Source organism: Triturus cristatus, chromosome 2_2 (genome assembly GCF_964204655.1).
Source record: "Triturus cristatus chromosome 2_2, aTriCri1.1, whole genome shotgun sequence".
NCBI classification, from domain to species: domain Eukaryota; kingdom Metazoa; phylum Chordata; class Amphibia; order Caudata; family Salamandridae; genus Triturus; species Triturus cristatus.
In genome coordinates, this window is record NC_140582.1 from 450,325,420 (window position 1) to 450,397,508 (window position 72,089).

The following is a 72,089-nucleotide window of genomic DNA, read 5'->3' on the forward strand; positions in this document are numbered from 1 at the left end:
ACATAGTGCCATTTCCCATCCACATACAAGCCAGTTGACTCATAGCGAGTTGTTCCTGTGCATTACCTATCTGTCTGCACAAAGTGCGTCGTCTGGGAGTGGGTGGTCTATGCGGAGTTACATAAGGGATATAATCACGGACCACTGACCAAGCATTTGCTAATAGCTCTGCACTGGGGGAAGGATGACTGTCAACATGAAACGGATTAGTTGTGATGGGAGTTAAAGGCACATTGGTTTGGACAAGCACGGGACCAGTGGAAGGAGCAACAAGGGAAGGGGAAGGGTGGACCTGCACCGGTATAGTGGCTTGAACAGTCGGGCATTGGGAATGAGTGGCTGAGGAATCAGATGAACCAGGGCATGGGCAGGGGCAACAGCTGGAGCGGCAGCGAGGGCCAATTGTGTGGGACCAAGGGCCGGATACATGGTGGGAGCATAAGGTGGAGGGTTATCCAACATGGAGGACATGAGAGGGTCATCCTCCTTGTCCCGGGCCTTTTCGGGGACCTTCTTGGTAACGTAACAACCGTCTGTCTGCATTCGATGTAATCTATCATGTATCACTATACCCTCTTCTATTTTCTGATCATCATGATTCTGGGCCTTCTGAATGACACTCATATGCATTGTTTTAGCTTTGCTCTTTTTGAGTTTGATTTCCTTCTGCTTGGACTCCTTGTGCCAAACTCGAAAGGAATCAAACATCGCAGGTCTAACTTTCCTTTGAAACAATTTGTCCTCCAGATTGTCTAATACAGGAGGTACAAAACTACCATGCATTGGCCATTGTAACTCCGCATTACCCTTTGCATACTTGTGCCCGAGTGAGGAAAACACAATCGGGCCAATACCATGTTTAACATAGACTTCATGATTAGGGGTCCCCAAGGGAGGAATCAAACAAGATTCCTCCAATGCGGAGTCCTGTGCACAACAACAACAACACCATTTCCGAAATTTACTAAATCCAGGCATCTCTAGACGCGTATCCTGGTTCCAAACATCAAAGGGTACAATTGAACAGTTACAGCATATGACTGTACTTACCCCTTGGCTTCGGCTTTTGCAAAAGTCGAACAATACCCAAAACCAAGTACAATTCACCAAAGAAGTGGGTTAATCCCACTCTTACCTGACCGTTAATCTTCCCTTGCACGACAAGTGTCACAAAGATCTCGATCTCCAAAAATGAGGAACCAGAACTGGAGCGTCAGTCGGGGCTGCAGTCGGATAGCCCCTAGGAGGGATAAATCACGCAATCGGAGACCTTGGGCCCACAAGGACAATTTTCAGCTGATGTAGTGGTGCGCCTTCCTTGGAATTCGATCACGGACCCCTCACGACCACCAGGCTTGATGACGACCACCGAAGACGCCCCACGTTTGGGCGCCAATTGTAGAACCGGCTTTTAGAGACCCCTCCTGACTGGAGGGTCAAAGCCAGCGGTGCAGGGGACACCTAGAATCTACGGGTTCACCTTGATTACTCATGCATTACCAAAGAGAACAGGACAACTTAGCTGTGGAGGAAAGTAAATTTAATTTATTAGCTCGAGCTAAGGACAGGGTCCCAGGATGGTACAAAGACAATTCTATAAAGACTGCTGCTTCACTCCGCAGCGCACACATAATTATAGCACTAGCCACACCCTTTACACATCCAACAAGTTCCTCATCAGTCTCAGGTGGCGTAATGATGGCCAGAGAGTGTATGTCTCTGATTGCACAATGTACACAGCCTCTTGCTTCAGCACCCAGATGGCGTGGTCACGGAGCACAGCTGTTGGTGTAACAAGCTGAGTTACCAACAGCGGACAGGATGTGGCTAAGTCTCTGGCACAACCGGGGGGGGGGGAGCGAGGTACACAAGCAGCTTCTGGAATCGGCTCAACCACAAGGAGCGAGGAGGGTTCAGCAAGTTCTAACAGGGACATAGAAAGTAATCCTTCACCAGGTTGCCGAGAGCATGGCAACACGAAATGGAGTCTCAGTGGCCATTTTAAGCATAGTTCAACACTGATTTGTCTGCCACTGGTCTCTTTCATGCGGTGTGCCTATCGGTTCTGTCCTTCCACGGAGCTTGGATGTTGTGGTGTGCATGTTGTCCTCTGCAGTTGGCCAGGGTGCATCCGTGGTACTCCGCTGTAGCTGTATGATGTTCAGTGACATTTTCCGTATGCTGTTCTTGTGCTTGTGCCCGCATTAGGCATGAGTTTGCTGCACTCGCGCTGCTTATCCCTGCTTTCCTCATAGCAGAAGGGCTCATTACAGGTTTTCTGGTGTTTTGGTTTGGGTTTTTATCTCCGTTGGGGTGGTTGTATCGCGGACATTGTCCGCGGTGGCGGCAGACTATTGCATGATACCGCTGTGCTGTGAATTCCACATTGACACAGGGTTATTTTCCTGCAATGGGCTGCGATATTGAAAGTTGCATTACCCTACTCTTGAGGAAGTTATCACACGTTCTTGTGAATATGCCCCTCAGAGTCCAGGACAGTAGGTCAAATGTGAGGCTTTACGTGGTCTCAAACTCCTATTTCCAGACAGATCAGAGTGCAGGACAAAAGGTCAAAGGAGAGGCTTTACGTGGTCTCAAAGATAAGCGTTGAGTAGAGACAGGTCAGAAATCACAAGCAGAGATAAGTTGTCTTGGATAAGATCTTGCATATGTGCTGGCAAATAAGAAAAGCATTTTTGGATCATTCCATTGTTCAGCACTAAAATCCGGACTTTGCAGGATGTCCACGCGAATTCCATAAATCCATAAGAAGTCTGCTACTGGACCTGCAAGGAATGAACTAAATGAACGGTGTTGTCTGCAGAGGCACAGCTCTCTCTTGTTTATATTTGCTTTGACACCATCCACCAAGCACATGTAGGCTCAAACTGGTAACCAAAATCTCACCACACATATGTTACATGCCACACAGCCCACCACATTCACACGGAGGAAAGATAAGAGTGCAGATATACAAGTATGAACTGGATTTATAACCTCTGCCCCTGGTAGAAGTGAAGCGACCTGTGACCTCGGCCAATAGAATTAGCCTCCATCGACCAATCATTCTATGTGTAACCTTGTGAGTGTTCAGTCGCGACCCTCTGCTGAGGGTTAGAGTTCCCTTTGGGTGTATTCTGGTCTGTCACAAGGGGCGATCATTTGGGGCATGACGTGTGCCAAGTGCTTTTGCAGGGCCCCTGTTCTCCTGCTTCAAAATGTACGTATGCATTTATAAAAGTAGGCTGCCATTTGAAAAATATATATTTTATTGTCAGTGAAGAAGCAGCTCACACCGAAGGGCCACTGCTGAATATGCTCTGCGCCTAGCAGGTTTGCAATGCTCTCTCTGTACAGCCTTCCCTTGGCTTGTGGCTAGGTCTGGGCTTTATCAGTCAAAATTATGGCTACCTACTTCTGGGTATCGACAAGCATAAATAAACGTGGAGAGTTGAGAATCACTCACTCTGTCTGGCAGCCAGGCAACTTGAGCCAAATTTCGGGGGGGGGGGGGGCTGAAAAAGATTTTGGGGTGGGAGGGGCTAATTCTTCCAACAATAGGCAGAGTTGCTCTAAGAAGGGGTGAAAACACAACAAAAGCCTCATTGACAAGTAAATGGTTTTTAAAATACCTGTTAGGTACTCGGGTGCAGCTGCAATTAGACGGTCCCCAGCCCGCGAAGCTGTCTCAGCCCGGGCTGACACACATGACGGGGGGGTTGAAGCCCGGTGAGCCCAATGGATGTTGCGCACCTGCTGTCTGGCGAATTCACGCGTCATCTTCACACATGCAACAGAAACCCCGCGCATTACTCCGGACAGATACTCTCTACAGACAGGCAGATGCTACCAGATAATCAGTTGTCTCACGCAAAAACCTTGGGTTTTACATACACAGGGTTTTAGGCAATTTGAACACATCCCTAAATACGAGAGAAAACAAAATACACCGTCGGGTACAAAATATAAACTGCATTAATGCTCAGAAATAGAAGTGTATTTATCCTCACTCTTTCCCCCTGATAAGCAGCTGGGAGAGTGACAGCTACCAATGGAATGAAGCTCCCCCTCCTACAGAAGTAATAAAAGTCCAAAGTGTTGGAGACACGCTTCGCTGCTGTATGTGGTGACTGCTGGTTGTCACATCTTTGGAAAATTCAACGTTGTTGAATTTAAAAATGAGGACGGTTCTGTCTCCCACTTCAAAGAAGCTGCCGTTCCCTCCCCCTGCTGCGTGCACTTCAGCAGAATATGAAATAAGCAATTCACATCCAAAGTGCCCCAGAACATTGAAGCTAAATTCCGTCCTTGCTTCGCCAAGGGTAATGGATTTTCAGATTAGAAAGCTTGTGTGGAACCTCCATATGAATTACATCTGCACAGTACAGTTTGAACACCAAGTATTGTATTTTATTTTTGTCTGCAACTGTGAATTTTACATTAACGTCCAATTCGGTGCAGTAAATATTCAGAAACTGCCAGTTCCAATCCGTCTGCTCGGAGCCGCGTGCACAATTACCTTGGGATGCGCTGTGACAGACCGACGGTGCAACAAGGTCTGAACTCTGCAGCAACAGAACAACAGACACAGCTGCGCTTTGGAGAGGGGGAGGGTTAAATCAGCGAATTGTGTTTCCCACACTTCAGCAGCCGTTCTGTCTGGTGTTATTAGTGTATACTGCTTTCGTTTTAACTAAAACATTTTTATGTTTTGGGGTTGTGCATAGCGTTTACATTCATATGTTCTGTCCTGTCTCTGACCTGAATCCTGCAGCAGGATAAAGCCAGATTACAAATTGGGAAGAAAGATTCGAGTTCTGCAGTGGTGCGCACCCCTTTTTTGGGTGTGCCTGGTACAAACCTGGGCTTTGTGCATGGCTAAACACTTATAAGGTCCGAACGGCGTGACCTATTGGCTATGCCAATGCTTGTTAGAGAGGGTCAGCTGAAAACGCTGGGAGGTATCTTTTTAAGTTTTGCGAAGCAGGGATAGTTAGCTGCTGTTATAAGAAGTCAATTTAGTTAACAGACATGCTGCTGGCTTTAAAAATAGCATTTTATGTACGTTTTTACTGCCTCTTATGTATAGTGCCAATATCGGCAACCTCAGTTCTCATACAGGAACATACATAAATAAACCACATGACACCTTGTTAGTGGAGAAATTTGCTGCAGGTTTATTTGCATAACAAATATGCCAACATGGTGGGTTATCTTACAGGCGGTCCGAGGGTAGGCCAACCCCTATGCCGCCTGCCCGTCTGATGAGCCAAATTACACCGTGGCCGTTGCCAATCGGTGTTTACAAATTTTGGGAGGGGCCACCCCTCCCATCAGTGGACCACCAGTCCACGCACTTACTCACGCCCCACAGAAGGGGGGGGCAGAGCGTTCCAGGCCGCCCCCGGTTGCTCCGGTCCACAACGGTCCGTAGGACTAACGGGGCGCCGTCGTACTTCCAGGGACCCGCTATGACATCCCTGGGTATCTTTGGCTTAGCACCCTTAATGTGCTGCTGCATGTAGTACCCTTCTGTACCTTGCAGACTCTGGATCGCCCTGTAACTCCTCCTGCAACACAAAACAATAAGTTAGATTCTTCCCCTCCCATTACCACCCTCTGGCCTTCTACAGGGTAAGCGGTAGGGCGGGAAACAGCGAGACGGGCAGCAGACTGGAGGCTGCACTGTGGGCGGGGGAAGGTATTTGTACCCTTGACCTCCCTCACCACAGCCGGAAGTGATGCGGCCGACTGACCCCCTGGTCCCTAGACAGGGGTCACTAGTGTGCTGACTAGTGTGCCTTCCTGTGGCACTAAGGCGGCCACCCTGTTGGAGGGTCCCCTTCGTGGCCCCCCGGGGAGCCTTGGCATAGTGCCTATATCGGCAACCTCAGTTCTCATACAGCAACATACATAAATAAACCACACGACACCTTGTTAGTGAAGAAAATTGCTGCAGGTTTATTTGCATAACAAATATGCCAACATGGTGGGTTATCTTACGGGCGAGCCGAGCGCAGGCCAGCCCCTATGCCGCCTGCCCGCCTGACGAGCCAAATTACACCGTCGCCAATCGGTGCTTACCAATTTTGGGAGGGGCCACCCCTCCCATCAGTGGACCGCCAGTCCACGCACTTACTCACACCCCACAGAAGGGGGGGCGGAGAGTTTCAGGCCGCCCCCGGTTGCTCCGGCCCATAACCGTCCGTAGGACTAACAGGGTCCCGTCGTACTTCCAGGGGACCCGCTAAGACATCCCTGGGTATCCTTGGCTTAGCACCCTTAATGTGCTGCTGCATGTAGTAGCCTTCTGTCCCTTGCAGACTCTGGATCGCCCTGTAACTCCTCCACAGCTCTGGGGTTGGCCACCGTCACAATTAAGGCCCCCCACCAAGGTAGGCATCTTTACCTACATCCTGCTGATTACCGGGCCTCTCCCAGGTCCAGCCAAAACAAGTCTTAGCCCATACAGGACCGGAGGCCAGCATGCCCCTTCTGGACAGGTGCCCCCATCCTTTCTAAACTCCCCGTGGACTTTAGACTGATATGACCTAAAACCAATAGTTAGGTGTTGGTTCAATGTCAACATTGCCTGGCTGAAGAGCAATACCTTTGACAAGCCACTCCTGCCAGGAAGTGCCAATGCGGGTGGAAGTATGAGTTAACAAGCCCGCCTTACTCCTCTTTCACCCAGTTATCTGTGTAAAGCACTTGTCGGAGTATGTCCATCGCATTCAGTCAGTCACCACCCTAGGTGACGCCTTGCCCTGCCAAACATCTGCTAGTATACCAGGGAGCAGACAGGACAGTGTGAACCAGAGGGGAACCAAAGTATAAATACCTCTCTTTTTTTTTTTTGAATACTGGGAATGCCAAGTGTTCTCTAATACTTTGTAGCCCATTTGGGTTTCCCCAATCTTATGGACCATAGCACCCTTGTTGGATGACAACTTCCACAACCTGCATAGCTGCCAGCCAAGGCTATAGGGCGGGAGAAGTTGCACATGTTCTTGTTACTCGACTCAATGGTACTTGTTTCAACGACCTCAGAAAGCTGAACTGCTAGGTGGAATGACCAGGATCTGAACCTGTGCCCAACGGTCGAACCCAAGCCCCTTTCAGTTCTGCCGCTCCACCTGCCTGTGAACTTGCATCACAGGGCAGACTTCAGGCACCATAACCCATACTTGGACATGCCTGAGCTAGAACACACATCTAAAAGGCCTGCCAACCGGCTAACCACCAATGTTGCAGTCCGTCTGTTCGCTGACAACTCCCAAGGTAATTTCGCTTAACTGAAGCAATTGGTAACATGCCAACAATATAATCAATTTAACCTAAACTATGACTGCAAAATGTGCTCTGGTAGTTGTCCGTATAAGTGCTCCATCCCCTCCATATCAGCACTAACAAGGCAACCCGCACTCTTGGGAATGGTACACACCCGCACCAGCAGACAGAAAGTGCCTATTCGTGTGTAGCCCACGGCCTTACGTTTATCACTGACGGTATACCAGGATTATGTTGAAACTTAGCTGGTTCTACAGCTTAGTGCCCGTTGCACCATCACAGGTATGTCTTTGCCTAATCAGTTTCTGATTAGGACATTGCCAGCTCCCATCCCAGGTGAAATAAAAGGAACCTTTACTGCTACCCCTGTGAGCCGCTGCTGGTGCTAATGATGGTACAAATAGCACTGCTAAACTAGACAGTGAGTGATCCTGAGAAAAGAGGTGGGACCACCACCACCATACCCCGCATGTGAATCAGTCTAGGTTTACTTTGCCATCTGCAGTAGTGCAGCCACAATTCGCCGGCATCTAACCTGTGCAGTATCCTGTTCTGTGCAGTCCCCCACATGGTTCAACTGGGCATCTCTGCCTGATGTAAGTGACCTAGGTACATGGTCCCCCTGCCTGGCGGCCTGCCAGTGAGAAATACAACACATACCCCATAAGTACTGCTACCTGCCTTTGCGCCTTTGCTACAATCTTGCCTGGCATTCCTACCTGTCCAGATATACCCAGCTAAAATGGCTGTACTCGGTCAATTGACCCGACCAAACATCAAACCCACCAGTTCGGGCCAGGTAACCTGCCCCAAACTCTGCGGAAACAACAAATAAGCAGGATCTGACATAAAGGAGGAGGATCCCTGGTTGTACTTTAAAATGTCATACTGCCCAACCAGATGTGCCCCTTGGAAAGATACCACAATCGCTTTGGATTTGAGCCTCACTCAGCTCAACCTTTCATCCTGGACCTATCTCCAACATGACATGTATTTGAGCGTGCTGTCGCCCTAGGGGTCTGCTGGCTCTGACAGAGAAGTGACAAGATGATGCATGCTAACCTGCCCCCAAACTCCTCAGAACACCCTTGTGTGTGAGCTAACCACCAACGTCTGCAAAAGTTTGCCAACCCATATAATTTTTTACTTCCCTTTGCTCGAGATGGGGCAGTCCTGTCCAAAGGAGTGTGTATTGAACCATATGTGTCCTGTAAGTACCTATGATTTGAGTACCACTGACTAATTCATAGTACCTGGTGTTTTTAATAACTAATAGCAGGTCTAACAACTTCAACAGGCATCTTCTGCTTACTTTAGGCGTGTTGGATTAAGGGGATCCAGTGAAAAGGTAGATATCTCCCTTGGCATGCAATCCCTTTAGCACCACATTTACAGCTTTATGCATGTCGCTTAAATAGCATCCATCATGTGTTTAATGCAAATTAGTTTGAGTTCTGCTCGACAGCATCCCTTCTAACCAACAGTGTTGGGAACCACTCATGTTTGATTCTAGTACAAGTCGTCCCTGTTAACCTGGCACTGTTAGACCAAATGAACCTTTTAACAAACTTCCTAACCAAAAGTATATCATGTTGCGCAACATGGGACACTGTTACTTCATCCCTATGTATGTTCTGGCATGGCAATATTGCCAAAGGTATCCCCCTTAGTCCTGTTTAACCACTAAATAAAGCTGTACTAGGGAACAAAAAGTTACCCGTGCACCTCGCCATGGGACTGAGTATGGGGATGAGTCTATGTCAGATACAGCTGAAGCACGCTCTACACGGTTCCTAATTTAACAAAGTGCCATTGCATGAAAATTCTCCTCATATGCAAAGCTAAGTACTAGGGCAAATATTGATTTTCATAGGCACAAAAATAGAACCCCCAAGTCTTCATTCTATAAGAGCGCCGTGTTTGTGTCTCAAGCTTGGGGAGGGGCAGCTTCATACCTTATGAACACCCTGCTGGCTGAAGTCGCTGCTAAACTTCATTACAAGTGTATGTGCTCGGGCCTGTCTAAAGAAAATGTAATTCCATTACTACTGTTGTGCTGGAACCCACAACCACTGCTCTCCATAGTTAAATAGCTTCATGCTAATAATGGCTTCCTTGAAGAATGATGAAAATTCTTGTTCTGCAATGAAGGGACTGCAAGAACTAATGAATTCCTTGAAAGCTACAACCTAGTTCAACACTCCACAAAATTACAACTATATCGCCATTTGGCATGAGTAAGGGCAACCTGTCAAAGTATCCAAACGCAACTAGGTATTCGAACCTTACCCTGAAAAGTAACATCACTGGCTCAGAAACGAGGCAAACAATGCTAGGGCCACTCAGCAGCCTCCCTCAAGATTTCCTGCTGGTTATTTGCTCCAAAGACTGGTAGGTACCTTAAGTGGTAATTATCTTGCGCCGTTATCCAAAGTACCCTCACATGCCAGGTTGCTGGTACTGCACGAGCACTCTGGCCAGGTGCAAATTGAATTTTCCTCAATATTCAGGGATAGTGACTTGTGTTTTCAACATTGAAACACAGCTGCAGCTCACTGATATTACTGCAAATAATATTCTGTCACCTCCTTGGTGCATCACCTTGGCCTTCAATGACAGAGACCCTCCCGTGAACTTCCCAAGCCCCATATAGGCCCCCCTGCCTACTCGCTGCACCATGCAGCAGGACAGTTGTGCAACTATATACCAGGACTCACCTCAGGCGGCCCCTTCAGTTTGGCCCACACCTAGCTCCTGCTGTGCTGCCAATCATAGAACATCACAACTACTAACCCTGAGCTTGTGCAAGTGTGACAATTCAGACTATCCCAGGCCCCAACGCTATAAGAATGGCTTGGGCAGCAGGCCAAAGAATTTAAATGAATATTGAATTGCTTGATTCCTGTTGAGGTGATCATCTCTCAGATAGACAGCGCCCTTGTGGCAGGCTGTCGAGCACCAGTACAAGCATGATTCTAAGCATGTGGCCTGAAGTACGCCTTGTACTGGATACACAAACGCACAAAACGCTGGCCACAACACCCCTTACTGTCACTCCAAATAGGCTAATCCATTCTCTACTTGAAAAACGAAGGGACTTTGTTTTTGCTTCCGATCTTGCGTTGCATTTTACCTGCAGACAACACAATACGCTTGTAATAATAAACGCCCCCCGAAACCATGATAACCGTTTGCCATTACACCAAGCACTGCAATCCTACCCATGAACACACATCACGTGCCTCCCCACAGTGAGCTCCGGCATGCCGACCTTCAAAACTAGGTGCTCAATGGGTAAAGGGGAGCAAATACGACCAGACCATTCTCCTGGCACCACACTGCCAGCAAGAAGCTAATCAAAATTCACTTCCGGAGACCTGCACCCACACCGGAAGCCAATTCCTTAACCATGGGCGGAACCATTATAGCGAACAAACTGAAGAGGCCCGGGCTGCTAACCAAGCACGCGTGCCCCTGTTGTAATGGTGAAGTGTCACCCCTAGTCATTGAAACGTCACCTTATTACACTGAAATTTGGAGCATATCACACATAGCGTTCTGCCTTGGCAGTTGTGTTAAATAAGTAACTAACACGCAGTACACTTGTTATCCTGCCCTTGTTGTAAATCCCTCTGATGCCTTCGGGCCAAGACCGCGCTATATTAGACTGCAAGTAACTTAAACAATGCAGACAAGTGGACCTCGGGTCACTGCCAATGCTCACCGCATGCTCCTGTGGATCAAAAACTGCGAAAACAACTACAAGCACCTGATAATTATGGAGGGGTGAGGCCTGCACCCCATGCAGTCCAGCGCCAATATGCTCACCCACCCCGACGACAGCCATAACCACATAAGCCTGAGCCCATCCGGGAGGTAAATTTGGTTCTAATGTCTGGCATGGACTTGGACCCTCTTGATTTGGGCGAAGGAATATTAGTTAGCTGGAGCTAGACCTCAGCCCCCATTCCATAGTCCGGACCGTGGGACACCTATCCTCCTTGAGATTGGGATCATGGTGCTATTCGCGCAGTGCCCTATGCCTGGAAACACCTAAAATACTATCCCAGCATAACCGGGAATCTGCACCGTAAATCTGCCTTAAAGAGGGGGCCTTTGACAACAGACTGTGAAGTGCCCTTGAATACTTGCCAGTTGAGAACCTATCTCACCTGTGCATTTACAAGCGAGAAATATCGCTTCAGTCACGGACCCTCAGCCTGTGTTTCTTCAAGGAAAACTACCCCATCCCAACCTTCCAATCAGAGGTACCTCCATATCGCTGAGAAAACTGACCAGTATGGGCAACTTGATAGCACCACGAGGCCCTGGTATGAGATGATACGGTGTTCATCGGAGGGCTTCCCCACGCATAACAGGAGCACAAGAGTTTGATACCACACGGGGAAAAAGCACCCTCAGCCGCATGACATTGTCTACAATGAAGTACCTGTGTTGGTATGATGTGTTCAATCACCGCGTAAGATCCGGGCACTGGATCTGTGCCTGCCTTCAGGGCTGAACTAAGAATAAATAATTATTTTAGTTCTTAGTAAAACTTTTTTTTTACTTTTATCGCAACTAACCGCGACGTCGGGTATAAGAGCGCTTTACATGAGCACCAGTTCTGTCACAAGAGAACACATTTATTTGTAAGGCACTGGGAGATAATTGATTTGACCAGAATCACAATATTGTGAGCGCCGTTGCAGAGACTCGAACCCGGTTCCCCAGCTTCGAGGTCGACCACTTTAACCGTACGGCCATGGCCCTGTACATTACATGCTTTATAAAGCACACCCCTCCGTCCTTGCACTTGGAAGGTCAGCCCATGTCAACCCTTCATGGAGCATGTGTAATGTACCTCGGCCCAGAGATCTTGGGGTGCTACAACGATGTAACCGATCACTGTCTAACTAGGGATGCAAAGTCCCATGTGAACAACCCACCGCCCGCGCCGTGTGTAGGGACCACCAAGTAATCTCGCTGAGAAGAGACGCTAGGGTCTTCCACAAGCATGTAATGGTCATCATTGAACATCACAATTTTATTCCCTGTAAGGACAGGCTGCTGAGGTTGTATTTTACACCTACATTCCTATGATCTTTGACTCTCTTTAGTGTTTTCCCCCACTAAACACCTTTGTATGGACCTCCACGCAAATGAGATGCTCACTGACCCTTGCACACGATATAATGGTAAGTGAGAAGTGTAGTTTCTGATAACAGCCTGTAAAATGATATGCGAGCTCTTGAAAGAGAGCAGACCACTCCTGCCCTGCGCCCCAACCCCGAGGATCTTAATCCAGGGTCACGGTTGCATGTATACTTCCTTTCTAATGCAGATGTTCTGTGCTGGATCTCTGTTCATGGGGGACAAACAGGCACCACACAATTTGTGTGATATGGGAGACCCACAAGATGTGAGGAGCAGGGTAACCTATCCACATGACCCCCCCTGTGAACAAAATCAGGATACAGCGGCAGGCAAAGGAGGTGTTCGTGTGTCCCTGACAATCAATGGGGAAGTCAGAGGTGCCTTTTATCTGAAAGGGTAAAATAGCCTGTCACTGCAGGTATTGCGTTGGCATCGCACGGCCTAAGGTCCACACGGAGCAAAACCTTCCAATGATGCCAAGGAGCATGAAATACAGCCATTCAGCTAAGCAGGGCATTTTAATGACCGGGACATTTAATAACAATCAAAACCGCAAAGCTAACCGCCAACTGTGCACCAGCACCAGGTGAGCCCCAGCTCCCCTATATGCGGTATGGCCTGATTTACCCATACCCAGGCCATACGGACAAGTTCATTCACTTGCTCGGCCGTGTCTCCGACATGCCCCATAAACGCACGTCCCAGGACTAGATTACGGAGCGCTAAGTGCCCCTTTGCAGGGAAGCGGCACACGGGGGTAGGAATTAACTACCGCAGATACCGCGGCAAAAATGCTCCCATACCGCGCAACCCACCCGGTGCGCATCCTGCGCGAAACCTCCCACATGGGTAACATTAATTAATTTGATGCGGGCATCGAGGGGACCGGGTAGGGGCTTTAGCGCCCCTAAACTCTCTTGCCCTATGCTCCCTCCCACTGGGAGCAGTGAAGGCGCAGAGGAGCTCAGGGGTAAAAGAGGACCCTGCCCCCTGCTAGGAACACAGAGCGGCCGCCAGCCTCACACACCACAGCCCACAGCACCGGGAACGCGTTACGGGTGGCGGCATGCTCCACCACTACCATATGCTTGGCGGGGGGGAGAACCATTTAAAATTCCCCGGTGAGCCCGAGATCACCATGCTACCAAGGGAACACCGGTAAAGTGATGGGGGGAGGTGGAACCGGGACGCGGTCCGTCCCCAGTGGCGGCCAGGAATCCTGCCCCCCACATGTTCTGCGGGCTACTTGTACCCGGGAGGTGCTGCTGGCCTTGGGAGCTGTACCACATCTCCCCCCCCAGACTGCATCCTCGATCATCGCTAAACACACTGGCCGCCACCGCAGTAAACACCGGAGCCCGCACGGGCCCAGGGCTATTCTGTGCAGGCGCCGACATTAACTTTGAGCCCCAGAGGAGAACGGTTCCCGCTAACACTGACTGCCCAGGCCCCCGCGCCGCTGGGAGCTCTGGAACACACTCAGGAGGCCCAACTACTGACTCTCCTGCCATTCTGCAAGCGGGCCAGAATAGCAGGGGAAGGGTGCCACGTGGTGCTCTTCGCACACCCCCACCTCAGAGGCGGTCTTGCGTACACCGAGGCCCTCCTCTGCCATGTGGGCAACGGCCTCTCGAGTCTTTTCCCGGAGGCCATGCCTCGCCTCTCTTGCTGGAGGAGGGGGGGCGTCACTCAAGCCCCCCCACCAATGAAGGGTGAAGTGACGGCGGGAAGGTTGCTCCACCGTTGGCTACCACCTCCCTTAAGCTCAGTCAAGCCCCGAGCCCCGTCGAGCTGGGTCCAGCTGGCTGTGCTCTCTGAGAGCTCTCCCCCCCACCAAGGAGGACCGCAGCCATGGCCAGGCCATCCAGCCCCAGATACTACCCTATAGCAGGGAGATCGGGCCGTGGGGGAAGGCGTAGTGCACTCACCGCGTTAATCATGCACAGCAGCTCTCACAAAGAGGACGGCAGGGAGGTTGAAACAGCGAGACGGGCAGCAGACAAGAGGCTGCACTGTGGGCGTGGAAAGGTATTTGTAACCTTGACCTCCCCCACCATGGCCGGAAGTGATGCGGCCGACTGACCCCCTGGTCCCTAGACCGGGGGCACTAGTGTGCTGACTAGTGTGCCTTCTTGTGGCACTAAGGCGGCCGCCCTGTTGGAGGGTCCCCTTCGTGGCCCCCCGGGCAGCCTTGGCAATTCTCTGCTAAGGAGCACTGTCATTCTGTACGCTGTGTGGAAGTAAAATTGTAGTCCTTCTCCTATTTTTGGGAAATGTCCCGGTTTTTGGCTTTAAAATTCTGGTCACCCTAGTCAATGTGCACACACTATTTACCATGAAGATACCCAAAAATCCTTTGAGGGAAACCTGGCAATTTGGTATTTTCATCACTCCAATTTTTTTTTTTTCCTCCCAGTTCTGTGTTGGTAAAGTATTCTGTGCTCACACAACTATTTTATGATTTACATCACCGCCCGGAATCTCCTGTGTACCGAATGGGGTTCGAATCCAGTGAGCATATGACTATTTTCTTGAAAAAAGAGGACAGGTCTTAGGCTTGCCATATTTTTCTAACAAAAATACCGGCCCAATTATACATACATTGGTGTTCATGAAGGTCCGATACCGATATTGTAATAGCAGTCTGTGTAAAATTCTGCTCCAAATCGTGATTGATAAAGGGGAGGGACTAGCAAGCAACACACTAATCGAAGCACAGACATGGTGAGAATAGCTTCAGCCTATGACGCAAGGATCTCTTTCAATCACGTGACATTCACTAATGAAGCTGCTTTGGCCATTTTGGTGACTGGAGAAGGGCGTCTTTCCCTTAACTCAATAAATAAAGACGCAATTAAATGGTAACGAAAAACTAGTTATTCGTTTAAACAAAAACGCACATATCGATGTTGTTCGTCCTCTCTTAAAAAGGAGCAGCAGTCTTAGTGTTCAGCGTGAAGATGGTGCAGTCCTGTTCAGCTTACAGTTTCAGGTACAGATACGACAAGGAGAAGCCCATCTCTTTCCACAAGTAAGACAGCATTCTTGCTCGCACGCTTTGACCGTGGCGCTCTTTTACTTTCGTGCGTGTAAAACCATTACAGTTAAGAGAGGCAATGTTCGGCAGAGTCAAGATGTTGCCAGACATGTTTCAGAGTTTAGCAACGTGTTTACAGAGATGCCTCTCGCGCATACTTGGAAGGGAAAGTGGGCGAATATACCATAGAGACGAAGACATTTATTTAAATGTTTGCCAACTCGGCCTAAGGGCTTGGCACTGTCTTCGATTTGTTTTTAAGGATCGAACCTGCGCTGCAGCCCGGTTGTGATGTGGACTTATCTCTTTTCTGCCGTCCCACTTGGACGGCCTCGCCTGCTTTCCTTCTTTAGTAAAAGTTTTCCTATCTTTATGTGTTTGGCCCCATAAAGATAAGAAACCTTTTACGACGCAAGGAAGGCAGACGAGCCCGTCCAAATGGGACGGCTCAAAAAGCCGAACGAAAACGTCACTACCAACTCTTTTCCAATGGCTGGCCACCGTTTAGCATGAATAGTGACGCCAGCCAATGGAAAAGAGGGGTGGGGCTTAATGCCCTTTACACAAAATACCCCAAATCATTAAATCTCACCAGCGAGACTGCGCATGTGTGCAGCCTACGCCAGGCAAGACCTAAAAAGCAGCGCAGAGGTGGTGGGGGAGGGGGTCTTGGGACACTAGGGAGGAGGATGGGAAATACAATAAGAGTGGGAGAGAAAGTGGGTTAGAGACAACAGGAAAGTGGGAGGGGCTGGACGGTTTAGAAACAAGTGAAAGCGGGATGGTCGGTCAAGGAGAGTGAGAGGACAGCGGGAATCGGCTTTTAAAAGAAGAACAGTGAGCGAGTGGCTTTTTAAAATAACAGAGATTGGGGGATTGGAAGGATGAAGGAAAGGGCCCGAAAAGTTTTTTTCAAAAAAAGAGTACCTGCAGGAGCCTACATTGGAAGGATACTGGTCATTGGAAGCAGTACTTCGTCCTGACTCCATGGCAGGCTGCAGACTCGAAGCCCAGGACAAAGACAGAGGCAAGGAGGAGGCTCTGAACAATAAGGATCAAGCAAATGAAAGTGATGTGGGATCCGGCCAATGGTAAGAAATAGGTAGACTCTAAGCCCTTTAAAATTTTACTTTTAAATACAAGAGATTTTGCATGCACAGCACATGCTCTGTGTGGGCAAAACCTAAAAAGTGCTGTGTTCAGGACACTTCATAACTGTGGAAAGTTATGCCAGAGCGAATGCAGGAGAAAAGCATGAACTGTCGGTTTACCTGCCACTCTGTGTTTCTTTGCAAGTGACCCTTCTGAGGGGGCCCTGAAGCAAACGCGAGGATGGACACAGTGTCAAACAATCTCTATACTTAAGAAACTGGGTTCACAGTGTGCTTGAAAAGACACTAACAGGATGGCTCCAATCACACTGTCCGTGTATCTATGACCACATCTTTAGTCTGCTGCTGGAGAGGTAGGCAGCGAGTTCTCTTGACCTGGCACAATCGGATTTGAAAGCAATACACCAGAGCCAGCAGCAATAAGATAAAAAAAACTCATGAAAGCTGCAGGAACACCCCAGAGAACCAATAAAATGTAATTGCATTCCTATATCACTTACCATTCCTGATGAGGCGTTAAAGTCCTTAACGGTATCTGTATTTGTATTGTGTAGCATTTATAGAGGGCATTAGACCAAACAATGCTTTAAAGCTCTACACAGGAGAGAGAACGGTGAAGAAGATGGCAGCTTAGAACAACAGAATCCGCCCCCCCCCCCAAAGAAGGGATAATCTGCTAAAAGCCATGTTTTAACATGCTTGCGGATCAACAGGTGTGAACTAAGGGGCCGATTCACAGAACTAACTTAAGACAAAATCCTAAACTTACTACTTTTGGTATTCACAGAAGTTAGGATTTTGTCTTAAGTTTGTCTTAAGACAAACTTAAGACAGACTTAAGACAGTCTTAAGACAGACTTAAGACAGTCTTAAGACAGACTTAAGACAAACTTAAGACAGACTTAAGACAGACTTAAGACAGACTTAAGACAAACTTAAGACAAAATCCTAACTTAAGTCTGTCTTAAGTCTGTCTTAAGTCCGTCTTAAGTCTGTCTTAAGACTGTCTTAAGTCTGTCTTAAGTCTGTCTTAAGACTGTCTTAAGTCTGTCTTAAGTTTGTCTTAAGTCTGTCTTAAGTTTGTCTTAAGACAAACTTAAGACAAAATCCTAACTTCTGTGAATACCAAAAGTAGTAAGTTTAGGATTTTCTCTTAAGTTAGTTCTGTGAATCGGGCCCTAAGAATCCTAAAATGCACAGGAAGGGAGTTCTAAAGCCTGGCAGCTGCCACAGCGAAGGCCCGTTCCCTCCACCCAACTTTCTTACACTGAGGTATCACCCTCATGTTTTGTTCAGCTGAACGCAGCGAGATAACTCGATCAAGAGTGGAGGGCTTTGTGCGTCAATCAAAGTGCTTCAAAGAGCACTCGCTTGTTTACTGGCAGCCAATGAAGAGATGTCAGTCCTTCCCTAACCGAGAAGCATTTGGGTATTCCCAGAATGAGGCGTGCAGCAGCATTCTGGATGATTTGGAGCTTATTTAAGGAATATTGGTTGGCATTTAAATAAAGAGCATTACAGTTGTCTGAGCGGGAAGTGATGAGAGCAATGACCACAGACACCCTAAGCTCTTTTGGAAGTAATATTTTCTTAAGAATACCAATTATCCAGAAGCAAGAGCCCACCATTCTATTAATCTGTTGAAAGAGACAGTGTTATCAAAAATCACACCCAGATCTTTGAACGCAAAGTTAATTGCTAGTCCAATGGTTACATGGGTTAGGCTTGCATGCTAAAGGAAACCATTCCAAGCATTACAGTTTCTTTGTAGTAAATTAGTGACTTAGGTGTTATCATTAGAGGGGTCTATGTGAGAAGCACATGAATTCAAAAAGGTTTTAAGACAGAGAGACATGATATTCAGAGTAATTTATATACAGAAGAGGCATATAGAAAGGAAGCTGAGGTGCATTCAAAATAAGTAAAGGAGGGTAATAGTAATTTAAGGACACTTTTTTCTTTCTGAATTTTAAGGAATATAGCAGCTGGAGGTCGAAACACCATTGACACTAACATAGACAGACATTATGTTTGTACAAATAAACACTGGGACTCTACCCGCTATGATCGAAAAAGTTTGAAAAAGTTGTAATGAAATTTGGCTGTCTTACATGAAAGTAACCTATATACCATTTATGCTCACCTATACTGTCACTTCTTCCTTTATGGTTTTGATTCTTGTCACTTGGGGTTCTTTTAGAACATCTCTTCACTATTCACTTGACTGTTATATTTTATATTTTTTATGATTCAGGATTTAACTTTGTTATTGATGAAAAAATGTATTCCGATTCAGCTGAATCAAATTATTCTGAATACTGGTTGGTTTTTCTTTTAAGATTGAATCAGAACAGAAGGTTTTTTCTGTAAAACTACAAATGTTTTTTTGTGAAGTTAAGTCTATCCAGGATTTCCTGTGATACCAAATTGTCTTTTAGAGAATGAGTTCCATGTGAACACTTGTCTTAAGCTATAAACTTTATACCCATGTTCACATGGACATTCTGGTGGTGCTCTTGTGATTGTAAATTTAAATACAAAAGGCTGGTTCTTCTGCCTGAGTCACTCAGCCTTCCCCGGTGCAGGAAACTGTCTCTCCCACCTCATTTTGATTGGTTCCTTGGGGCATCTACAGGCAATATTTAACCTGGTCTGCCTTCTGGTGGACCTTCCATGACAGTACAGAACCAATTTTTGCATTAAGTGAATTGGCCTCTTCTGTTTGATAAGCCTGGATTCATCTCCCACCTTCTACTGTTATTCCTTTGCTATTGTTTTGTACTGACTATGCTGGCTGGATTAGCTTGGTTTTGCCCTCTTGCAAATGTGTTATTTTTCAAATGATATTTTTAAAATCGATATTACCTACCTTAAGTCGATATTCTTGATCATAATATTCTTGCTGTCGATATTTCTGAACCACGATATTTATTCTCAATATTTCTGCAACTCAATATTTTTTACTCGATATTCTGTCTGCACACCTACCAAACTTTTGGGGCCAAAATACCAAGTACCACTATATTGAGAAGATGTACTGACCTTCTCTGTATTTTGGTAGCACGGTATTCTGGAGTTGATATTAAGGTGGAATACCCTCAAACTAGTTTGCAGAGCTCTTGACTCATGCACAGATTCCTGCAAACTTTAAAAGCTACCGTTTTTGGTGCTTAGATATTCTTCGGAATTTGTAGCCAAATGACAAATTCCTACATACAGCACTGGGTTTGTACAAAACGCCTTATTAATAAAATTCAGCCCTGCCCCCTTATGTTTTATAGACATAGCAGTCTGCAATGTGGCTTCAGGGCTTTGAGGGGCTTCTCTGCTGATCTCCCCAAAGATGTCCTTAATGGTCTTGCTACCTCATTTTGTTGTCTCCTTTCAGAAGTATAGGCATGCACAGCTACTAATACTGGGCCGGGCATATAAGCACTTGGGCACCAAATAATCAAGGTAGGCTTATGTCTTACACATAAAGCAGAATGTCCCACCGGCCCTGCAATGGGTCAGGGACTGTTCCTTCTAAGCTCTGGCAAACATTCTGGACAGGAGAATGTCTACCTCCAATATTCAATAATTTCAATGACACATGACTTAATCAGTTCTCTTGAAAGTGGAATCATGGCCACTTATGTTTCAGGTAAACCTTCGTAAAAAGCTACTGGGGGATTTTCTAAGCTGGATGACTTACACTTGGCCATCTCTCTGTTGGAATTCTCAATGAGATTTTAGACCAGCTGTGCTGATAGCATTTGAGCCCTTAATGAATGTGGCATTTGCCTGGACAACAATAGTGCTCTCCCTCCTTTCCTTCATTACAAAAGTGATTATGAGAAAATGGGGTTCTGTTGCAGTACCCCCTCACCTTTCGCCTGGCTTTTGATGCAAATTGGAATGTGGAGTACTGGGTCCCTACTGTCCAGGTTCCCAGTGCTAGTGTTCTTACATGAAAACTGATCCACACCTGGCCCCCATAAGGCCCAGTGTAAGTCCCTGGGGAAAGGTAAATATGTACCTAGGGCATTGGGACTGAGGAAGGTCCCCTAGAGACCCCACATCTCGGCCATACAGACTGCCACTAGAGCATGCATGGCTGGTGCAAACAAAACAACAACGTCGACATGGCACACTGCCTGGGTGCCATGCCAACTAGCACTGCCCAAGATATAGGTAATCCACCCCTCTAGCAGGCCTAACCAGCCCTGAGGTAGGGTGCACTGTATCAGAGGTGTGGGCATATCTGTTTGTGCAGGTATGCCCCTACAGTATTAGGGTCTATTCCTCAATATTGTGCCAGGGAGGCCATAGAGAGTACATGGGCTGGGAAATTGACAACTCAAGTTCCCCAGCAACACGAAGGCTTCACTGAAATCAGGAGTGTTTGCTACTAAACAACGTCTTGTAATAATTCCACACTGATGGAACCATGTACTCAGAGGGCACCTCAGAGATGCCCCCTGAAAATCTACTAACCCTGGTGTGGTCACGGACTGGCATTTGGCAGGCTGCCACACACAGACATGTTTCTGGACCCTTGGGTGGAGAGCCTCTGCTCTCTGGGACCAGAAACAATGCACATCCTCGGCAGAGGTGTCATACATCCTTCCCCAGGATGGACCAGTGCTCGAAGGGGATGCTTTAAAGACCTGTCTAAGGTGGGAGAGGTGAGGTGAAACACATCTTTCAGTCCCCGCAATCTTGGAGATGGGCAGAACCCTCCAATCAGGTTAGGTGTATGCCCACTCCCACAGAAGAGTGGCATAATTGAGAGTGTAGTCACTCCAGGTAAGGTGCCCATTGACTCTACCTGCTACTCCCCTAAAACGCCCCTAAATTTAGTATTGAGATGGCTTCCCCCAGACCTGAAAACTCGATCTAAAATGACCTAGGAATAAAGAAGACAGCCATGAAGCACCCTGCAGAGAAGCCTGAAGACAACACTGTCTTCGCCCCAGCTCTACAGGCCTGTCTCCAGCTTCGAAGAACCTGCAACCAAAAGGTGACCTGTCTTGCAGCCAGCGAGCTCTGAAAACCGTGGGAGGACTGCTGCCTTCGAAAAAGACCCCAATCTCCTGTGTACAGCTGACCTATCCAGAAGAAATCAACTCCAAGGACTCCAGTGCCATCTGGAACCACGAGTCCTGTCCATTCTGCACCCCATGCTCCATGCCCATGGCCCGAGTCTGAATGGCTCACCGGTCTAGTGACACCTCCCCAGAGATCCTGACCTCAAATCCAGTGTTGGCTGACCTCCCCGGACCTCCTCGACAGCGCCTGCAGTGTGAAACCGAAGGATGTCCTCCAACTGCTAGCAGCCCGGTAAGAAGAAATCTAAAGGCACCCCTGCACCCACAGCCACTGGATTTTGGGAAGCTTGACCAGCGTTGCCCCTGTGACCCCAAACATCCCAACTTACCTGTGCTGTTGCTGGTTTTGTGCCTGCACCCTCTGATTTGATGCCTGCGACCTGTTTCCCAAAAGAAGAATCCTCATTGAAAAGAATTGGGTGCCCAACTCTGAACTTGCACCTGCACCCGGCCGCTCCTGTGCAGCTGGTGTTGTATGTTTAGTGTTGCTTTGTGGCCCCTCCTGTACTGGTCCTAACTCCCAAAGGTTGGCCCCTGCAACTGATCTTCTTACCTGCAAGCAGTGTGGCTCCAAGCATCCCCAGCCTCCGTTGAAACGCATTGGGCCGAACTCCAATTTTGATCTCTGTACCTGGCTGTCCCTGTGCAGCTTGTAGTGCAGTTCTGGTTCTCACCTGACCCTTGCTGACCTATAGTCCCTTAGACTTCAATTACTTGTTAAACCGCATTATTGTTTTCCTCCGTAGGATAACATTGAACTGGTCAGAAATTGTCGACCTTAATGCAAAGATCTTGGCCTTAAAATAAAATACAAACAAAGTTTATTTTTCTAAAATTAGTGTGGATCTCCTTATCCAGTAGCGTGTCCATTATTCATCAATGTTGTGCAATAAATGTCTTACACCCCTCTGTGTAAGACTGAGGCTGCTCACCTACACTGCCACTAATAGAGCACTTTGGGTTTTAAATTAAGCCCTGTACACCTTCCGGGAACCCCTGAACTCTGTGCATGATATAACCACCTAGTGGCATTCCATTTACAGAGCCAGCTTCCTACAGTGATTATCATACCTCTAAGAGTGGAGTGTTGTGCCGCTGTAGAAACAAAAAAGTGTTTTGTATTAGCTTTTTCCAAGATCACAGAGCACCGTTTGAGGTATTAGAAACCTGGCTACAATATACATTAAATCTAGATGAGAAAAATATGACATTTCTTTCTTATAACACCTTTTGCTTTGGACAATTATCTGTACCACTGCATTCTGAATGGATGATCTTATTTCACAGCCCATCTAAGGCTGTGTTCTTGAACCCGGGGCAAACACAGCTTCCTTTATTGATGACTGCAGCCTTATATTGAAGTTACCATACATGGCCGACTGGCGTCCTGTGGTGTGTGTTGTAAGGAGCATAACGCACATCAATCAAGGTGTAAGGCTTACAAAAACGAATTGTTTATGTTGTAGTTCTTTTGTGTGAGGTAGAATTGCAGAGAAGATATGCCCTTTGGGCTTCTTGAATGGTTCTAATATGTTAGTTGTAGTTGGACTTGGCCCTCTCTGGGGGGGGTCATCCTTAAACTTTTTGCCTTCACCCTCTTGTTTTCTTAACCTGTTTTATTTGGCTTTTAAAACTCTGTGCGGTTTACCACTGCAAACCAGTGCTAACATGCTTCAATTCTTTCCTTTTGACATGGTTAAATTGGCTTACACCCAATTTGCACATTTACTTTACTTGTAAGTCCCTAGTAAAGTGGTACTACCTGCATCTAAGGCCTGAAATGAAATGCTATGAGTGGGCCTGCAGCACTTACTGTGCAACCCACTTAAGTAGACTCTTTAAACATGTTTCAGGCCTGTTATTGTAACCTGTATGTGCAGTTTTCAACTGTCATTTCAACCTGGCAAAATAAACCATTTGCCAGGTCTAAACCTTCCTTTTTACTACATATAAGTCAACCCTAGGGTAGGTTCTAAACAATCTACAGGGCACTGTGCAGTGTGTATAAAAAGTTGGACATATACTTTTAACTTTTACATGTCCTGCTAGTGAAAAACTCTCACATTTGTTTTTCACTACTGCAAGGTCTACCTCCCCAATAGGATGACATTGTGTTACTTTATTACATTAAATACATGATAACTTTCAATTGGGAGTGTGTAGAATGGCAAGTTTGGTCTCTGAAGAATTGCAATTTAAAACACTCTTTGATGGTAAAGTTTGATTTCAAGTTACAGTTCTGAAAATGCCACTCTTAGAAAGTTCAATCAAAAACCAAAACAGTTGGTGGTTGTGTTTCTTTCTGTTTTTTTTTACTTTTCACACAAGATCATTCTATTTAATAAACATTACCTGTAAATCAATTATAACATTTTGTCATCCTAACATAATATTGTTCAATATTTAAGAACAGATAGTGATAACAAAAGAATCACAAACCTATGCAAACTTTTTCCAAATCCCAAAATAAATCACACATTAATAAACAAGATTACACAAATGAAAAATAACACCAATCAGTGTTCAACCAGTCCAAAGTTACAAACCAGAGCAACCCCATTTAACACTCTTGGTGTCAAAATGGGGTTCCAAAATCATCAAATATGGAAAATGACAAATAAAATAAAATAATTGCTTTTCATAGAAAGTCCTTAGTCGTCCTCCATATTAGTGTAGTTTGAACATTAAAAACCAAAATTAATAGTCTACACATTTTGAACCTCATATATTATAGGTTCTCCTCAGAACCAGGGCTGGATGATTTCTAAAATTAAAGAAAAGAAAAAAGAAAGGTTTCTACATATGTACAATAATTTACAAAAAGAGGATAATAACCAGGTAGGAGACATGATTATGATCCTACCTGATTATGATCCAATTGTGGTTGGTGCTTGAGTAGAGTTTCACCCCCTCAACCAGTAACCCAATTTCCTACAGTTGTCAATGACCGGAGACCACAAAGTTATATTTCCCATTGCCCAATGCTAAATTTTTCATCACACATATGTGTTTTTGGTAATGTGTTGTGTTTTCACCCAGACATGAAATTCATAGTAGGCAAAATTAATGGTGCAGGGGCTACCTACTTTTTATGGAAAATTGCAGCCTACGCATTTCTTGTAGCTGCTCTACTTTTTCGGAGAAGCTTCAAATTGAACCTCTTAGAAAGTAACAACCAGCTTACTGAGGAAGCTGAAAAATACCAGCAAGTCAATTAAAGTTATGCAGTGTTTTGGAATACACGCCTCTCAGCTGTTGCTGGAGTTTCTAAAGTGACTAATGTACCATTCCAGTCTCTGTGCCGCTACCTGGGCTTAAAACAGATTTTTTTTTTATTTCTTATATTTACAGATCAAAGAAAATAACATTTAACATGCAGTCACTTGTAATAGTTTTCCTTGATAACAAGGTATTAAGAAATATCAGTACAGTGGTTAAGCCCACATGAGGCAGAGAGGGCAGCATGGCTAGATTCAGAGTTGTAGCTCAGTTACTCCAGCCATAGTTTCAATGATTCATTTGAGTAAAGCGCTTAATGACAGCAAACACAGCCATCATGTACACCGTGCTTAATTTGTAAAACAATAAGTGCCCTGGTCCAAAGCTCTGCTCAGAAGCCCAAGGCCGGCTCTACTGATTGTGGGCGGGCTGAATACAAAGGCGGCGTAGTATTTATTCCGCCTCATGCTTTTTTTTAAACCAGTGCCAGACACTCCTTGCCTCTTTATTTTACCTTGCAGGTTCATGCTTTCCCCCTTAATGATGGTTTTCCGTTTTCTCTTCTTCCTTCTTCCCTGCTTGTGTATTTTTCAGCCTTTTGCTTTAGTTCAAAGTTTGTTGAGGAAAAGTACATTTTGATCTCGTAAAATAGGTGCCGCTGGGTGCCAACCTCAACCACTGCCTCAAATTAAACATTGCTTTTAACCTCAGGGGTATCAGGTTTATCAGGTTCCACCTTAATGGGATAACGCTTTTCTTGGACATGCATCTTGAGGGCAAAATGCATATGTCTCAACCATGGCATACATTTCAACAAAGTCGTCACAGTAAGTCAAATCTTTTCACCAGTCTGTCCTCATTGACTTTAAGCATTCCCCCAGTTCATAGATACTTGTTGCTAGTTGTAATGTTAGTGCTGTAAATCTGCACTGCGTCACTAATTATTTCTGTAATGTGACCTAGCAGGGCAAGCAATGGGTCTGAGCGTAAATTATTCCATCATAAGGGGCAGTGAAAAAAAAATGGTGGCTAGAATTTATCGCCATACACCTAGGCTAGATGATAAAATCCTGCTTCCTAAGTGTGCCAGTGACAGCAGTTAGCGTCTTCCAGCAGTTCTTTGACAACTAGATTTTTTGGTGTGTAATATATACGGGCAGGAGTTTATAATGAATGAGCTTAAGTCTTTTGTGTAGTGACACCTCTTCTGTCTGTATGCAGCAGTAATCCCACTTTAGACTAGAGACAAAAAACAGACTGTTGATCATCTAAAGTGAATATTGCCTGTAGAAATGAGGCAAATTATGTTGTGGCTGCATTTTCCATAATTATTTACAAAACTAGAGTTTTGACGATTGGCCACAAATATCCATTATAATTGCCTTTCAGTTTTTGCTTATGTAACAATGAAGTTAGTTACTGTGTTTTATTTTGAAGGATTGACGATTTATTAACTATTGAGATGAAGATATTAGTGTTCTCAAATGAGACGTTTGCTTGTAAAGGAAAGTATTGAGAGTCATTTTATTTATTTTTCTACTTATTTGAACTGAGCTAAAACACATTTTATTAGTAGGTGCACAGGGAATTCAGTACTAGCTTTACATCCCTGGTACATAGAAGATCTTTTGGTTTCTAATTAATCCTTATAACCTAATTCATTGTGGAATTTCTTAAATATCAGTGAACAGCAACTCTCTATTGATTCTTAAATTTGTGGGTATTATACTCAATGGTTTCTTATTCTTCCACCACTTGAAATATCATTTTGAATGAAGATCCTTCTTCCTCATGTATCATTGCAGAGGATATTTTATTGTTAGTCTTGATTAATCTCGTTCCTACTACTTTTTAGCTTTTTGAGCTTTCCTGTAAAAGTGTAAGTTTTTAACTTACTTTTTCAGATCTTCAAAGATTGTATTGCAGTTTTTGATGTTCTGGGGCATGTCACTTGCAGAAGAAACTATTTTTCTTTCTTTGCCTTGCTTACCCATGCCTGTGAAGTTATAGGTAGTAGATTTTGAGTCTGTACTCAATACTTGACTAATGCCCTCTGTAAACTGATCCGGGTGTTTTGGAGCTGGAGCATTCTGGATCACTATCATGCAAGAATCTGAAGTCAAGCTTAATTGTGATAGATTGTAAATTACTATGTTGTTTCCAAGGATGAAATCCGGTAAATTACCCTTTGTCTGGGTAGATTCTCTCACAAGTAAATATAACCTGATGGATCCAAGTATCCTAGCAAATATTGTAACATTTATCAAGTAGATTCAACAGTTCTTCTTTTAAAGCTTAGATTTCAATGTTATGGGCCCTGTTAATAGAATCTATACATATTGCATAGGTGCCCAAGATTTATATGTTAATTAACTCCCCGTTGCTTCAAGCGAGACAATGAATTTGCTGTATTTACAATGTCTTTTCAATGCAATAACGACGTCATATTAGGAACTCTTAGAGATTTTCTTGCAAACCGACTCAATGACAGTCTTACAAGGCTTTTTGTTATTGGTTAGCTTTTGATGTGTTAGTTTTCTGCACCTTCCTTAAGAATTGCTGCTGCAGAAAATAATTTAATTTCCCTCTCACAATATCAAATCTGAAGTACTAGAAATCCGACGTCAGCAGTCCCCTCTGGAGGTGTGTTACTAGAATATAAAAGTCAATATATATTGCCTGCCATAAATATTGTGTCCTAAATATCATTTACAAAAAGTATTGCCATGTTGGAGTAAATAATAGACAATCTATACCCAATGAGGCAATGTTTTTGTAAACACTTTGTCAGATGATATTTCTGGCATACAACCCCCGTCCCACCCCTGGTTCAGGTCCTCTGAATCACACTTTTCACTTTAGTGGCTCTTTTGCCTGCATATGATAGCAATTCTTACAAAAAGATTGGTGGATCTTTAACCTACAGCATTTGTAAAAGCGTATAATTTCTTATTTGTCAGTTTGATGTGTGTGAATCCTAGGAAATTCTAGAAGCGTTCCATCTCTTCATGACAAATGCCTGTGAATTTTCTTATGTGCATATTTTCTGTTGTTTAAACTATTAAAGGCCATGAAATGTCTGATGTTTCTAAACCCTAGCTATTGTACTTGCAGGACTACTAGTTTAGGTTCACAGTTAGTAAGTTAAGTATGTTTTGGCTTGTGTCAAGCTCTTACTAGATAAATTGACTATAGCACTATGCATGAGGTCGGTGAAACGGTATTGACACAAAAGGTAGTCAGAAGGTGCACAGCTGTAGGGTTCAGAAGTTTTCAAAACAAAGTTCAATAGTTCGGGTGCTCCCTCAGGAGGCGTGTCCGTCCAAACATGTCATCAAATCATGAATTGGTTGTGCATACATGGAGTATGAATGCATCCCTGCATGGGGCACACCATTGGTTCATCCAACAAAAAAAGACTCCTTATAAGTGTTCTTTGAATATTACCTAGGTTTATTTTTAACAGTCTCTTGATATTATTATCATATCTGAGTAAAGCTTCAATTGTGATTAGCCGTATTCATCATCATATATGTATATACAATCTCCTTACTGCTCCGATGCATTTCGGGCTTGCTAGCCCTTTCTCTAGGAGCTCTAAGAAAAAAAACAAAATGATATAGCTATAAACATTACTATAATGTACTGGACATGTCATCAAATACACAGACTTCGTGGCATAGTGAACCGTGATGGTGTTAAACTGCATGCAAAACGGATCGGAACCGGTATGTGAGTGGTGGTTAAAGTGCTCAGTGTAAACGAAACGGTCGATAAACAAACAAAACTGACTACTTACAGGTCAGTGTAACTAATCTGATCAAGTTTCCATTGCTGTAAACGAAAGTCAAAGTATTGTTAATGTCTAGGGATCACAAGCGTGGAATCACCTTACAAAATAACGAGGCGGTGGTATACCGACTTACTGCAAATCAGGAGTGAAGGCTTAAAGAAAATGCTGGGCGTCCGCAAACACCGGTATCTGCGTTTTGATGGCCGCGGTGCGGGGTCAGGTGACGTGTGAGGTTAAATAAGAATCATGACTGGTTAAGACGATCAGGTGGGCTAAATAAACATAGATGACAGACTAAAACCACTATGCATGAGGTCCTCACATCTCCAGATAATGGAACACTGATAATTACACATCTATCAGACTAGGCATTTTTTTTGAATGAGATGAACAACTTCTTCATTCAATTAATTCAATTACTGTAGAAGCATTAGACACTATCAGTTTAAATTTGGTCTTCTTATACCAGGGTCCAGTATTGTTCACTGCCTACATTGACACACATAAGACTCAAATGCTTAACAGTGCTTCATAGGGGCAAGAGAACACATGCATACTCCTCTCATGATAGCCTCAGACAGGGTTTGGGAAACCTAGATACCATAGAAAGACAGGGTCATGACAGTTATGGCAGACTGGGACATGGACTATTGGAGCACATTCCCTAAGGTTCTGTGTATGCACATCAGTATATGCTTTCATTAGTAATGTCACTTTTAAATCACCTTGGGCCTTTATAGTATAAACAGTAGTGCATCTGCTAAAACAGTTGTTTGGCAACTTGTCTTGTTTGAATTTGCTTTCTGCTGTTGTTGCAGTTTGTACCAGGCTTCAACGCGCCCTCCAATTTTGTTGCTTTTACATTTGTTGGTTTTCTTGTGCTTCCCCTTTAGCTTTTCTGGTTCCCTACCTTTTTCCTGCTCTTCCTGTGCTTCCTGCAGAAGTGCCACCTCCTCCTCCAGGATCAAGGATGAATCCCGGTATTCACTGGCCTCATCATGCCATTCCCTATTGAGGAGGCCGATGAGTGTATCCTTTTTGTATTAATATCTTGAATTTTGTAGTACAGGAATTGTCTGAATATAATCTGACTGAAGTGTCGTATCCTAAATATTGTCTACAAAAATGACTGTCGTTAATAATAACAAAGTTACATGTAATGGGATGACATTTTTTAAAACGATATTTGAAACCCAGTATTTATGTTGGATGACATTTCTGTATATGATATTCTGACATACATTTGTCTTGTTCTGCTTGATCATTGTTATGGTGAATGTCCAATACTATAATACTCTTACTAATTGTTTAATAATGTTTATCTCATATAGTGGTGCTTTTTGTACAAATGATTAATTGAGCAAATCTAGGAACCTTGTGTGCAGTGAACTGTGCATCACACTCCAGGAACACCAGTATTTTTCTTTCTTTCTTTTCTCTAATAACTTCACTTTTGTTCTGAGGTGACACTGAATCGTCCAATGTTGACTCAGAGTTTAAAGGAATGTAGGGACCAAGTTTGGCTGGACTGGCACTTCAGCAGTGTTTATGACAACTTGTTGCTCGAAGTCCCTGCTTCCGTTTTGGAACTCCTTTTTCTAAATGTACTCCTTGCTCTAGTCAAATGACTTAAAGAGATTGTGGAAATCCAATTAATTGATATTTCAATATTTGTAGCACATTTGAACACAGATACAATACTTTGAAGCAGGTGGAAAATTCCAAAACGCCCTGTTTTTGGTGATGTGTTTCATCAATCTGTACAGTGGGTTTATTTTTAACAGCCATTCTAACCAGCAAAACCATCTTGTATAATAATATTCATCGCTCTCCCAAATGGGAACCGGGATATGGGTACAAGTCAGATTAATTCCCAGACAACCGATGATCTTTTACCTACAAACTGGGCTCTCTGGGACAAGGTTTCAGGTCTACCACAACTCTGTATGTTTTTCTGAGCTCAGTACATCCTGCACTTGTTGGCTGAACCCCACCATTTTACAATGGACCAGGCTAAGATTTATTTTTTGTTATCCTATTTGACTGAATATGTTTTTTTTATGGGTGTGGCCCCCTCATCAATGATCAGAGCCCTTTGCCCACAAACTATGATAGTTGTCAGTAACAATTTGGAGCAACTTCTGACAAGAGAGACACCATGAAGCAACACACAACAGTCTTTTTAAACTACACCAAAGTTCTCAGGATCTTGGAATCTTGTCAATTTTGTTAGCTATTTTCAACAGTTGATTGACGAGGCAGTCTGAACGGGTGAAGTCACTGCATTATAATATGGATTAAAAATAAACTTAGCTTAATTTAAATTGTCCCATCACATCTATTGCTCTTATTGATCTTATCCTTTAGATAGATGTTTAACAATACCATAGGAAGACAAAAAGAAGATGAATGTTGTCCAGTACTCCTGTAGAGATATCTCTAGAGAAAGCCTCAAATGGTGACAAAAACTGAAGAATCTATCCTAATATTAAATGTTAGGAATCCTCTTCCCGCAGCATATTTAAATACATGAAAGACAAGATTATTTTTGTACTGTGGAAGTCCCGTATGTTTAATTCGGTATTGCCTTTGCCTGTTGGGAAATAATTTTGCTCAGCTTTTGAAGGCAGCCCTGGCTGGGAACAAGATCTGAACCATAGTTTGCACTAGACAAGTTCAATATTCACTTGGCAGTCAAATTATCTATGCCCAAGGGTCCTGTAACCATCACAGTCCTCATTGATAGAGATTCAGAACTGTTCAGTCACAGACAGTTGCCCGTCTATAACAGGCTATGGCAGAGTACAAGAAATATGCAGACAAGAAATGATGCATTAGGCAGTTTCACAGATCAACCATTTCAGAAAAAAGAAAGACTTGTGGAGTTCCTTGAGTTTGATAATGTTGATACCCACACTTTTGCTATTGTTTTAAAAAAGCATTGGCTCAATCTACTCAACTCTGTTATTGATTGTAAAAAAACAAAAGCTGACTTTTGTCTCAGCGTTTCATACCTCAAACATATTCTGACAGATTGATTTAGGATTTATCAAAGCATTACCTTGTCCAAAGTATTTCAAGAATTTAGGAAAGTCTCAAGTCAAACAGATGTGATAGGTTGCTGCCACACTAGAAATATCATTAGAGGATACTAAAAGCAAAGATACCACACAGCTAATTAAACACTCTTATGATTAAATCAGATGAAGCCTTGCATGAATACCTCACTGACAATGTCAAGAAAGTTTAAATGCGAGATTCAACATCTCCAGCTGGTACTCCTATCTTCTTTTCCAAACCCCAATGAAGAGTATCAACTCTGCATCAAGAGTTCTCACCTACCTACCCTTAACCATTAGTTTAGGTCTTATTGGACCAAATAAAGACAGGAAAGATCTTTTCCATATGATCTTTGTGGAGCATACGATCTGGTTTACATAAGATATTGAGATGAAGGGAAGATGGTGTTTTAACACAAGGTATGGGCATTTTGGGTATGTTGTATGCCCTTCAGTTTATATAACAACCCAACTGCCTTCAAGCCTTTTGTGATCAATGACCTTTTATCTAAATTGGTGGCAACCATTGATGGTAATCAATCTAGATGGCATTTTGATTTTCTCTGACACCCTACAAGAACACCAAAGACCAATCAGGGTAGTGTTCATGAAACTGAGAAAACGTTGCTTGTATGTTAAGGCAGAAAAAAGTGTGCTTTTGAAGTTTCCTACATATTGTTGATCAAAATTCCTCTTTATAAACCAGGGCATCCATATGGACCGTAACAAGGTAACTGCTATGAGTGGCCCTTTCCTACTAATAGAAAGTGGTTAACCTATTCCTACCAATAAAAAGGTGATACAATGTTTTTGTGTGTCTCCATATTTTACTTACTTTTTATTCAAGATCTTTCAACCATTTTATTATCCATTAGAGCTCTGAGTAGGAAGCAATTGCACTTTTCAATATGGATATGATCAAGATAAAGCATTTGTTTGATAATGGATGACATTGGCAACTGTGCAGATTTTGAGAGCATTCCAATCATTCAGTACTGGAACAGATTCCTTAATCTTTGCATAGATGTCATCCTCTGCCAGAAACAGAGGCCCTCCATCTAGTTGCTTATTTGTCTTGCACTTTGTCCTTAATTGAACATAAGTACACCATTTATGTCAGGGAATTGTTAGTTACAAAGGAAGCATTTAGTGACTGTAATAATAATGTGGAAAGAGTAGGAGATTCTTTAACAGTTGGGATTGAACATAAGAACCTGGTGTTCTTGAATGCAATAAAATGTACAAATGCTCAAAATGGATGATGTACCATATTTTCCTCATGCTTTTTAACCACATCATCTCTCTATAATCAGGACATCATCATGGTAAGACTGATGTTTTGTCCTGTGAGCAAGAAGTGAAGGAACCAGCGGCCCTTGCTCCACGGATTCTGGCTAGACAAGCAATGACACTGGATAAGGCATTGAGAAGGTTCTTGGTCAGGATTCAGGAACAGCAAGACAATACTGATGCTTGAAAATAAATATATGACAACCAAACTGCACACAAGAAAAACTATGTTGTTGTTTCACCAAGACCATCCTGGCAATGATCAACAGCAACAGATTCTACACTGACATCATGAACCACTCACTGCAGACCACCCCAGTCAAAAGAAAACCAATAATGTAATTGCCATACACTCTGGTTGCTAAAAAAGTAAAACCAGTACTGCATAACATGTCAAAGCTTATAACATCTGTGCCAAGTCTACCCATGTTTCACTAGTCAGACTTCTAAGATCACTGCCCACACCTCCACAACCATTTTCACACGAATCTTTGGACTTTATTGTAGAACTACCCAAATGAAGACAATGTACCACCCTCCTAGTGGTAGTAGGCTCACATTTCATTTCATTGATTAAATTGCCTACTGTTTCACATTTCATTGAACTGAATTGCCACAAATATTTGTAAAGGAAGTTGTTTTATTATAATGGTTCACTGAAATAGTAATAAGATTTGAGGTGTTTCAGTTCATCGCAAGGTTTTGGAAACATCGCTTACACGAGTTAGGAACTGTAAGAAATTAGATTATTAGTTTGGGAGGTAACTGCTTACCATAAGGAATATTCACAACTCTTGCCAAGTTGAACCCTCAAAGTCACTAAATTAAACTGTGATCAACCCCATAATAGCTATGGCACAGATCAGATAGGTTTAACTTAGGGCAAAGTGTAAAGTATATGCATAACTAAACACTAATAAAGTCAAAATGCAACACGATAACACAGTAAAAATTCCAAACCAAGTTTGAAAAATATGGTTACATTTAATAAACAAAATGACAGCATAAATCCAATAAGGGGAACCGGAGACATGCATTTTTAAGGTTTTAGGTAGGAATAGTGCCAAGAAACTGCTGTCCATCAAAATCAGACTAGGACAGTGTACAAGAAACATGTAGGCAAAGCACATAGTTAGTCACCGATTTATAAGGTTCATTCCATGGTTTGATTATTCACTAAAGTTCTAACATCCCATCAACTTGATCTGAGTTTATGACTCAGTTTGGAAGAGAATTTTCTTTAGAAGGATTAATAAGATCCTCAGCAATGCTTCTCTTCCTGTCAAATAAGTGGTGTGTCCATTCATTGGTTCATGTATCCGAGTCACACCAGCAATTTCTACTCAAGGGTCCCCTCCTCTTGACCCAGTGATGAATAATGAAACTCCTAAGTATGAGGTATTGGCTATCATTGATTCTCGCATATCTTGTACAGCGATGGTATCTAGTAGTGTGGAAATGGTATGATGCCTCTGAAATGTCGTGGAAATCAGATTCCTTTGTGAATGCCCTTCATTCTGATAGGGTTTTCCATTACCATTTTCTCAATAAAGCTCCAAGATCCCAAGTTCCAGATGGAGCGTTCTTTGGGATGGTTGGCTACTGAAAGGAATATTGGGACACATATGGACTTACCATTAAAAGTCAGATACTTGAGTACAAGAAAATACAAAATCAAAACATAGCCCAAGACTACATAGGGTTGGAGAAGTAACAGAGCAGATAGTGGATTACTGGAGCATATGAGAAGGAGGTTTGCAAGAAGCACTCATAAGTTATGCCTACTCTTAAGGATAACCAGAGTAAGCATCACACTAAGTGGCACTCCTACAAGTAACTTGGCATCTGGCAACTTAATCTGTTATAAGGACTCTTGCTGCCATTCCTCCGTTCAGTTCTGTTTTGTTTTCCTCACCTCTGTTTTGATTCTCTCTTCTTCTGTCCTTTTAGGCCAGACATTTCTCATTTCTATAATTGTATACTGTTTGTAGCTTGATTTGCTCTCCGTTCTCTGTCCCTTACTCTGCAGGCTTTAGGGGGGCTCAATTTTCACTTCTTGGGTTGACATCTTTCCAGGGACGAGTCAATCCAGAATCTGATAACATCCGTAGCCTGTGAGCTTGCTGACCAACCTCGTAGAGTGTGTTGCCAGACCCAAGAGGTTGTTGCCCACTGCGGTCTTTCTCTTCTGCTCCTTGGAGTCTATCCGTGCACTTCGGTTTCGACCCTGATACGGATTGGACCATAGAAGGGAAGATTGCATTATTGTCAGATTCCACTACATCAATATCATATCTAAAATCAAGTACAAATTCAAAATAGATGGAAAAACATATATCTAATAAAAGCTATTGAAAATTACTACGGTAAGAAAACTTTATCGTTGTGAAATACATTTTGAATCAACCATTTGGTTTTCAGTGATCTTTTTAATCAGTTGTCCAGCCAAGGTCCAGGAATGTTGTGGATGACCTATTTTTCTTACAGCCTTACTTATCCCTCTCGAAAATGGGTTCGTGAGCAGCCTGACAAATTATTCTTTTGCAATATATTTGATAGTAAGAAGTAATAGAGCACACGTTAAGGTGGGAAAGATTTACACATATCACATCTGCTGGTTTAGAAAGGCTATTACTGTACTGCTTTGGTGTGTGTGTGTGGTTTAAAACTGAAACTGTTGGAACACAAGAAGGTAGAACGTCATAGTTGCCAGTGTAATGCACTTTTTGAACATACATAGTTTATTAAATGTACATAGGGACATATATATAAATATCCCTTTGAATCTAGTATAAACAGTCGTCAATCCTAAATTGCACAATTTGTTCTCATGATTTTTGGTTTTCTATTGATTTTTTTTTTTTTAATGATACGTTGCCTACATGCACACCAACTACACACAGCGTTGAACAGCTTAAGATGTGCACTTCCCCCAGGGACAGGAAGTTTGGCTGAAATATGTGTTTTTAATTAGACAAAAATGTCAATAGTATTGAAACCTGGGTTTAAAGCTGAGAAGCTGACTATTCTCTGAAACTAGGTTACTAGCAAAGTCAGCTTCATCTAAACTGGATGTAAAACAATAATGCAGTTGTGAGGTTAATTTGATTTTCTTGGAGAGAATGGTTTATTTGTTGTGATGTTGATGCATATTTCCCAACGTCCAACGTTAACATAAGGACATATATTTTGAGTGTGTGTGTACATATATATTCACTGAAAAAACCATAGGTTTCAGGGGCGTAATAGTTAGCTGGACTTTTCACTCGTACAAAACCATTGAAATTCCCCTTTATCGTTAGTTCAGCTAACTATAACTCGCGCACCCGCAATGCACTGCTGATGATGTCACATATTACATCACTCATGACATGGTCAGTGACATCACTCATGACATCACTGATGACATCTCAAATGACATCACTCATGACATCATCCAGTGAATGTGTGTTTTTCTGAAAATTACATATGTTTTATATATGTATATCTCAAGGTCGATGGAAGAATAAATGGGTATATAAGTGTCTAAATGGATGATTTGTTTTTGAAAAATTGATTGTATAACTGACTGATTAAGTGTATCTTAGTGAAAACATGGCTTAGTGAGTAATGTTTAAATATGTAAATATCTGTTTCAGTCTCTCACTTTGTGTATAAGTGGCTGCAGGGGTTGGTGAGTAGCTACATGAGTGTCTACATAGGTTATTAGTTGGTTTTTGAGTATCAGTATGAGTGTCTGAGTGTCTGTATGGTTCGGTGGGGGTATTACGTAGTGCATAGGTGCATGAATGAGTGACTCACTGTTTGTACGTGTTGAAGACAGCATGTGTGCAGGACTGTATGGGTGGATGAGTGTGTGTATGGGTGTGTTAGTGAGTGAATGACTGTCTCAATAGTGTCTTTATGAGTATCTACATATGTTTTAAAATAGTATATGTGACTATTGGTGTATATAAGTGAGTATATGTGAGAGTGAGAGATTGGAGAAGTTCCTGTATCAATAAGTATGTGTTTCTATAAGTGATTGTTTAAAAGACTAAGTATGTGTAAGTTTTAGTAGAAGTAAGTGTGGTGGTGTGTGTATAACTGTATATGCAAGTAAATGGATGTTTGATTCTTTATTAGCATGAGTGACTATTTGTGTTAGTAACTCTATGGATGAGTGGCGTTGTGTAACAGGATGTATAGGTGTATGAGTACATATGATTAGTGAGTACTTGTATGTGTGACTGTATAGGACTGTTGGTGAATGAGTGTATGTGTGTGGATCTTAGAATTACTGAATAGGTTGTTGTAACTGGTATTGGTATGTCCATTGTTTTGAAAATTTTAGTTTCTACTTTTGAGTGTGTGTATCAAAGGTTATATTAGGGTGAGAGGAGGTCTGCCACTCTATCACAAGGATGATCCCATCAATGTTGTCATCAGTGATGTCATTTGAGATGTCATCAAGGATGTCATGAGTGATGTCACTGACCATGTCATGAGTGATGTAATATGTGACATCATCAGTAGTGCATTGCGGGCGCGCGAGTTATAGTTAACTGAACTAACTATAACGGGGGAATTTCAATGGTTTTGTACGAGTGAAAAGTCCAGCTAACTATAACGCCCCTGAAACCTATGGTTTTTTCAGTGAATTTCTAAAGTTTTTAAATGCTAATTCCTAACTATAACGTGCCTGAAGCCTATGTTTTTTTCAGTGAATTTCAAAGGTTTTTTTAATGCTAATTTCTAACTATGCCTACAGAGATAAGACATGTGAAGAAAGAAGAAAAAACGCACAGAAAGAAAAAAAGGAAATGCAGAAAGAAGCAACAGAAGTCCTCAAAGACGAAGAAAAGTGCAGGAAGAAGGATAACGTGCAGAAAGAACACACAGAAGAGCAGAAAGAAGCCTTGTTGCAAAATCATCCTGTACCCTCAACTTTTTCAGATGGATACTGGTGGTAACTGAGTCTGACTAACCAGTCCTAGAGCCAGACACTTAGAATACAGTGAAAACACCTACATACACAAGGGAACACTATGCGTTGAGGTCCCCCTGTGATTAGCGTGACCTCCTCTGTAAGCCCCTAGTAAGCCCCTAGTATATAATAGGGCAGGGGGATTAAAACTACCTCTTAAAACGCACACGTCACCTCAGGCCCCGTCCCCTCCTTTCCCCACTGTGTAAACACACCCTGTGGCCGTTTTAAGTTGGGAGATTAAGTCCCCTTGAATCCTGAGGGTCCCTAGGGGCAAAATAGCCCACTAGGTACGCCCAGTAAGCGCCATTGCGGAGAGGTGTAAAAAGGGGCACGGCCTGCACCGCCTCTCTGCAACGCAGCGCAGTGGCGCTTACTGGAAGCACCTGGTGGGCTTGTTGGCCCCCAGGGTCCCTCAGGATTGAAAGGGAATTATTTCCCCAACTTAAAATGCACCACAGGGCGTGTTTTTACACATGTCACCTCAGGACTCGTCCCCTCACTTCACCACTGTGTAAACGCGCCATGTGGCCGTTCTATGTTGAGAGATTAAGTCCCCTTGAATCCTAAGGGTTCCAAGGGTCAAACTAGCCCACTAGGTACCTCCAGTAAGCGCCACAGAGCTGTGTTGCAGAGGTAAAAAGGGCGTGGCCTCAGAACACCTGTCTGCAACGCAGTTCCCTTGCGCATACAGGAGATACCTGTTGGGCTAGTTGGCCCTCAGGGACCCTCAGTATTGAAGGGGAATTAATTCCCCAACTTACAACTCACCAGGGGGCGCATTTGCAGAGTGCTGCAAGGAGGGGGCGTGGCCTCAGGCGCGATGCCGGTCTTTTATTTATTTCTTTTTTTTAAGAAGGGGGGCTGTGTGGCCCCCCTTCTTTTTCTAATTTATTGGCCCTGGGTACCCCATCCCCCAGGGCCTGACCCCTCATTTTTTTTTTAGGAAAACATTTTTGGGGAAGTGGGCTGCGTGGCCCCCCTCCCAAGGCCTTAATCGGTCCCGGGGACCCCAGCCCCCCGGGCCGGCCTTTGTTTTTTATTATTTAAAAAAAATATATATTTATAGAAACACCTAGGACATGCTGGACAAACCGTACGTACCTATCACCATGACGATTTGCGTGAAATTCATTAAAAGGCGACTATGCATACAATGAATCCACGTGGAATGTATTTACACCACTAGTGAAGCTCTGAAGTGTCTGACGCCCTAGCGTGCCTAATCCCGGCACCCCTGCCGGTGGGTACTCTCCAAGTAGACACCACACCCTTGTTGTTTATTTATACAAACATGGGTAGCTATTGACGGGCACATTTAATACACACGCACACCAAGCCATTCAAAGGGGATTCGACAAAAATTCGACAAAAGCTATGCAAGAAACCTCCCTCACGGTTAATAAAACACACATCCACCGCCGGATGTATAATAGTTTTTATTTTACTCTCTGGAAAGGAGACGAACCTCACTTGAGAGTCACAGCGTGCTCCTGGCTGAGCCCAATGCTGTGTTACACCCACCAGTGCCCGCCGAGTGCAACACACCTCTGTGTTGTATTCCACCAGCTAGTGCGCATGCTATGACACTCTCTAGCACATGTGCACTGTAACACCACCCCGTGAATATGTCATGCCACACTTGCCTTCGCACAGGTTATATTGCCCCATCTAATGTGCCTTCATCGATGCCTATGTTATAACGCACAGCGCTATGCCATACATATTACAATCTGGGATCCATATCTTTGTCACAGTGCATATGCAACGTTACACTCCCCAGCATATATTTTATATTACAACTTTAGAGACTAGTTATGTTACACATCACTGCCCTGTGCATATTACACTCCAAGGTGCATATTGCATAGCACGTGCTAGTGCCTGTGCTATCTCGCGCTCTCCAATGAATCTGTCATTGCGCACAATGTATTGCATATTATATTTCACGCCCCGGTTCATCTTACATCACACTTTTTGGTGCATAGTTTATACCATACATTATATCTAGTTTTCATTTTGAATCGTGCTCTCAGGACTGTGTTCTATATAACACTGCGTTCACCTACCCTTTTCAAGGGCCTTACATTTTGCGATGGGGGGTGGAGGGTCAGGGGGTGTTTCTGCCAAGTGAGCCCGGAGTCACATTCACAAACGTCCTCTTCTTCCGGAATAAAAGTGACATTATGCTGCATACTTGTTCATATTTTAAATAGTTCGTACAGACACATTTTTAAAAACAATAAAGTTCTTAATACCTGCCTTCTCTGAACAGTTAGCTTGCAGCCCCATCCACCTCCTCCCTATCCTATGTTGTCTGAATCCATGGACTAGTCTCCTTCCTCCTGCCATGCATGGTCTGATGTGCTGCCACTGCCCTCCATTTAGCATGATGTACCAGTCCACTCCTCCTGCCCTCCATTGCCCAATTCTATGCCCCATCATTGACCTCCTACTTAGCCTCTGTGCTTAGCTTGCTGCCGCTATTCTCCTTCCTCCTGCCCTCCGATGTCTTTGTGCATGCCCTTCTCCATCCTTTTTGACTACCATGTTCCATGGACCTGCCACTCCTATCTACTCTGAGTGTTCTGTTGAGCTGCCACTCCCCTCCGACCTACCTAGCATTTTCAGATGACTGTAACCTGTCCCTGCCACCTCCCCCCTGCCTGTCCACTTGCTATGCCCCTATCCCCTTCCTCCTGTCCTCCATGGTTCATTTTACTGCCACACCCTTCTGCCTTTCCTGGTCTGTTGTGCTGCAACTGCTCCTCCTGCCTGCGCCGCGCGGTCTGTAGTGAGGCCCCTTCCCCTGAACTCTCTTGTCTGTGCCCAGGTCCTGACCGTCCCTTCTATACTCCATGGTCCTTTGTGCATGCCCCTGCACCCTCCTTCTTGCCCATCATAGCCATTGTGCTGCCACTAACCCTCCCGCTTGCCATGCATGGTCTTCTGTGCTGCCACGGCCCCTCGCACCTTCCCTCCATGGTCTGTTTGTATGCCATCATAGTCTTACTGTTTCTCTCCATGGTGTGTCTTGCTTCTAGTGCCCATCCTGCCTGACCTCCATGGTCATCTTGTTGCTCATGCCCTGCCCCCTTGCCCCCAGCCCTCTGTTTTCATGTGCAGACCCCTATTTCCTCCCTCCTGGCTTGTCTGTTCCATTGTATTGCCCCTGATCTGTCCCTCCTGCCCTTTATGGTCTGTTATGCTGCAGCTTTCTCTCCTATCTGTCCAATATGGTCAGCTAGCTACCATTGCATCTTTCCCCTCTGTTCTCTGTTGTCCATGTGCATGGTCCTGTCCCCTAACTATTGCTTTCTATGGATTGTTGTGTTGCACTCCCGTCCCACATGCGTGTGCGGTGTATTGTGCTGCTGCAAACCCTGATGCCTGCGCTGTAGGGTCAGTTTGGTGCACCTCTCCATGTCCCTCCTGTCCTCTGTTGTCCGAGTCCCTACCCCAATTCCTCCTGCCTTCCATGATCCAATGTACCATACTTGCGAACATTTTGAACTTGGTAAGAGTGAGATTTTGAAAAAAAACTGGGGTATTGATTTTCCCCTTTGAGAAACATTGAAAAAGAGGAGATTGTAGACAGGAGACAGATCAAATAAAGGCCTTTTTAGCTTAAAAACATTGGACGTTTCCTGGCTGAATCGGGTCTGTTGGCATGTATGGTTGTATTACCACTTCCTCTTCCTTCTGCCCACAATGTTCAATTATATTGCCACAGCCTCTCTTGCCAGTCCTGTATTGTTGGTTGTTGCCCCTGCCCCCCTTTCCACTGCCCTCCATAGTCTGTTGTGCTGCCACTGCCCTTCCTTCCTGTTCAGTGTGGTCAAGTTGTTGCCTCTGCACCCTCCTACCTGCCTTCAATTTACAGAGTCCGTGCCCCTGACCTCTGCCTCTCAACAGTATCCTAATGAACAACTAGATTGCTAACATTCTATATTTATTACAAAAGTGAGGAACGCCTGACGTAATCTTGATATAATCAAAGCTGTAATACCTAGAGCATTTCATTTAGAAATTACATATACGAGAGGGCCTTATTTACATCAAAATTATGGTTAGTGCTCTAAAAAACGAACATGAGGACATATTTTCCGAGTTTTCAAATAGCGACAAAGCACTTTTACATTATTTGTTATCTTTATGTTTTTTTATCCAGTTGACCACTTGATTAAATGTTGCACTTAGGGGAGAGGATGTGGTGTTACTTCCAGAGCTGCAGACTTTGCAACTGGGGAACCAGGTTGGAGTTTCTGCTTCAGCTCGGCATTCTGTGATTCTAGTCAAATCACATTATCTCCCCATGTCTACAACCAAAATGAATTTGTTCTTGTGTGATGTAACCGATGCTCATGTAAAGCACTCCAATACCTGACAAGTCTGCACTATATAAAACTTCAAAAACACAAAAAATAAAAAGTGTTTTGCACACTTCTGTCATTGGGCTACATGTGGGCTACATCCGGGTGATATTTGTGCTGCATTTGGGCTCTTTTGTCTCTGGTGGCCATCTTGGGAGATTTATTTGTTATGAAGTTTCCTAATTTCGTCATTTACTGCAGTCTCCTCAGTAGAAAATGCTTTCAGTTTTTTACTTTGATTCCATCAAGAAGGTATTCAAATATGTCACACATTTGCCATACATTCTGAATGTTAGCACTCTAGTTGCTCATTACATCACTGTAGTAAAGCTACTGCTCACCACGGAAGTCTGCTGCTAGTATTAAAAGTGCATGTTTCAGTCTGCATGTCAGAATTTTTTAATGAAATAGAAGAGGATTTGAGAAGTCACTCAAAATGTGCCCTAATTTTTCTTTCTTCAGCACTAATCATAATTTCTATGGCAAATTGAACCCCCTCATTGTGTTTCTTTTTAAATTAAATGTTTTAAGTGTTACCAGTTTATTCCAATCAAGATGGCTTCAGGTGGTCTCTTTTGTCTCTGGTGGCCATCTTGGGAGACTTATTTGTTATGAAGTTTCCTAATTACCTCATTTACTACACTCTCCTCAGTAGGAAATACTTTCAGTTTTTTACTTTGATTCCATGAAGAAGGCATTCAGATGTGTCACACATTTGCCATAAATTCAGAATTTTAGCACTCTAGTTGCTCTTTTGATCACTGTAGTAAAGCTACTGCTCACCAGGAAAGTCTGCTGCTGGTATTGAAAATGCATGTTTCAGTCTGCATGTCAGAATTTTTTAATGAAATAGAAGAGGATTTGAGAAGTCACTCAAAATGTGCACTAATTTTTCTTTCTGCAGCACTAATCATTCTTCCTCTGGCAAAATGAACCCCCTCATTTTGTTCCTTTTTAAATTAAATGTTTTAAGAGTTACCACTTTATTCCAATCAAGATGGCTTCAGGTGTGCAATACGTTTGTCATAAGTAGGACTGTTAGCGTTCTAGTTGTTCTTTAGAACACTCTGGGAAGCTGCAGTAGAACACGAAGGAATCAACTGACAGTCTCTGCCCTTGTTGGATGTACATGTTTTACTGAGAATGTCAGACTTCATTCTCACATGACTGAGAAAGATAATGTGAATTTACAGAAAATATGGTCTCAGTTTAGCTTATAGATCACCTTCCAAACCTCTGTGGGAAAAGCATGAGAAAATAGTTTTCTCTCAAACATGATTCATGATATCCCAGCAGAAGGCTTTTTCACATGGTAAAATCACCTTAGAACACACCACAATTCCTAAAATGAGTATGGTACCATCAACAAATGATTTATAATGTAACTAAAGTCTTAAAGCCTTCTATTAACTGCAATGCTTTTTAATGAGGTGCTATCATGTATATTGGTCCCAAGATGGCTGCCAACACTTCTTGGATGAAGTGCTGATAGCCAATCAGATCTCACGATGAGATGTGTGGTTAGGCTCCGCCCAGATATATCTATGATTTTACTTTTGATTTTCTCATGAACTACTGAACGGATTTACAACACTTAACCAAAAGACACGAGTGTGAACCAAGGTCTGCCTTTCTGCCAAATTTGGTGTAATTACGTTCAGCAGTTCGGGCTATAGCGTTGACTAACAGTCCCTATGGAAAATTGCATGGGAAAAACACGTTTTGGGACCCCCGTTTTTTCTCGGCCCCCGCTCGACAAATCACCCCGAGACTTTCAGGATAGGAGCGGACCAGAGCGGGCCACGAGTTTTAAAAATTTCACGAAGTCAAAGTTATTCCAAATGGAATGTTGCGGATTCCCTATGGATAATAGGTCCTAACTATAACTACCTACTGGCAAGCGCCAGTAGGTTATATATATATATATATATATATATATATATATATATATATATATATATATATATATATATATATATATATATATATATATATATATATATTATATATATATATATATATATATATATATATATATCCACTTCTCTTGTTTTCGCTGCAAAGACCCGAGCCACTTGCAATGGCGGGCCACGGCGGGGCAGCGGCTCCCAAAATTCCAACGATATCGTTACGATGCTTTCACAAAAACGATGCCATGGCCACACAATTCGTCTCAGCGTGTTTTTATTTTCACGATTTTATGTCACTCTACGCGTTTCGGAGATCACCTCCTTGTTCACGAGTAAGGGCGTACATACAACAGCTACATTTAAATTAATCATGTGACACCAACATAGTAAACAGTGAAGACAGATTCTTAAATGCATGGTTTTCGGAGCTAGGAAAACAGACTGATAAGTCGGAAAAAAGTAAAACTGTGCAGTGTTTTGTAAATAATTAATATTGTAATATATATGCAGACAAAGTCCTGAACTCCCAATTCAAAGGGAGTTTGAACGCAGGTACGGACCTCTATATATATATATCCAAAGTAAAGCCAAAGCAAATATAGCGTACGCTCTCAGTAGATGGAAGGCGGATACCAAGAAGAGTGGGTAGTCGAGTGTTTATTTCACACAACGCGTTTCGGCGAAGAGCCTTGATCACGTGTGATTGTAATTCAACAACGGCAGTCAGTCATAGATATACATTCGGCCATTCCTACAACAAACGAAATCAACAAAGGATTCGGTTTAGCTGCATGCAGTGTGAATCAACCGGTGGCGGACATCTTATCCTATGCAAACAGTAAGTAAAACAATAAGAGCCAATCTAGAAAGTGAAATCATGAATTGTTAATTATGTGTATCGGTCTTGTTTGATTATAAGATAACTTATTGTTTTTAGTATTTATATTGTTCTTATTCTAATATTTATTGAGGCTTAGACCTTTTCAGAATAACATTTTAGACATATAGTTTTTACTCATTGTGTGTCTATTATTTGTTCTGATGGTTTACAGTCTTAGGATATTATATGGTAATTTGAGCATTATTTAAGTTACTATGTTCCTCTCAAGAACCACAGGGGTAATCCAACAACCCTCTCCTTAACATCTTCATGAACACTGGCATTCATGCATATTTATTTACATTCCTCTGTACATATCTACTTCACTATATATGTTTTGCACTAGAGGTCCATTTGGATCAGTATTGCACTATTTGCACTTCCTTTTCTGCGCTTTCGGATTTTATTATTATTCCATCTATTATTGATTTTATATCTCTTAAACATCTGGGTACTCTGCAATGATTATTAATCAGTGCACCCTTTTTTTTAACTGCATACAAGATGAGGCCTCAGGTATATGCAGTTAATTTCAAATAATATCCGGGGTGCATTCACCAGGTATTTTGCACAGGTATTGGGCAAGCACATCTGTTTCTTTTTTACACACACACCCAGGTTCGAGATAATGAATGATTAAAATATCCCTACCAGGTCTTATTCCTTTATTGGTATTTAACAGGCATCAGTAAATATTATATATGTTCAAAACTGTAAACATTTGAGTTTATTGGTCCATAGGATCTGTGTAAATTAGGTATTTTACTTGTATGTATTTTTACACACAAATGTCGTACATATTTAATGTATTATTTTATCGACATTAATCTGGTACCTATCAGTCTGTTCTCTATCTCTATGAACTCAGACAATGTGTGTGGGGTTGTTTTTTCAAAGCACTAGCACTTTAAATTCTGAGTAAAACTCTCTGAACATTGTCATGTGATCAAGGCCGCTGTGACGGCTGAAACGCGTAATGGCAGTTGAGGAGGAATAAAGCATCTTTGAAACTATACAAGAAGGTCTACGTTCGTTCTTTTTTCCTTGGAGAAACCTGTGAGCGAAGAGAGCTCATATATATATATATATATATATGCAGACAAAGTCCTGAACTCCCAATTTCCCAAAGGGAGTTTGAACGCAGGTACGGACCTCTATATATATATATCCAAAGTGAAGCCAAAGCAAATATAGCGTACGCTCTCAGTAGATGGAAGGCGGATACCAAGAAGAGTGGGTAGTCGAGTGTTTATTTCACACAACACGTTTCGGCGATGAGCCTTGATCACGTGTGATTGTAATTCAACAACGGCAGTCATAGATATACATTCGGCCATTCCTACAACAAACGAAATCAACAAAGGATTCGGTTTAGTTGCATGCAGTGTGAATCAACCGGTGGCGGCCATCTTAGCCTATGCAAACAGTAAGTAAAACAATAAGGTCATCATGTTGTTGGCAATGATACACATTATCATAACACTCCGGCACAATACAGTTTACAATTCCAAACAGAAAGAAACTTGATTTAAATGATCAAATAAATGTTTGCATGTCTGCCATGTGTAAAGATCGATTAAAGGTGGCCATATTGGATCGGTAAGACTCTAACAAAATTTTATGAGTAATGCCGAATGATCTAAGCTACCCATAGTAAAGTACCATGATCATCAAACTACAGAGGATAGTGTTGTACACTTAGTGCCACCAAATAGAGGGTAAGTTAGAAGTATGTATTTGTGTATGCGAGGAGTCTATGTGTTGGCCACGGGCAGCTAGATAGATGTAACCTTAGTTACGTACCCAGGGGAGTGTGTCTTATGTACAAGAAAACAACCCCAGGAAGCACCCATATAATCAGAGCCAGTGCTCCTACTATTAAAGATAGAATGGTGCATCCCTTATTAATGGCGCAAGGCATCAAATTCATGAATTGCATCGAGGCAGTGCTCCGAATATTGGTGTGAGTGTAGTCATGTATATCCCACATCCAGATGTATGGTAATTGTCTAAGTGACAGCTACATCTCTTACAACCCACATCGCATACTAAATATTCCCTTCGTTGTGTGCCCACGGAGGTGTGTCCTAAATACAAGATTACAGAGCCAATGCTCTTCATTACGGTGCTCAACAGGTGCATCTTACTAAGGGAAACAAAGGACGTCAATTGTATATTGGTGTCCAAGTGGTAACATAAATGTAAATGACATCTTCTTCATCAAATTCATACATTCATTGTACAGAAGATTAGTATACAGTTCCTCAGATACAATAGTAGAGCCAGTGCTCAATATGTTGCTTCTAGTCAAACCATTCTGCGTAGTTAGGTATGCACCATAAAACACATTCAAATAATGAAGAGAAAACTGATAACAAATACACCTGAGGCTGGTCTATCCTTCATTAACTGCTGATCTGAATTACAAAAGTGAAGACTTGTGAGGAAGTGCTGAACAAAACGGAGAAGAACGGAGAAAAAGGGTAGGATGCCCGTGCAGGAGCAGACATGTGAAGGGGCCCCTTCCTTCTCTCCTGTAATGTAATATAAAACATAAAAATAGGGTTAAAACCGTGAAATATTACATCCAAAATCACAGTACGTATTAAAGGTACATATGATAAAGAGAGGCTCATGCAGTCTGAAAACGGCAACAACTTAACCATATAGTACAAAACATCAAAACTGTATACTGCAGCACACTAAAAGGCAGCATAATATTAAAATCAGGTTTTAAGGTGAATTGACAGTTCTTCATCGATATTGAGGCCTCCCGGGAGTTTGGTCTGAAAATCTATAATATACTTAGATTCTTTTTGTCTCAGGACCAAAACTCTATCACCTCCCCTCGGATTTTTAGGGATCTGTTCTATAATCAGGTAACTCATGTCAGCGACATTAGAACAGTGACGTTCATGGAAGTGCCGGGCAACAGGGTATTTGGGGTCGTTGTTAATGATAGCTCTGAGATGTTCTAGGACCCTCTTTTTAGCTGGACATGTAGTGCTCCCTATGTACCAAAGGTTGCAGGTGCATATGATAGCGTATATTACAAAGTTGGTACTACATGTCAAAAATTGTTTAATGCCTCTTGCCACACCATTATATTCAAGAGAACCTTTGTATTTGCTGTACTTGCAGGCTTTTAACTATACTGAAACCAGAATAGACTTGTTTAAGTATGTGAGAAAACTAAAACTAAAAACAATGGCACATACTTAAAAGACAAAATCGGTACCTTACGAACATATCTAGTCAAGCTCAGAGTAATGAAAACCTGGCAATAGGTGATATTGACACCTTAATCATGTTGGTTGAACTAGCACAGGATGATGAGAATACACTAATGGAGACCAATACAACACAGGTCCTTAACCAAATGGAATTGAACACAGGAGCAGTGCCCAAGACACATTTCAAAAATAAGTCTACTTTTGTACCTCCTTTACCCCATGACAATATAGATACATTCCAGGACTGTATTGTTAAATCACTCATCGAGCTTAGATTCAGTAAGAACAAAAAACATCAGACTAAAAAATGTAATAATCTTTCTTGGACACAAAGACAGGCATTAGAGGCCCTCTCTAAAGATACTGAGATAATTATTCGCCCTGCTGACAAGGGAGGAAATGTTGTCATTTTGAATAGAGAGGACTATATCAATGAGGCTTTACGCCAACTTGATGACACCAACTTTTATGCACATGTGATCAGATACTGTTTACAAAATAACATTTTTTCATTCAATGGCACCCTCTACAGGCAGGTAAAAGGTACTGCTATGGGTTCCTGCTTTGCTCCCAGTTTTGCCAATCTGTTTATGGGCTACTGGGAGCAGGAGATCTTCACTAATAACACCTTTCAGGAAGACTTACAGAAAGTTGTCATGTGGCGACGCTACATAGACGACTTATTCATCATCTGGAATGGTCAGAAAGAGGAAGCTGACAACTTCATTGCCAAATTGAACATCAACAGATATAACATTCTGTCAGGCAGCATAGACGCCCATAAGGTTGAGTTTCTGGATGTGAGTTTACAGGTTCAACAAGGTAAAGTGCATACCACTCTCTTTCGAAAAGCAACTGCAGGCAACAGTGTCCTACATGCCCTCAGTAGCCACCCAGATGTACTCAAGTGGAGTATACCTTATGGGGAGCTGCTGAGGGCAAAAAGGAACTGTAATAGTTCTGAATCTTATTGGGACGAAAGAGACAACATCATTGCTAGGTTTCTCGCTAGAGGTTACCCCAAGTGGGTCCTCAACAAAGCCAAAGACCGTGCTGAAGGGGTAGAACGATTGGAGACCCTAAAAGACAAAGTGCTGGTACAAGAAGACCAAGGAGATGCGGGCACTCGCCTAATTCTCACATACAATACTGATGCACAAAAAATCCAACAGATAGTGTCGAGACACTGGAACATCCTCAAGGCAGATACCACACTGGGAGATTCCATTCCTGACAGACCTACTGTAACTTACAGGAGGGACAAAAATATTCGAGATTTGGTTGTAAAAAATGATATCACCCACTATCCTAATCCAGCCAATCATGGCCTCATGGGATTTTTTCCATGCGACCATTGCAAAGCCTGCAAGTACAGCAAATACAAAGGTTCTCTTGAATATAATGGTTGACAAGAGGCATTAAACAATTTTTGACATGTAGTACCAACTTTGTAATATACGCTATCATATGCACCTGCAACCTTTGGTACATAGGGAGCACTACATGTCCAGCTAAAAAGAGGGTCCTAGAACATCTCAGAGCTATCATTAACAACGACCCCAAATACCCTGTTGCCCGACACTTCCATGAACGTCACTGTTCTAATGTCGCTGACATGAGTTACCTGATTATAGAACAGATCCCTAAAAATCCGAGGGGAGGTGATAGAGTTTTGGTCCTGAGACAAAAAGAATCTAAGTATATTATAGATTTTCAGACCAAACTCCCGGGAGGCCTCAATATCGATGAAGAACTGTCAATTCACCTTAAAACCTGATTTTAATATTATGCTGCCTTTTAGTGTGCTGCAGTTTACAGTTTTGATGTTTTGTACTATATGGTTAAGTTGTTGCCGTTTTCAGACTGCATGAACCTCTCTTTATCATATGTACCTTTAATACGTACTGTGATTTTGGATGTAATATTTCACGGTTTTAACCCTATTTTTATGTTTTATATTACTTTACAGGAGAGAAGGAAGGGGCCCCTTCACATGTCTGCACCTGCACGGGCATCCTACCCTTTTTCTCCGTTCTTCTCCGTTTTGTTCAGCACTTCCTCACCAGTCTTCACTTTTGTAATTCAGATCAGCAGTTAATGAAGGATAGACCAGCCTCAGGTGTATTTGTTATCAGTTTTCTCTTCATTATTTGAATGTGTTTTATGGTGCATACCTAACTACGCAGAATGGTTTGACTAGAAGCAAAATATTGAGCACTGGCTCTACTATTGTATCTGAGGAACTGTATACTAATCTTCGGTACAAAGAATGTATGAATTTGATGAAGAAGATGTCATTTACATTTATGTTACCACTTGGACACCAATATACAATTGACGTCCTTTGTTTCCCTTAGTAAGATGCACCTGTTGAGCACCGTAATGAAGAGCATTGGCTCTGTAATCTTGTATTTAGGACACACCTCCGTGGGTACACAACGAAGGGAATATTTAGTATGCGATGTGGGTTGTAAGAGATGTAGCTGTCACTTAGACAATTACCATACATCTGGATGTGGGATATATAGAACTACACTCACACCAATATTCGGAGCACTGCCTCGATGTAATTCATGAATTTGATGCCTTGCGCCATTAATAAGGGATGCACCATTCTATCTTTAATAGTAGGAGCACTGGCTCTGATTATATGGGTGCTTCCTGGGGTTGTTTTCTTGTACATAAGACACACTCCCCTGGGTACATAACTAAGGTTACATCTATCTAGCTACACGTGGCCAACACATAGACTCCTCGCATACACAAATACATACTTCTAACTTACCCTCTATTTGGTGGCACTAAGTGTACAACACTATACTCTGTAGTTTGATGATCATGGTACTTTACTATGGGTAGCTTAGATCATTCGGCATTACTCGTAAAATTTCGTTAGAGTCTTACCGATCCAATATGGCCACCTTTAATCGATCTTTACACATGGCAGACATGCAAACATTTATTTGATCATTTAAATCAAGTTTCTTTCTGTTTGGAATTGTAAACTGTATTGTGCCGGAGCGTTATGATTATGTGTATCATTGCCAACAATATGATGACCTTATTGTTTTACTTACTGTTTGCATAGGCTAAGATGGCCGCCACCGGTTGATTCACACTGCATGCAGCTAAACCGAATCCTTTGTTGATTTCGTTTGTTGTAGGAACGGCCGAATGTATATCTATGACTGCCGTTGTTGAATTACAATCACACGTGATCAAGGCTCTTCGCCGAAACGCGTTGTGTGAAATAAACACTCGACTACCCACTCTTCTTGGTATCCATCTTCTATCTACTGAGAGCGTACGCTATATTTGCTTTGGCTTTACTTTGGATATTGATTGCCCGGTGCGCTCCGCCGGGATGTACGCCAACCTTCATGGGTCCCTCGCAATCCGGAAGGAGCATCTTTGTGGATTTATATATATATATATATATATATATATATATCAACCCAAGGAAGACGACGCCGTGTGCGGTTCAAAGCTTTATTAAACTGCCGTTATCAAACGCGTTTCAACTGCCAAGCAGCCTTGTTCACTTGTGGTAAATAAAATATACCGGACTGAATTTCATACGGGATCTTAAATAAAGTAAAATAGCTCAAAATAACAAGAGGCAGAATCCGTGGTATAAGAGGTTTTCTAATGGGCTTTATTCCATTCAAAATGGCCGACTCGAGTCGCGGCCTTCAGGTTCCGTCACCACGAGGGTTCAGGAAGTGAAGTACAATAATTCATTGACAGACATGTATTTTTATAATAAGTGCATTACAATGAAACGAATGTAAAAGGCGTAACATTTGATAAGAAAAATGACGTGACAGTGACATAATCGAAACTAGGCGTAACAAGGAATAAAAGAAACATGATTGGTTTGCATTATCAGACATAGGTGGATCTATAAGATAATACTTGGCATAGATGCGCGCGCAGCAGCATGACGTGTAATTGACGTGCAACTAGGGGGTGAAGGGGACTTGACATTTAGCTCTACATGTGGAGACGAGAAGTCTGGGGGGTCAAGTCAACCTAATCCCAAATCATATCTACCATCCTATGTTTGGAGAACTATGTTATCCACAAGGAAGGACTTTCGGACAGAATCTATTCTATACTAACTGTGTGTGCGTGTACAAGCGTCTAAGTGTCTATATGAGATGCGAGGGGCAGAAAACTTTCCATGGCAGCAGGACTATGAATCACTTGCAGGAGGACGGAAAGGCTGAGTCCTTGCTTGTGAGCTAAAGGAAATGTTTACCTAAATCACTTGACAGGAATGCATCGGCTGAAGAGCAAAATAGATAATTCGAAGGTGAAATACAGCTTCTTGGCAGGCATGCGAAAACTGGCCGAGGCAGGCACCGTTAGCTGCACAGGGAGTAGGACAAAGTTCATGGATACAGATGCGAGCTCAAGCTGAAGCTGTCAAAGACAGAGAGCAGGGAAAGGCTTTGAGGACAGAATCGGGCCTACTTGCCTGAACTGTAAAAATGGAGTAACTTAGCCATATAAAGTCGGTGGCCTTTCATACCTAGGAATCGAATATCCAGCCCATCGATGGCGGATCTGACAGAGAACATGTTGACGGTAGACACACATATGTTTGCGTCTTAGAAACTGGAACTGGAGGGAACATACATGTACTTGTAACATGCATATAGAACCGTTGGGGTCCAAGATAGGGGACATAACTGATCAGGAAAATCCACATTTCCACATTCCCTCCTTGTCCCCTTCTTGCCCTTCAAGAGACATCAATCTTCATCATTCCATCGATTTGCTCATGGAGCATCATTTCTTCTTCCTTCTTCTTCCGGCATTCTGAACGAGACCTTGGTGGTGGAATACACGATGTGGCACACAGACCACAAATCGCTGGTCCACATTGTAGACATAGACAGCAACTGAATAGTATGAGAAGGCCAATACCTAGGAAGGATAGAACTCTCCATCCCCAGGCTGATATCACACTCCAAAACCACCCGGACCACGTCCAAGTGCCTGGATTCTCGTGTATCTGGCTTACAATCTTATGAAGGCGTGTTATAGCTTTATATACAGATGGCGAATTTTCTGGTATGAATATGCAGCAGCTGGATTCGATGACCCTGCAAGCTCCGCCCCTATCGGCCAGGATGACGTCAAGGACAAGACGATTCTGGAGAACAACAATTCTCATCACTGATTGTTCCTCTGTCAGATTGCCTAGGGCGGCTATAGTCTCGTTTACTACAGCTTCAAGAGTCTTGGTGAGTCTGCGTATCAGCTTACTATTTGATATAGTACCTATATAGGGAAAGATACCTTTATTGAAATCTACATATCTGTCCCATGCTGTCTCAGTATAATCGACAACTGGGAGATCTCTTCGCTCTCTATTGTGTACTAAATGAACATTTCGATAATAATCAGGGGGAGCTAGGAAAACAGGTGGCAAAAGGAATGCTATGTAACAGGTACCATCCCAATCTAGAGGCAGGCGCATATATGCCGTCTGGCCACATATGAAGTAAGAATGGCGAGAAGCTCTAAATGAAGATTTACCTTGATCACTATATTCTACTATAGTAACGCATTGGCTATGGCCCATATGTATGGAACCAACTTTTCTCACACATAATTCACCCTTAACTGGAAATACTGACATAGTGGGCAGAATTAGTTCAACTTCGGATTTGACATTCAAAATCATAAGATTAGGCGTAAAATTACCTAATTTATACACTTCATTTTCTAAATCAGTTCCTGTTCTACTGGGGTGACCCTCCTTATTAGGGTGACAGACTTTGAATAAAACTAGATTCAGATTTCCCCATATCCAATGTTGTTGATAAACTGCTGTGTCTGGGTCTATGGAATTTAATAAACTAAACCATGCTCCACAGGAGCCATTGTGTGTGAACGGATGTGGAAAGAAAGGCAGAACTCCTTTGTTATTCTGATAGGGAGGAAGTCGGCCACACACCCAACAATTGGTGGCATTACTAGTCTGATGGGAATGATGTAACATACTAATGAATGTGTTATTACGCAGCGCAAGTCTATAGGACAACTCATGTGGGGGTAAGTCACTAAAAGAATGTTCATCAGTTATATTGAAAGCACGTTTAGAAACAGGATAATACATATGCAACAATATACTTGCAGTAACTATTAAAAAACTCAAGAAAAACAAAATTAATAAAGTCACAATACAGTGGCTACGCAGTGATTTACAATAAGCATGTCGTTTCATTATGATTCTGGACTCTACATGATTCAGACCTAAGGGATACATGTCGGGACAGATTCAACCGCTTCACCTTGGAGAGGACTTAAACAATCAAATCGTCCGACAGTTTAGATCTGGACCTGAGTTTCTGTTTATAGAGTTCGGTGCTACTGGCCTCAGCCAAAGGTAGCTTTGAGTCAATGGGGGAAGACACACGGGAAGTACTGTCTGTGTCAGGAGGAAGTCCATTAAATTTTTTTATATGGGTGGAATGCACCCATCCTTTTCTTCCTTCGATCTTCACAGCTGTTCTGGTCGTCAGCAGGACCAACTTAGGAAGCCTCCACCTTGGCTCCAGTTGGGTTTTCCGATCAAAATTCCTGACGAGAACATAATCACCGGGAATTACATCATGAGGTTTCACCTCGGTGTTGTCGGGAAAAGCTGCGACTACCTGTGAACGACAAGATTGTAGTGCAGACATCAAGGAAGCCAGGTAATCTGTCAGCATATTACAGTCAACATCAGTTATTTTACGGGGTATAGGCGTCCCCCACATATTCGGTGGCCTACCAAAGATCACCTCATAAGGCGATAGCCCTGTTCGAGAGTGTGCTACCATCCTCATGTAGAATAGCGCAACTGGTAAGGCTACTATCCAGTCCACACCTTTTTCCTGACATATTTTAGACAATCTGATTTTTAAAAGTTGATTATGTCGTTCCACGAGACCTGCTGCCTCGGGGTGTCGGACACAGTGGAATTTCCACTGATATCCCAACAAAAGTGAGACATATTTCATTAATTCGGATGAGAAAGGCTGACCGTTATCTGAATATACAACACGTGGTAAACCGTACCGTGGGAAGAATTCTCGAACTAGCTGCTTGGCAGTAGTCGAGGCAGTGTAATCTGATACGGGATACGCCTCTGTCCAACGGGAGAGAGCGCAGACAACTACGAGAACATATTTGAATCCTCGACAACGTTCCATCTGAATATAATCCATCTGGAGGACTTCAAAAGGATGGTCAGGAGGCTGAAATCCACCCTGCTCTACGGGAACACTCTTTCCTGGATTAAACTGACAACATATCATACAGGTACGAACTTTTTGTTTAGCTGCTGCTCGTAAATGTTTATTGAACCAAATGTGCTGAATGCTGTCTAGCATAGCCTTCTCTCCTAAATGTGCTGGACTGTGAACTGTAGCTATAATGGCTTGAACCATGGAATCAGGGAGAAACCATACAGATTTCTCCTTCGTCATCCATCCTTGATCTGTCTGGATCCCTCCTAGTTCAGTCCACTTCTTTATTTCTTCTGCTGTGGCATGTGTCTGCATGTCAATTACGTCAAGTGCGGGATCCTTAATTGTCATACACTGTGTTAGTGTCTGAACTATTGGCTTTGTCATGTCTAATGTGCGATTCTGAGCAGTCTGTTTAGCTGTTTTGTCAGCTAAATCATTGCCTTGAGAAATGGTATCAGTAACCTTCGTGTGTGCTTTACATTTCATAATCGATATAGCAGTGGGTAGATGTATTGCGTCTAACAAAGCATGAATGAGGGGTCCGTGCTGAATGTGGGCACCATGGGAGGTTAAATAACCTCTCTCTCGCCACAGCACGCCGAAGTCGTGTACAACTCCGAATGCATAACGTGAGTCAGTGTATACATTAACTTTCTTATTTGTGGCTTGAATACAGGCTTGTGTTAGAGCAATAAGTTCTGCTGCTTGGGCTGACAAAGTATCTATACAATTTGTTTCAATAACTTCAGTGTCTGTTGTGACTGCATACGCGGCCACTAAATCTCCTGTACTTGTTCTCATGCACGATCCGTCTACATACAACGTCAGATCTGGATCTAACAATGGAACGTCTGTCAAGTCTTGTCTAGGTTTCGTCTTTATTTCAATGATTTCAACACAATCATGAGCTAGTGGGTCTGTTCCAATTACAGGTAATAGTGTAGCAGGATTCAATGTATTACACCGTCGGATCTCTATGTGTGGTTGAAACAATGTCAGTTCATAACCGGTAAGTCTTGCTATGGTCAAGTGTTGTGTTTGTGTTCGGTTCACAAGAACCTCTACTGCATGTGGTACTTGTACTGTCAATGGGTGTCCTAATACTATGGCATCGCTTTGTCTGATTGCTAAAGCTGTCGCTGCCACTGATTTCAGGCATGCAGGCAAAGCCTGAGCTACGGGATCTAATGTACTGGAAAAATAAGCACATGGCTTGCGTGATCCTGCTTGATCCTGAGTGAGTACTGACAAGGCAGTACCTTCGCGTTCTGTAACAAAAAGTGTAAAATGTTTGCTATAACATGGCGTTGCTAAAACAGGTGCTTGACATAAAGCTTTCTTTAGGCTTTCAAAAGCTTGTGTATGTTCCTGAGTCCAAGGGAGAACAGTCGATGTGGCTGCCTCCTGTGTGGTTAACTGAATGAGTGGTTTTGCTAGAAAAGCGTACTGAGGGATCCACTGCCTACAATATGAAGTGAGGCCTATGAAAGCCCGCACCTCCTTCTGTGTCTGGGGTATTGACATGTTAGCAATTAACTGAATGCGATCTGGTGTAAGCTGCCTTCCCTCCTTGGACAGCGAGTGACCAAGATAAATAACTCGCTGAACACAGAATTGCAGCTTAGAAGGGGACACCTTGTGCCCCTTGTCGGCTAGGAAATGTAAAACTGTCAGAGAAGCCTTTTCACATTCTGGCTCGTTTCTTGCGGTGATCAGCAGATCATCGACATATTGAAGCAGTGCAGTATTGACTGGCATGTGGATACTGTCAAGTTCTCGTTTCAGTGCTTGGCTGTAGATGCTGGGGCTTTCTGTAAATCCTTGGGGAGCGCGTGAGAATTTAAAGCTGCGCCCATTTAAACTGAATCCGAACAAGTATTGGCTTTCCGGATCTATTGGGACGCTGAAAAAAGCATTCTTGAGATCAATTACAGTAAAAAATGTTGCTTCGGAATCAATTGCTGTCAACAATGATGATATATCAGGGACCACAGGGAATTGTGGTACAATACACTTGTTTAGTTCACGCAAATCAATAACCAATCGGTATACTGGTGCGGCAGTAGGGTCAGTTCGTTTAAGAATCGGAATTATCGGTGAATTACATATATTGGAGTCTGTTTCTATAACTACTCCCTGGGCAATCAGCTCATCAATGATTTTCAGCAAAGCCACTACAGCATCATGCGGTAACTTGTATTGTCGCATTCGTGGTAGTACCACTCCTGCTTTCAATGTAACTCGATAGGGTGTAATGTTCATGCAGCCAACATCCGTAGGGCCTTGTGCCCATAGATGTACTGGTAAAGTCTGTAGTCGGGGATCCATGTCTCTAGACACATAGTGACCTTTAAAATCCCGCAAAAACAACCTTACTCCTTCCGGAGAACAACATATTATGGCTCCTAGTGCTTTCAGAGTTTTAATTCCTAACAGATTTTCTGGGCATGATTTAGTAAGCAATAAATCTGTAGTTCGTGTCAAAGGTCCTATCGTAAGTGGTAGAGGCTGTGATACTTCATTAACAATAGGTTTTCCCGAAAAACCAAGGGAAACATTTTGAGAGCCTGAGAGGGGTGCCCCTGGAACTTCACTTCGTTTTATAGTTGTTCGACTTGCCCCTGTATCGAGTAAGAATTTTCTATCTTGACCTAATAATTCACTATGTACATAAGGTCCTTCTTGATCTACAGGAATCTCGATAAGCGGTAAGTCGACTTCCCTCTCTAGGCTGGTTCATGCGTAGCGCTGATATTCAGGGTATTCATACTGTGCAGTCTGATACATTTGTCGTGTTGTGGTTTGTGTGGCAGTAGCAGGCAACGGTGGTGCAGCTGGCACAAACTGTATGGGTTGCTGTGAGGCTGGCATGGACTGTTGCTGAACTGGCATGGACGGTCCATGCTGCATAGCTCCTTGTTCATTCTGATCTTGTCTAACTAATCGTGGTCTCTCTTTTGCAATACCTGTAGCTATATTACGTTTCAGGACTGGACAATCATGTACATAATGGCCTAGTTGTTTACAGTAATTGCAGGTTCCTTTTACAGGAACTGCAGAATCACCAGAATGTGTCACACCCTTTTTGTGACCATCTGCTGGTACTGTCTGAGAAACTAGCATTTTCATTTTTGTATCCTTCATGCGTCTATGCTCGTGTTCTTGTTCATCCCTAATTCTATTGTGATGATACTGTAACATTTGTAGCATTTGCGACGGAGTGTTACTTTGCCAGGTACTCTCGAATTTCAATATTCTATTCTTCACTGGAGGCAATGCATTTTCCACCAATTTTGTCACAAATAAATGTGGATATGAGTCACTACTTGCTTTTATACCACTATTTATACCAAAACATTTTTCAAATCGAGCATAATAGTCGCTTGTGTCTTCATCTTGCTTTTGTTTGCAGGCTGTGATTGCACCCCAATCTTCCTTTTTTGTAGTTAATAAACGTGGCAGTACCTGTACTAGTAAACCTGGTAACAGTTTAACTTTATCCCCGAGCCCCGAACCTGCAGTTCGGCCCCTTTCTTCCTCTGCTAATGCTGTCCAGTCTATCTTTTGGTCTCCTACTTCCCACTCTTTTTCTTTCAGTTTTTCATAAATGCCAGCAGGCAAAAGCACCTTTAATATCGTCATAATATCAGGAAAGGTGTACTCTCCCATCAGTAACATGTCTTTAATTTCTCGGTGGAAACCCGCTGGGTCTTTGTCATGACTAGGTACTACTTTCTTCATTTCTAATAATTCCATTTTTGATATGGGTGTGTAAACAAATACACGGTGAAACTCATTGTCTTCGCCTTTTATTGGGTGCACTTCTCGTAAAGGATTTTGTCTATCCATATAGTACGGTGCTCTTTCTCTGTGGGGCAGCGAGAGAGAATCCGGACTTACAAAAAGGACATACTGTTTACGTGACACTAATATCTCTTTAATTAGCTTGTTACTAGAACCTCTCCATCTGTTTGTGAGTAGTTCCGTTAATATATCAGGTAAAGGACCAGGGTCAGCATGTTGGCACTTATATAATATGAGGAGTTGCTGAATCATATAGATTCCAGCTAAGCGTTGTTCATCTGTACTGAGATTGAGAAACGTGTGTGCTACGGTCTCATCACCGTATTTTTCAGGACTGTCAATCCAGTGAACGGCTGATCTGGCTAATTCTTGCTCATCCATGGAATCGAGGAGGTGGTAACCCCTTCGTTCTCGTAGTATCTTATCTGCGGCTTGAAACGAATGTTCAGGAGACTTCAGATTTATTACAGGCGTCGGATACGTTCTGCTGTTTTTTGGGCATACAGAATGTATTGGATCAGGAAAACATCTAGTATTTTCACAGGATCTTCCTCTGCCTACATAGGCTATGGTCTCTGACTGTCTTGCGGAATTCCCTGATTCGGACACTTCATCTTGCTCAAACTCGTCTGTTCCCAATCTTTCTTCATGAATATGCTCTATTTCTTTACGGATTTTTCGGCACATGGCTATTATACAATTTTGCTTATCGTGTCTCCCTTCTGATATATTCTGACTCCATCTTGTAAGAATAAGCATTGCATTCGGGTCTACCCCCGGACGATCTTGATTTCTGATCATACAGTTTATGAGGAAACGTAACAGTTCCCCCTGTATCTCTACTTTCTGGAATTCCATAGCTCTGTTAATACATCCTGGATCTCGTCCTGTTTGAACAAAATGATATATGTTGTCTAGATGCGTAGTCATCCCTGGTAACCTCGCTAAATACTCTGCGGCTCGCCTGATACGTAATGATGCCAGGACCATTTCGTCCTCTTTACCAACCACCGGGTCATATCTACAATTTACAAGGAGTTCCTTAAGCGTACGTTCACTTACGAATTTAGGTGTACGTGAATGTGCTGACTCTTGAAAGACAAGTTTATTTATTCTAGGTGGTGTAAAAGTACTGCTAGCACCTCCCGTGGCCCTATCTGGGGCGTCGGGTGTGAATGGGTTCGTTGAACGTGACACAGCAACTATGGGTGTCGATACCCCTGTAGAGTCGACTGCGGAGACAGATGCGGAAACAGATGTGCTTGCCGACGCTTGTGTCGGAACTTGCTGTTGCACGGGGACAGATACCTGATCCTGACGTTCAACCCCTCCGCCAGACGGTCTATGTGGTGTGGCGTTAGCATACTCGGGAGCTGCGTCATCTAGATATGAGGAAAGAAAAACATCTTCTGCGGTTCTGGGAAGCCCCTTTGGATGTACCTTAATTGGAAATAATGGGGGTGGCAAGTCTTTTGGTATCTCTGGAGCAGCCTTAGGTAATCCTTCGGCTAATAGGGGATACATACCATTCATAAGAGCATTTCTTTGTCTATTTACTTGTTCTGATCTCACTCGGATACCTTCCTCAATTAATAGATTTTCTTGAACTTTATTTGAACTTTCTTTACTCCTCTCTTCTTGTCTACGTGCTTTTTCTGTTCGTCTATGAGATTCTTTACGCCATAACTCAACAGCGTCTTTCTGTGACTGTCTGACCTTTCTTTTCCATAACTCTTCCTCCACTTTCATGATGCACTCTGCATCCCAGGTTCCCGCTATGGGCCACCTTTGACTTTCCGGTAATCCCTTGGTATAATCTACCCATAGATCAAGAAATAATATGGCATCTAAGCCATGTTTATGGTACATAAAATGCCCTGGAGTGTCCCTAGGAGGAATAGGAACTGCTTCTTCAAGCACCCCTTTTCTGGTAGTAATCTGTCTTAACTTCGAGAAGAGCGGCATATTTACAACTGATCTGATACTTACTCTTGAATTTTCTTAATACGAAAAACACAATAAATGAACAGTGAACAATGAACAGTCATTCATACCACAATATGCAAGACATTTCTGAATACTTTAAACATTAAACATTAAACATTATAACAATGATCGACAATGATGACAGTCTGCCTAACTAATCACCACGCTGAATTCTTGACAATAACTGAATACTTCGGAATACTTGATATACTGCTAAACAGTACATATACACTGCTAAACAGTGCAGACCGGATTTGTGTACCCAAATCCGTCTTGACCGGCACAACCTATGTGCGCGTCAACACGCCTCCCCGGCGATGGTACTCACCGAGTAGCTCCTTGAAACGGAAGGCCTCAGAGAATGGACAGGACTCGATAACTGCGGACAGCGGACCCTCTCGACATCGGGATTTCGGAAAACCTGGTGGGCCTCTGTATACCTCGGATCTTGCTCTCTCAGCTAGGCTCTGGTCGGGATACTTCGCACTTCTCACCGCCTCGTCTGGGTTGATCGCAGCCTCAGTCGCCCCCGCTTGACCGGAGGGAGCTTACAGGAAATCCTGCTGGTACGCGTTTATGGTCCGTCCAGCTGTGGCAGGAGACCGGGCCTGCAACGCACCGCCGGCGCGTGAGATGAGAAAGTGTCCCTATTCGGGCGCCATTCTGTGGTAAATAAAATATACCGGACTGAATTTCATACGGGATCTTAAATAAAGTAAAATAGCTCAAAATAACAAGAGGCAGAATCCGTGGTATAAGAGGTTTTCTAATGGGCTTTATTCCATTCAAAATGGCCGACTCGAGTCGCGGCCTTCAGGTTCCGTCACCACGAGGGTTCAGGAAGTGAAGTACAATAATTCATTGACAGACATGTATTTTTATAATAAGTGCATTACAATGAAACGAATGTAAAAGGCGTAACATTTGATAAGAAAAATGACGTGACAGTGACATAATCGAAACTAGGCGTAACAAGGAATAAAAGAAACATGATTGGTTTGCATTATCAGACATAGGTGGATCTATAAGATAATACTTGGCATAGATGCGCGCGCAGCAGCATGACGTGTAATTGACGTGCAACTAGGGGGTGAAGGGGACTTGACATTTAGCTCTACATGTGGAGACGAGAAGTCTGGGGGGTCAAGTCAACCTAATCCCAAATCATATCTACCATCCTATGTTTGGAGAACTATGTTATCCACAAGGAAGGACTTTCGGACAGAATCTATTCTATACTAACTGTGTGTGCGTGTACAAGCGTCTAAGTGTCTATATGAGATGCGAGGGGCAGAAAACTTTCCATGGCAGCAGGACTATGAATCACTTGCAGGAGGACGGAAAGGCTGAGTCCTTGCTTGTGAGCTAAAGGAAATGTTTACCTAAATCACTTGACAGGAATGCATCGGCTGAAGAGCAAAATAGATAATTCGAAGGTGAAATACAGCTTCTTGGCAGGCATGCGAAAACTGGCCGAGGCAGGCACCGTTAGCTGCACAGGGAGTAGGACAAAGTTCATGGATACAGATGCGAGCTCAAGCTGAAGCTGTCAAAGACAGAGAGCAGGGAAAGGCTTTGAGGACAGAATCGGGCCTACTTGCCTGAACTGTAAAAATGGAGTAACTTAGCCATATAAAGTCGGTGGCCTTTCATACCTAGGAATCGAATATCCAGCCCATCGATGGCGGATCTGACAGAGAACATGTTGACGGTAGACACACATATGTTTGCGTCTTAGAAACTGGAACTGGAGGGAACATACATGTACTTGTAACATGCATATAGAACCGTTGGGGTCCAAGATAGGGGACATAACTGATCAGGAAAATCCACATTTCCACACACTGATAGCGAAATTCAAAACGCGCGGCCATTTTAAAGTGCATACGTGCCTGAAAGCTAATCACATGGTGAACTACAATCGTGACAAACGTGAAAACAGACTCGTAGTTTTTTCAAGTATTGTACATCAATAGTCAAATACTTTTTTAGAATGAAACCTTCATATCATGTATAACTGTTTTCATGATTAAATTCATGCTAAATGATTCAATAGTTAAAGAAAAATAAAATAGCACACTATATTATAGTGCCATCTTATTATGTTTGCCAAATAAACAATATCTGTCAATTTCGCTCATGTGAGCTTACGACAAACCGCTACAACAATTATGCCCCCGTGGGCTTGCATTCAATTACGTTTTCATTCTTTGATTTACAACTAAATGCTATACATGGCAATCCTTCCGATTTTTTCGAGTCTGTCACACAAAAAATCTATACAATACATTTCCTGATTAAAATTCATTATTACACTTTTCTCAAAATGGCGGTTCTTCCCTTTCAAGATCTATTTACAGATGTGCGTGTAAGTCTTCCTCAATATTTAATCCTCCCGGTTGTTTGGAGTCTAACTCTATTATATAGCGGGACTCAAGACGTCTAAGCTTTCTTTCTCGGTTACCACCTCTTACATTATGTTCAACAGCATCTATCACATAAAAAGTCAGGCCTTTGGTCTCTTTCCCATGCATTTTCTCAAAATGTCTCGCTACTGGGTATGTTCTGTCCCCATTTTTGATTCCCCTCAGATGTTGCAGGATTCTTTTATGAGCCTCTAAAATTGTGCTGCCTACGTACCGCAGACCACAAGGGCACTGTAGCACGTAGACAGCATAATTGGTCTTGCATGTGTATCTGCCTCTTATTTTTCGCATTCCAACAGATAGGCCTAGTTTGTACTTGTCAGTGTTTATGCCATGTTTACATGCTTTGCATTTAATACATTTCACAAACCCTTCCTTTTTATTTAACCAAGTTGTTTTTGGTTTAACTTTTTTTAAGTTGTTTTTGACTAGAGACTGTTTGAAAGATTTTGCTTTGCGGAATGTTATTTGTGGTCTCCGGGCTACAGTTTTTCCGAGCACCGGATCATTCTTGATTAAATACCAATGTTTGTTCAAGATACTCCTTACTTCTTGGTGTTGCTGGCTGTATGTTGTTATAAATCTACATTGCGATTCAGTCTTTTCTTGTTTTTTGTCTGTCTCAAAAAGTAGTTCTTCTCTCTTTTTGTTTGTCGCTTTCCTTACTCCCGTGTCAATCCAATTATCTGGGTACCCTCTACTCTTGAATCGTTGTTTCAGAATACTGAGTTCTGCATTTGTTTCCCCTTCCTCACTACAGTTACGTTTTACCCTGAGGCTTTCTCCATAGGGGATGCTACGCTTAAGATTTACAGGGTGGAAACTTTTAGCGTGCAGAAGTGTGTTGCCTGAGGTTGGTTTCCTGTACAACTTTGTTTGTACTTTGCCTTCATGGACATATACAGTTAAATCTAGGAAATTGACATTGGAGTTACTGATTTCACTAGTGAAGCTTAGATTTAACTAATTCGTCTGGATTTTATCAATAAAACTTCTTGCTTCACTTTCAGTACCTTTCCATACAATGAATAGGTCGTCTATAAAACGACTCCAATGCATAATATGATTTTCCCACTCACTCAGATACTGCACTTGGATCACCTGCTCCTCCCACCAGCCCATATGCAAATTAGCATAGCTGGGGGCGAAGCAGGTGCCCATCGCAGTACCGCATATTTGATGGTATAATTGCCCATTAAACAAAAAATAATTGCTCGTCAGACATTTCTCAATCATTCTTATCACCATCTGTGTGTGTGCCCATAGTTGTATCGGTCTTGTCCCTAGGAAGTGTCTCACAGCTCGTAGTCCATCACTATGCTTAATGCTGGTATATAGTGTTGACACATCCACTGTAACCAATAAATAATCATTTTCCCAGGGGAGATCGTAAATTTTGCGTAGAAAATCTCCCGTATCCTGTATATAGGATGGGAGTGTCTTAACTAGGGGGTTTAGAAAAGAATCTACAAATTTTGATGTATTTTCTAACGCACTCCCTATAGCTGAGATTATTAGCCGCCCAGGTGGGTTACTTACATCCTTGTGTACTTTTGGAATTAAATAGTACACTGGTGTGGTTGGCTGTTCGATTTTTAAAAACATAAATTCATCATGTTTTAACAGACCCTGTTCAAACCATTGATTAAGTTCCCCATTGAATTCAGTGTTACTTGTAATCATGATGTTTTCATTAATTTTCACATAGCAACTCCTGTTATTTAACTGTTTATGAGCCTCTGTTAGATATTTCTGTTTGTCCCAGAGGACTATATTGCCCCCTTTGTCCGCATTCCGTACTATGCAGTTATCCTCATTTGACAATTTTTTAATCAGAGCCTCATACAGTTTCTGTTTTGCGATACTGTCTTTATTCTGGACTGGCTTTAATCGTCCTCCCAGCTTTTTTAGATCGTTGGTTACCAAATCGTTGTAAATGTCAGTCACATCCCTTGATGTCATCGGGGTGAATTTTGAACTTGGTCTGAAGTCTGTCCGTACACTCTGGTAAATGTCGATACCTTCTTCATGTGCCACTGTATCCGCATTGTTTGCCACTTCTTCAGAGTTTTCTATGTTCATTTCCCTCAACTCCAGCATTAAATTCATGTCTGTGATTTCCAAATTCCCAGCTGGTTCTCCGCCTGGGATTGGTACAGTTGTTGGTCTTGCACTGGGATTAAGCAAAAAATGTTTTTTAAGTTTCAATGTTCTTATAAATTTGAAAAGATCAATTCTTGTCTGCACATAATCTAGACCCATCTCCGGACAAAATGAAAGTCCTAATTTTAAGATTTCCTCTTCTTGGGCTGTTAAGATTATGTTGGTTAGATTAATTATCGATGTATCACTCATGCTATTCAGCTTTTGTTCACTTTCCTTTTCTCTCCTGCGCTTTCTGCAGGCTGCCCCCTTCCGCCTCTTCGTCCTTTGCCTCTTCCTCTTGCTTGTTGGGGATTCTGTATTTGTGGCCTTGGTCGCAAGTTGAATCTTTTTTCCTCGCGTAAAAAATCAAATTCCTCAATGACGGAGGGTATTGTTCTCTGTACATTTGCTTCATCCTCCACATCAGTGTCGACCTCGGAGCTTTGTACACTGCTGCGTTCAGAATGTATCTCTTCTGTCTGATTGATTATTTTCCCCATTTTTTGTTTTCTAATGGTGTCAAACTTTTTGGCAAATGTATATATCTGGCCTCTGTCGTAGTCTAATTTATCTCTTAAGAATTTCTGCGCCTTGCGCTCTTTGATGGTTATTTCTAATTTTCTCAGTCTCTCTTTCAGATCACTCTTAAATTTCTTCACAGACTCTTAATCTTCATCCTTGCTTAGGATTTCATGCAAAGATTCTAATTCTGCCAGAATTTTTTGCCTATCTAAGTCCGCATATTTAATGAGGATAGCTAGCATCCGTCGTGAAGCATCATTGTTATTCGCCGCCCATTCCCGCAACATTTCCGGGTTCGGTTTCTCATAGGTCGGCGCGACCATAATACGAAGTCCTCTTGGGACGCGCTGCACTTCTAAATATCTTTGTAGTGATTTTGATTCCCACCATTTAGATATTTCCAAACGTTGGAGTTTTTCTAATCTTTTCAAATTGGTTGTCAAGTTGGTTACTTTGTTAGTAGATTGTTTGTCGCCACTGCTTGAACCTCCACTTACACACGCATCGTCAAAGATCTGTAGGGCCGCCTCCTCGCGCTCTTTGATTTCTGCGGCAGACATTGTCTAGATCTCCACAAGCAATCTTGATACCCGCAACCGCTCTATGCCTTGGTGATAATCACACTCGGTTTAGAGCTTCGCTCTTTCCCTTGCCGTACACCACTCAGTCAGCCTTACCCGTCGGTCTCCAACGTTTTCCAGTTAGTCCTCCGACCGTCCGGTCCGCGACTGGTGACCTCCGGTGCTGTACTTCCGTCGATCGGCTGTTCTGCCTCGTCGGCTTTCGGGGGGTGGCAATCAATTCAAATCCTCTCGCTTCTCTCGAGTATTTCTTTGCCACTCCTTAGCAAGAGCTGCGTCGCCACAAAGGACCTCTCGGGAGCAGGTCCTGATACATCAACCCAAGGAAGACGACGCCGTGTGCGGTTCAAAGCTTTATTAAACTGCCGTTATCAAACGCGTTTCAACTGCCAAGCAGCCTTGTTCACTGATAGCGAAATTCAAAACGCGCGGCCATTTTAAAGTGCATACGTGCCTGAAAGCTAATCACATGGTGAACTACAATCGTGACAAACGTGAAAACAGACTCGTAGTTTTTTCAAGTATTGTACATCAATAGTCAAATACTTTTTTAGAATGAAACCTTCATATCATGTATAACTGTTTTCATGATTAAATTCATGCTAAATGATTCAATAATTAAACAAAAATAAAATAGCACACTATATTATAGTGCCATCTTATTATGTTTGCTAAATAAACAATATCTGTCAATTTCGCTCATGTGAGCTTACGACAAACCGCTACAACAATTATGCCCCAGTGGGCTTGCATTCAATTACGTTTTCATTCTTTGATTTACAACTAAATGCTATAAATGCTGGAGTTGAGGGAAATGAACATAGAAAACTCTGAAGAAGTGGCAAACAATGCAGATACAGTGGCACATGAAGAAGGTATCGACATTTACCAGAGTGTACGGACAGACTTCAGACCAAGTTCAAAATTCACCCCGATGACATCAAGGGATGTGACTGACATTTACAACGATTTGGTAACCAACGATCTAAAAAAGCTGGGAGGACGATTAAAGCCAGTCCAGAATAAAGACAGTATCGCAAAACAGAAACTGTATGAGGCTCTGATTAAAAAATTGTCAAATGAGGATAACTGCATAGTACGGAATGCGGACAAAGGGGGCAATATAGTCCTCTGGGACAAACAGAAATATCTAACAGAGGCTCATAAACAGTTAAATAACAGGAGTTGCTATGTGAAAATTAATGAAAACATCATGATTACAAGTAACACTGAATTCAATGGGGAACTTAATCAATGGTTTGAACAGGGTCTGTTAAAACATGATGAATTTATGTTTTTAAAAATCGAACAGCCAACCACACCAGTGTACTATTTAATTCCAAAAGTACACAAGGATGTAAGTAACCCACCTGGGCGGCCAATAATCTCAGCTATAGGGAGTGCGTTAGAAAATACATCAAAATTTGTAGATTCTTTTCTAAACTTCCTAGTTAAGACACTCCCATCCTATATACAGGATACGGGAGATTTTCTACGCAAAATTTACGATCTCCCCTGGGAAAATGATTATTTATTGGTTACAGTGGATGTGTCAACACTATATACCAGCATTAAGCATAGTGATGGACTACGAGCTGTGAGACACTTCCTAGGGACAAGACCGATACAACTATGGGCACACACACAGATGGTGATAAGAATGATTGAGAAATGTCTGACGAGCAATTATTTTTTGTTTAATGGGCAATTATACCATCAAATATGCGGTACTGCGATGGGCACCTGCTTCGCCCCCAGCTATGCTAATTTGCATATGGGCTGGTGGGAGGAGCAGGTGATCCAAGTGCAGTATCTGAGTGAGTGGGAAAATCATATTATGCATTGGAGTCGTTTTATAGACGACCTATTCATTGTATGGAAAGGTACTGAAAGTGAAGCAAGAAGTTTTATTGATTAAATCCAGACGAATGAGTTAAATCTAAGCTTCACTAGTGAAATCAGTAACTCCAATGTCCAAAGTACAAACAAAGTTGTACAGGAAACCAACCTCAGGCAACACACTTCTGCACTCTAAAAGTTTCCACCCTGTAAATCTTAAGCGTAGCATCCCCTATGGAGAAAGCCTCAGGGTAAAACGTAACTGTAGTGAGGAAGGGGAAACAAATGCAGAACTCAGTATTCTGAAACAACGATTCAAGAGTAGAGGTTACCCAGATAATTGGATTGACACGGGAGTAAGGAAAGCGACAAACAAAAAGAGAGAAGAACTACTTTTTGAGACAGACAAAAAACAAGAAAAGACTGAATCGCAATGTAGATTTATAACAACATACAGCCAGCAACACCAAGAAGTAAGGAGTATCTTGAACAAACATTGGTATTTAATCAAGAATGATCCGGTGCTCGGAAAAACTGTAGCCCGGAGACCACAAATAACATTCCGCAAAGCAAAATCTTTCAAACAGTCTCTAGTCAAAAACAACTTAAAAAAAGTTAAACCAAAAACAACTTGGTTAAATAAAAAGGAAGGGTTTGTGAAATGTATTAAATGCAAAGCATGTAAACATGGCATAAACACTGACAAGTACAAACTAGGCCTATCTGATGGAATGCGAAAAATAAGAGGCAGATACACATGCAAGACCAATTATGCTGTCTACGTGCTACAGTGCCCTTGTGGTCTGCGGTACGTAGGCAGCACAATTTTAGAGGCTCATAAAAGAATCCTGCAACATCTGAGGGCAATCAAAAATGGGGACAGAACATACCCAGTAGCGAGACATTTTGAGAAAATGCATGGGAAAGAGACCAAAGGCCTGACTTTTTATGTGATAGATGCTGTTGAACATAATGTAAGAGGTGGTAACCGAGAAAGAAAGCTTAGACGTCTTGAGTCCCGCTATATAATAGAGTTAGACTCCAAACAACCGGGAGGATTAAATATTGAGGAAGACTTACACACACATCTGTAAATAGATCTTGAAAGGGAAGAACCGCCATTTTGAGAAAAGTGTAATAATGAATTTTAATCAGGAAATGTATTGTATAGATTTTTTGTGTGACAGACTCGAAAAAATCGGAAGGATTGCCATGTATAGCATTTAGTTGTAAATCAAAGAATGAAAACGTAATTGAATGCAAGCCCACTGGGGCATAATTGTTGTAGCGGTTTGTCGTAAGCTCACATGAGCGAAATTGACAGATATTGTTTATTTGGCAAACATAATAAGATGGCACTATAATATAGTGTGCTATTTTATTTTTGTTTAATTATTAAATCATTTAGCATGAATTTAATCATGAAAACAGTTATACATGATATGAAGGTTTCATTCTAAAAAAGTATTTGACTATTGATGTACAATACTTGAAAAAACTACGAGTCTGTTTTCACGTTTGTCACGATTGTAGTTCACCATGTGATTAGCTTTCAGGCACGTATGCACTTTAAAATGGCCACGCGTTTTGAATTTCGCTATCAGTGAACAAGGCTGCTTGGCAGTTGAAACGCGTTTGATAACGGCAGTTTAATAAAGCTTTGAACCGCACACGGCGTCGTCTTCCTTGGGTTGATGTATCAGGACCTGCTCCCGAGAGGTCCTTTGTGGCGACGCAGCTCTTGCTAAGGAGTGGCAAAGAAATACTCGAGAGAAGCGAGAGGATATATATATATATATATATATATATATATATATATATATTATATATAGTATCTACTGGCAGTCGCCAGTAGATAGTTATAGTTAGGAACGAGTTTCCATAGGAAATCTGAAAATTCTATTTTGAATAACTTTGGCGCCGGTTGACGAATCCTCACAAAATTTTTAAAACTAATGGGGCGCTCCGCTCAGCTCCTACCCTGAAAGTCTCAGGGTGATTCGTCAAGTGGGGGCTGAGAAAAAAGGGTTGTCCTTAAACGCGTTTTCCCCATGCATTTTCCCATAGGACCTTTAGCCGAAGGTACAGCCCGAACGGCTGAATAGAATTGCTTGAAATTTGGCAAAGAGGTAGTCCTCAGGTCAGGCATGTGCCTTTTGCATATATGGTGTCAATCTGTTCAGTAGTTCCTGAGAAAATTGCATTTAAAAGTACATAAATATCTATAAGCGCGCACCGTGCGTGCACCGTGCGCTCACGGTGCGCGCACCCAACGTGCCCGAGCGCAATTCTGATTGGTGGTTACATGTCAGTCAACATTCGAATCAGTCGAAATCAGGAAGTGTCGGCCGCCATTTTGTGTGTTTGGTGTGTGACAGTGAAAAAGAAAGGTGGAGAACGTGAAAAGGGGGCAGGGTAGAGAGTTCCTGACCCCCTAGCCTTTGTCAGGGGGTCCCCGAAGGACCCCGAAGGGTGAAAAAAACATTTTATTTTTTTTGCAAAAATTCGCGGGGTGCGCGCACCATGCACGCACGGTGAAAAACCTTAAAAAAAAAAAACATTTTAGACGAGCCATTCCATATTACAGGATACAGTCAATCTATAACTATATACATAGGTAGTTTGCTGTAAAATAAATATATAAAAAATATAATAATACATACATAACTTAGCATTTAAAAAACCTTACAAATTCACTTAAAAAACCATAGGTTTCACACATGTTATAGTTAGCTGGACATTTCACTCGTAAAAAACCAATGAAATTCCCCCGTTATAGTTAGTTCAGATAACTATAACTCACGCGACCGCCACTCTATCACAAGGATGATGTCATCAGTAATGTCATGAGTCATGCCACTGACCATGTCATGAGTGATGTAATATGTGACGTCATGAGCAGTGGATTGCGGGCGCGCGAGTTATAGTTATCTGAACTAACTATAACAGGGGAATTTCATTGGTTTTTTACGAGTGAATTGTCCAACTAACTATAACATGTGTGAAACCTATGGTTTTTTAAGTGAATTTGCAAGGTTTTTTAAATGCTAATTCCTAACTATAACGTGTGTGAAACCTATGGTTTTTTAAGTGAATATATATATATATATATATACGTTTTTTATGTGAT